At 38.6% G+C, this 72,089-nt stretch overlaps 6 protein-coding genes across 6 annotated transcripts; 3 read left to right on the top strand and 3 right to left on the bottom strand.

Annotated features, from left to right (window-relative positions):
• Positions 1-806: 806 nt before the first annotated feature.
• On the bottom strand, positions 807-1,754 carry OLFR555 (olfactory receptor 555). Its single transcript, NM_001171433.1, has one exon. The coding sequence runs from the start codon at positions 1,752-1,754 to the stop codon at positions 807-809; it is 948 nt and encodes a 315-aa protein (NP_001164904.1).
• A 12,144-nt stretch (positions 1,755-13,898) lies between these two features.
• On the top strand, positions 13,899-14,846 carry LOC138846558 (olfactory receptor 51G1-like). Its single transcript, XM_070062627.1, has one exon. The coding sequence runs from the start codon at positions 13,899-13,901 to the stop codon at positions 14,844-14,846; it is 948 nt and encodes a 315-aa protein (XP_069918728.1).
• Positions 14,847-39,737: 24,891 nt separating this feature from the next.
• On the top strand, positions 39,738-40,721 carry OR51T1 (olfactory receptor family 51 subfamily T member 1). The gene has a single exon (XM_008267888.4). It carries the CDS (start codon positions 39,738-39,740, stop codon positions 40,719-40,721), a length of 984 nt encoding a protein of 327 aa, XP_008266110.1.
• Positions 40,722-48,921: 8,200 nt separating this feature from the next.
• Positions 48,922-49,860, top strand: OR51A7 (olfactory receptor family 51 subfamily A member 7). Its single transcript, NM_001171434.1, has one exon. It carries the CDS (start codon positions 48,922-48,924, stop codon positions 49,858-49,860), a length of 939 nt encoding a protein of 312 aa, NP_001164905.1.
• A 7,958-nt stretch (positions 49,861-57,818) lies between these two features.
• OR51G2 (olfactory receptor family 51 subfamily G member 2) lies at positions 57,819-58,760 on the bottom strand. Its single transcript, NM_001171435.1, has one exon. It carries the CDS (start codon positions 58,758-58,760, stop codon positions 57,819-57,821), a length of 942 nt encoding a protein of 313 aa, NP_001164906.1.
• Positions 58,761-69,073: 10,313 nt separating this feature from the next.
• Positions 69,074-70,021, bottom strand: OR51G1 (olfactory receptor family 51 subfamily G member 1). The gene has a single exon (NM_001171436.1). The coding sequence runs from the start codon at positions 70,019-70,021 to the stop codon at positions 69,074-69,076; it is 948 nt and encodes a 315-aa protein (NP_001164907.1).
• Between the last annotated feature and the right edge of the window lie 2,068 nt (positions 70,022-72,089).

The raw sequence follows: 72,089 nt of genomic DNA, 5'->3' as shown, positions 1-72,089 counted from the left end.
TCTATGAGTCTGCTGAGTATCTCACTTCCCATGTTGGATCACTCTCCCCTTTATTTATTCTATCGGTTAGTGTTAGCAGGGGATTTTCACAATTCAGAAATGATTTTACTCATTAAGTTTTACTAGGTCATCTAGTACACAGCAAAATTGAAGTCACTTATTCTGGGTCAAAAGAGTAATGGTAGAAAACATATCACTATGTAAAAGAAAACTATAGCTCAGAATTGTGTAAAGAATTGAGATCACTTGAAGAAAAGATATGTATGAAAAAACCATGGATGTTTCTGTTTTAATTTCATAATAATCACCCTTTACCCCATGTATAACTAAATAGAAAGATAAATTTTTATCCCATAACAGTTATTTTCACTCTATTTTTTAAAAAAAGCTCAGATAGTCCTCTGGTAGTACTATATGGTTTTTTGAATCTTTCTTGATGTAACTTTTAGCTAATGGACAATTAACAAAAAAGTATTTAATATTATAAGAATAAACACTCAGGTTTTATCTGGATAAACAGGTGATAATTTGTCATCACTGGCACTCATTGTAAGTTTCAAAGGGTAAAAGTATGATGTTGTTTAATTAAATTAGGATTTGTGACACCAGATGATAAAGTACATAATTTCCAAAACAGAGTACATACAGAATAAGAATAACCTGTGTTATATTTTCATCCACAAGTCTTGACAACCCTTGCATTTTACTGGTTGTGTAAATTTTGACAGTACTATAACTGCTTAAAATGGAAATATTAATTTTTCAAGTTTGTATTTATTCTTCATTTTACATGTGATTGCATTCCACTAGGCCCTGTTTTTTCTTCTCTGGAACACTTGGATGATCCGTATTCGTATCTGCTTGGTCTTCACACTGTAGACAATAGGGTTTAGCACTGGGGGTAGTAGTAGATAGATATTGGCCATCAGCATGTGCACTACTGGTGATAAATGCTTCCCAAATCTGTGGACTATGGTGACCCCAATGAGAGGAACATAGAAAAGGAGAACAGCACAGATGTGAGAGAGACAGGTGTTGAGGGATTTGAGCCTTTCAGCTCTGGAGGCAATGCCCAGCACAGTCTTCAGGATGAGTATGTAAGAAAAGAGAATGATGAAGGCATCAAGCCCTAATGTTAAGATGACAGTGATGAGGCCATAGAGGTTGTTAATGCGTGTGCTGGCACAGGCTAGCCTCATTGCATCCTGATGAAGACAATATGAATGAGACAAGACATTGGAATGGCAGAAGGGTAGCCTCTTTATCAGGAAAGGCACAGGGAAGACCACACAGACTGCTCTTGTGAGCACAATTATCCCAATCTTTCCAATGATGCCATGAGTGAGGGTGGAAGCATAGCGTAGTGGGTCTCGAATGGCCACAAATCGGTCAAAGGCCATGGACACTAGGACTCCTGATTCTACCACTCCAAATCCATGGATGAAGAACATCTGTGTGATGCATGCATCAAAGCCAATTTCAGGAATATTGAACCAGAAGATGCTGAGCATAGTTGGTAAGGTGGACATGGAGAGGCTAACGTCAGTCAGAGCCAAGATAGAGAGGAAGTAGTACATAGGTTCATGGAGACTCTGATCAGCCTTGACAACAGCTAGGATGGTTCCATTTCCCAGAAGTGTTAGTGTGTAGAGAAGTCCCAGGGGAAAGGCCATCCATGGATTCTTGTCTGGCATCCCTGGAATACCTGTGAGGATGAAACTATGGTGGTTGGCATGTGATGTATTTAAGTTCATCACAGTGTTGTGGGTGAAACTGGACTCGCCCACTTAGCTCACAGCTCCTAAATTAAAAAGATATTCTCATTAGGGATAAGCAAGTAACTTTATGAATGCACAGGTAGAACAAAAGAGGAAAAATGTGTTAAAATTAGCATTTAGGTGGCTTTTGTAGCACTTAGTCTTTTTGACTTCCCTTCTCTTCGATTTTATCTGTTCATCTGGTAAATAAAGACAATGGTAAACACCCTGTGTTTGTACAATAGAGAGTTTGGATTTCCCTTCCTTTGAAAGCTGTCAAGGTTTGTCAAAAAAGAAGTAGCCAGCCGGCGCTGCAGCTCACTAGGCTGATCCTCCGCCTTGCTGGGCCGGCACACTGGGTTCTAGTCCCAGTCGGGGCGCCAGATTCTGTCCCGGTTGCCCCTCTTCCAGGCCAGCTCTCTGCTGTGGCCCGGGAGTGCAGTGGAGGATGGCCCAAGTCCTTGGGCCCTGCACCCCATGGGAGACCAGGAGAAGTACCTGGCTCCTGCCATCGAATCAGTGCGATGCACCGGCCGCAGCGCGCCGGCCGCGATGGCCATTGGAGGGTGAACCAACGGCAAAGGAAGACCTTTCTCTCTGTCTCTCTCTCTCACTGTCCACTCTGCCTGTCAAAAAAAAAAAAAAAGTAGCCATACTCAAGGAACTAATAGCACAGAACATTCTGCTAAATAATAATTTAAAATCCACACCAAACCCACAATAGCATCATCCTGCACCTATACACAATTCCACTGCTGTCACAAGTGCACATCCACACAAATGTGTGTGTGTGTTATATATATAAAAAGGATGCTTGAATACTTGTGGAAGTGGAATTAAAAGATAAGACTATTTTGGTGTAAAGATTTTCTGAAGACTGTGCATAGTTTTGTCTTTTTTGATTCTTTTTTAATTTTATTTTTATTTATATAAAGGGGACATATTTCATGATTTCATATATACAATTTTTTTTTAATTTTTATTTTTGGACAGAGTGGACAGTGAGAGAGAGATAGAGAGAGAGAGAAAGGTCTTCCTTTGCCGTTGGTTCACCCTCCAATGGCTGCCGTGGCCGGCGCGCTGCAGCCTGCGCACTGCGCTGATCCGAAGCCAGGAGCCAGGTGCTTATCCTGGTCTCCCATGGGGTGCAGGACCCAAGCACTTGGGCCATCCTCCACTGCACTCCCTGGCCACAGCAGAGAGCTGTCCTGGAAGAGGGGCAGCCGGGACAGAATCCAGCGCCCCGACCGGGACTAGAACCCGGCCCATATATACAGTTTTAAGAGCATAATGACAGTCCCCTTCCTTCTTTCCCTCCCTCCTTCACTTCCACCCTTGTCTTCCTTCCTTTCTTATTTTTCTTTTAAATTTTACAATTACATACTTTCAATTTACTTTACAGTCACACTTAACCCTCCATTAAGTAAATAATTCAACAAATAGTAAGTAAGAACAAACAAACAAAAAGCACTGTTCTTCAAGAGTATAATCAAGGGTTATAAATAATAATAAAATCTCAGAATGTCAGAATTCAAAAAATAAAGTAACATTTTGAGATTTGCTTATTTTTTATAGAAAGGTCTTCCTTCCGTTGGTTCACCCCCCAAATGGCCACTACCGATGGAGCTAAGCCGATATGATGCCAGGAGCCAGGTGCTTCCTCCTGGTATCCCATGCAGGTGCAGGGGCCCAAACACTTGGGCCATCCTCCACTGCCTTCCCAGGCCACAGCAGAGAGCTGGACTGGAAGAGGAACACCTGAGACTAGAACAAGCACCCAAATGGAATGCTGGCGCCACAGGTTGAGGATTAACCAAGTGAGCTGGCCCTTAATATGTGTTTTGAAGGAACTTTTGGAGATGCCCTCATATATATTCTTCCACCTGCTTAAGCATTTATTCCACTGAATTTTTAATGAACTATAGCACAGATAAACATATTAGTAGATAAAATTTTTCAAATTCACATTTATCTTCACAAGTTAAAAAGTATAATTTTTATGAATCTTATTTTAAGGTAAAATTGAGTAGGAAATAAAGATTATTGGGCCATAAACAGTGACAGATAAGATATATGAGGATATTGCACTCACATGACTTTTATTTTGAGTCTCCTTACAAGCCAGAAATTTGGAAGATATTCTTGAAAACTCTTCAGTAGGTCAACATTTAACCAATACCTAAGTTTGTCCCTAAAATCTAGATTTGAAAAATGTATTCTACTTCTTCCTATCCCTATAGTTAATAAGTAGTGTAGCCCATTTCTTCCATGCTTCATAACTGATCTTTCTATATCCACTAGTGCCATCTTTCAATGCATTCTTCATTCTGCAATCAGAATATTTAAATATAAATCTTCTATATTTATAACAAGCAAATCCTTTCAGCTCCTCCAATGTGCTTAGAACAAACTTCGAAATCCTAATAGCATTCAAGGTACAGTGTGCTTCAGCACCTACATACCTCCATCGCACCAACTCAGATCTCTTCTCTCTCCTTTGGTCTCTTCAGTTCAGCCCAATCAGAAGTCTTTGTTTCTGGATGTCACAAAGAAACCTCCTGACTAGGTTTCAAGATGTTTTTCCCAGTTCTTTGTGTTTTTCCTCACCTTCTTTTAATAGTTTCATTTGCCTAGCCTATCCATCCTTCCCAAACAAACCTTTTCCAGACTCCTATGGGATTTTAAGACTTCTTAGAATGATGTTTACACATTAAGGACTTTCTTATAAACTATTTAAGTGGACTTTCTTTCTTATAAACTGTTTAAGGTAATTAAGTATTAGCTATCTCACGAGAAGTTAAACCTCATGAAGGAAAAATACTTTCTGTTTAATCACCTCATAGAGCATGTACAAAACATCTATTAGCATTTCCATATATGTTGAATGAAGACACAAAACAACAAGTAAATGACTAGTTATTAATGAATATCAGTAGTCTCACAAGGAACTTTGAACTCCCTCAAATCTCCCTCTAATTCTCTCTCTCTCTCCGCACACACACACACACACACACACACATGCCAAAATCATTATTCAAGAGACAAATACCTTTTTTTTTTTGACAGGCAGAGTGGATAGTGAGAGAGAGAGACAGAGAGAAAGGTCTTCCTTTTTGCTGTTGGTTCACCCTCCAATGGCCGCCATGGCCGGTGTGCTGCGGCCGGCGCACCGCGCTGATCCGAAGGCAGGAGTCAGGTGCTTCTCCTGGTCTCCATGGGGTGCAGGGCCCAAGGACTTGGGCCATCCTCCACTGCACTCCCGGGCCACAGCAGAGAGCTGGCCTGGAAGAGGGACAACCGGGACAGAATCCGGCGCCCCGACCGGGACTAGAACCCCGTGTGCTGGCACCGCAAGGTGGAGGATTAGCCTATTGAGCCACGGCGCCAGCCAAATATCTTTATTTTTAAGAAGCCACACACCAAAAGTTCAGTGGAAAATCTTTGAGAGGTGCCCTGGTACTTATAAGGAAAGAGAAAAAAATCTCAAGGTCTGGTTTGGGATCTCTAAGCCTAAGGTGGGGTCAGGTCCTTAGACCTGCTGGGCTTTCTTGCTCCTTTTACCTTTCTGCTGTTCGAGAGAACTTGCTATCTGGAAAATGTAACCACCAGGAAGTTACTGGCAGATTCTGCTCTTAGACTTGTAATCCATTTAACAAAAGTTGTGCTTTGCTTTGCAAACATCTTCCAGGACTCTATCAAAATAAATCACACCAGGCTGATGTAAAGGAAGCATTTTGTGGTGTAAGTCTAATCCTCCACTGAAGTTTGAAGAAGGGTTTTTTAAACTTTACACATCAAGTGAGGGCCCTCACCCAAGCAATTCTGATGCCTTTCAGTTGGGAAGAATCCATTGGCTCATCCCTGCTAGATTTTTTTTTTTTTTTGAAAGTTCTTGAAAAATCTACTATTGTTAGATTAAGTCCTGGGGCCGGGCCGGCTGAGTCAAATTCTTCTATGCAAATAGTTGACATGTCTATCCCTTTCCCTTTTTACTGCTTTTGGATCTACCTTTTCTTTTTTTTTTTTTCTCTCCTTATTCCTATTTCTATTCCTGTATGGCTTCTGCTTTCTATACGCCATAACTTTTCAGTGGAATTCCTACTTATCATCACATCCCATCTTTTTTTCAAAAATTTCCATGTACTATATCCTCTCCTACAATGATGCATTATTTTATTGTTAATGATAGCACTTGAATTTTGCCTTTTCTTTCCATGTTTACTTTCAACCACTACATGACATTCTATAGACTATTCATGTCTGTGAGAATTTAATAAGATAATGTACCTACATAATCCTACACAAAGCTTGCTATGTAGTAGGCATGAAAAAAATCTGATTAACTTATTACCTGTATCTTTGTGCTCCAGTTCAGAGCTAATTTGCCTTCTTTCCTTCCTGAGGAGTGGCATGTGGCGCACATATGAGGGCTGCTCAAACCTCTATAAGGATTTTACAGCTCCTCTGGGAAATATCCCTTGAGAGGTGTTTTAATGGTACCTGGAATTCCATCCTGATTTCTCTAAGAACTTCAAACCCTTCCTTTACCAGTCAGATGATCCTTTATTCAGTGAGCATTTATTGCAAATTTTTCTTCATTTTGAATTGCATCATGTCAGCTGGGTTCAAAGACATTAATGCCCACCCCCCCCCACACACAGCCCCTGCACACACACATACACATACACATACACTGATGTGCTTCATGTTAAATCACTAACTTAAAAGACACCGATTTTGGTTCAGGTCTTCTGACTCCAAAGCCAAATATCAATCTCAATAAACAAGAGTGTCAATTTGTTAAGTCAACAACAGGAGTCACTGTGCACTTACTCCTCATGTAGGATCTCTATCCTTGGTGTGCTCTACATTGAGATTTAATGCTATAACTAGTACTCAAACAGTATTTTTCACTTTATGTTTCTGTGTGGGTGCAAACTGTTGAAATCTTTACTTAATGTATGCTAAACTGATCTTCTGTATATAAAGAGAATTGAAAATGAATCTTGATGTGAATGGAAGGGGAGAGGGAGTGGGAAAGGGGAGGGTTGCGGGTGTGAGGGACGTTTTGGGGGGGAAGCCATTGTAATCCATAAGCTATACTTTGGAAATTTATATTCATTAAATAAAAGTTAAAAAAAAGAAAAATAAATCTTTGCTTGTGATTGTGATTGTGTAAGAAATGTAGAGATGAACTTAAATAAATGTCAATCATGGTATGTATGTTATATGAGAGGAGTACATCTACTTTATCATTTAAAAAAAGAATGTAAATTTATTATTAAATTTCTTAACTGAATTCAAAACTGCATTCACACAAGTTTACTTGTTTTACAGAGTATAATTTGAACTAAATAAATGCTTAAAATTTTTCATTTGAATAATGAGTTGGAATAATATAATTAAAGAACTTATATAATTAACTGCTTTCTATCTGAATTGTCTGAAGAATGATTTAAGTTAGCATTTGTCTAAGGAGCTAATACTACTGCTTCCCTTTTCACAATGATTGGGAAACTTGCAACTAAAAAGAAATACAATTAATCTGAATAAATAGTTATGCAATTTATGTGAAAAATCCTGAATTTAAAGCATAACAGGTAAGTCTACCTTCAAAGCCATATATGATAGCCAGGTGCAGATACAGTGTTCTTAAAAAAAAATTTCCAAATTTTTGAAGTAAATGCTATTGTTTTATTCTGGATGTCATGTGATTAATTATATCAATTTGGCTACCACATTGATGAGATATGTTGGAAAACATTTTGCATGAGTTTTAAGGTCAATACCAAATTTCCTAAGAACTATAAATAATTCAAATTTAAAGTATGAACATTGATTCATTACGATGTACATGGCCAATGGATTTATTTTAAATTAAGCTTTTCAGACAATTAAGTAAATCATTCCACTACTTAAATAATAAGCTTCATAGACTCATTGGTCTTTATTTCCTGTAGATATTTTTGGGTTCACTTAATCAGATCATTTCCTACCGTTCATCAACAATTGGAAGCTCATAGGTTTCATTCACTTCAAAGTAGATTTAGCACAAGGAGTAATAAAAATGAATGGATAAAAAGGTGTTTGGTGGTTGGGTTTTGTGACACGACCAGTTAAGCAGACGCTTGAGATGCACATATCTCATATCAGAGGGTCAGATTCAAGTCCTAGCTATTCCATACTTCTGATTCATCTTCATGCTAATGTGCCTGGGAGGCAATGGATGACGCTAAATACTTGGATTCTTGCCACCTATATGGGGCATTCGGATGGAGTTTCATGATCCTGGCTTTGGCCTCATCTAGCCCTGAATATTGTGAGCATTTGGGGAGTAAAATAGTGGATGGAAGAGATCTCTCTCGATCTCTCTCTCTCATGTTTGTGTGTGTATGTATATGTGTGTCTTTCTTCCTCTCTGTCACTCTGCCTTTAAAATAAATAAATATTTATATATATATATAATATATGATAACAAATGGAAAATTTATTTTATACTACTGGCCTATATATATAAAATTTATGTTATATATAAATGATATATTATATATATATTTTTTCCCTTTTCCCATCACCAATCCTGAAAGGAGTAAGCTGTATCTACAGGCTTGTTTATCAGTACATTTCATTTTTATCAGGGAAAACCCTGCTTGATATCTTTATAGCTTTTAATTCTGCATTGGAAATGATCAAGAAAGGGGATATAGGATACCAGCTGTCATCTTCAAATTTAGAAATGTGTTACAGTAGGAAATGTGATTCCTGTACATGTTTCTCATGTTCTATTAAATGAAGCTACAGCAGAAACTTGAATTACAGAGTGAAGATCTAGCAACCTATCTTGGCTTATTTAATGAAATTACCTATCACACTTTGAAGGAAATGGAAGAACCTGGGACAGGTTCAAAAAGATTGAAAAATCAAGACAACAAGTATATATCAGGCTTGGAGAATTAGGCTCATGATCCTGTTCACTCTATTAATTATTTTAATGATGGTGTTTACTGAGAACCCATTAAGCATCAGCTATTCATTTCCAGTGGTTATTTTAATCATTTAAATGTACCCTGGGAGAACTCTTGATATAGATGTTGGTAGTTAAAATAGGTTAGAGATCTATTCGAAGGTATAAAATTGGCATTTGGAATGTATGCTTCTGAATTATGACTTAAACCACGTGTATCTTAGGGAGATAACACAAAGAATGGCCAATAGTAATGAAGAAAACTGTAGTTTAAGACCAGCGGTCAAAGAGGAACTTCCTTCTCCCTAACCCCAAACCCAATCACATTCATCAGTCACCTCCCAAAACAGAGAATGCTTGATGGTACCAGAAACTGTACTAAAGAAAAATAAGTGAGGAAGGGAGGGAGGAAAAGAAAGAGGGAGAGAAAGATGCTTACTATATTACTCTCCAGGACAATCTGTTTTCTTTTCCAGTTTCACCACATGAAATCCATAACTAGAAACACATTCACATCTCAAAGATCTCCCCTGTCCACAGAGAAGGTGAACACCCACCTCACCCCACCCCAACCCTTTACACTTGAGTCTTGCTTTTTTTTCCTGAATTATTTGTTTGTTTCTTGATTCTCAGATATTGGGGTTGCTTAACCTCTCAGGGCCTCTATTCTCAATGAAGTGCTGTGTGAACTCTTTAGGGAATTCTCAGCCTTGGCATAAGCCCCTGAGGAGAACCTCCTGGGCACTTTAAAAAGACACTTATTTTAAATAGAGAATATTCTTGTAGCTGAACTACCATCTGACCCAAGTTCTGAATGGAAGCAATCCCTGCAAGCCCTTTTCTCCCCAGCTGCCTAGGTACGTACTACAGTCACACAGATAACTGTGTCAGCATCTCAGGAATAACTGTGCTTATAGAACAAAGCCATACACTGAGCTCAGTCCTAGTCACATGCTAAACCTCTGCATCACATTAGTCGAGGCAGTTTTGAGAGGCAGATCCACTTACATACAAGATCTGCCATTTTAGTCTTAGTTTTATCACTGTGTGATCTTCTGGAAGTCATCATAATCATTGTTTATTTCCTACTATTTATTATCTCTTTACTAGCATTTGGGGTACTAGTTCCTTGTGTTTAAAATTAGAATTATAATCTTTATGTTTTCTTTAACGTACTATTGAATTTTTATAACTAGGTATTAAAGTGGATTTGACATCTATTTGTGATCATCCATACAAAAGTCAGAGGCTGATAATAGCCAATCTTTGTGTGCAGTTGCAATAGGAATTTCAGTCAGAAAGTCAGATCATCAAGAGATCATTATTCAGTCCTCCTCCTCCTCCTTCTCCTGCTCCTCCTCCTCCTTCTTCTTATCTCTCCCACTCTCCCTCTCTCCCTCTCTCCCTCTACCTTTCTTTTTTTGACCATAGGATGACATCACTTTATTCCAATAAATTAGAGCTGAAGAAGTTATTTAGAATGTATCATATAGTCTAATGAAAGAATCAGCTGACGGTTCTCTGATTCATTGATCTCCAGGTGAGTACCATTAAGAACATGTATAATACTGCATGAAAAATTGTTGCATTTAACCTCTCCTATACCACCTCTCTTTCTCAGCATTCTATGAAGTTCTAGGTCTATGCCAGGATCTCAAGATTTTCTGTCTCTTGCATGATAGTGAAGATTTGTCTCTTCATACCTTGTACATTTACCGCTTTTTAAAAAAAATATTTATTTATTTATTTGAGAGGTAGTTTACACAGAAAGGGAGAGAGGCAGAAAAGTCTTTCATCTACTAGTTCACTCCCCAAATGGCTACAATGCTGGAGCTGGGCTACAATGGCTGGAGCTGGGCCTATCCAAAGCCAGGATCCAGGAGATTCTTCTAGGTCTCCCATGTGGGTGCAGAGGCCCAATCCTTTGGGCCATCTTCTACTGCTTTCCCGGGCCATCAGCAGAGAACTGGATCAGAAGAGGAGTAGCTGGGACATGAACCAGCACCTATATGGGATGTCAGTTCTGCAGGCAAAGTCAGTCTACTATGCCACAGAGCCAGCCTCATATACACTTGCCTAACAACCCAAAATGTGATACACAAGAAATATATTTGAGAGAGGAAATAATAGCTGGGATGGAACACTATACAGTTTCTCACTTGGCAGGCAGAATAACTTCCCTTTCTGGCCTTCAAAAAGTTCATGGAAAATGTGTATTATGAAGAAAGTACATAGATTCCCAAAAAAAAGTTGCATTAAATTACACATCTTTTAATTCCATGTCCCCATGAAATTTTTGAAATATTCTTGTAGGTGATCTCTGAATGTTCATTTCTCAAGCTAGAATGTCTCAATGTGAGATAGAGGAAATGATATTCCCTGTGAGTTTGCTGCTGAAAGACTATGCAGATACTCAGACTTTTGTTTGCATAGTCCCTTACTCATAGGAAATCCCAGGCAAATTATTGTAAAGATAATCTTGTGATCACTCCCTTAACACTGCTCTCAATCTCAGATGGAGCTAGTATGATTGCTGGGCCACCCACATGCCCTCCCAACCCTCCCACACCCATTATTCCTTCTCAGCCCACCCCTCGCCAAGCTTCCACTTCCCCTTTTCACTTTTTCTCCTTCCCAACTGTCCCTCTTCACATTCTTTCCTTGTTTCTCCTTGAGAATCAGAAAAAGCATAGTGGTTTTATTACTTCATTATTTTATTAGTGTGCCATTATTACTTCTTTTGGTTTGAAGTGTGAGAAGCAAAAACAGGATAGGGGCTTTGTTATTTCTTCAACCTCATGTTTTCAATGTCCCTGTACCTTACTTGGAAAAAGAAAGCTTTTTGAAAGTGTACACTCAACTTCCCATCTTTCTCCCTTAAACAAATTCCCAATATTCTCATCCATCAGTAGATTCTTCTCATAGAGGGAAATTACACAGAGTAAAGACTTTGTACTCATTCTGCCCTCACCTACTGATAACTTAAATCCTTATAATTCTTCTCCAGGCTATTCAAATATACTTTGAAAAATTCATGTTGAGTTCACCATCACAAGCACAATTTTTCTTTAAAAACCCTTATCCTACTCCATCTAATTTTTGGAATTAACAGTGGTGACTTGTATTTATTGACATCACATTCTTCTATTTTCCCCTGCCTCTCTGATGCTTGTTGCATTCTTTCTCTTTTCTAACTCAAATATTATGTTCTGCTCTCTTTAAAACAGCACCCAGTGTTATGATCTGAGCAAATCTTTGCTTTCCACATTGTATCTCTTAGAAACTTTCCTTGCTCATGGCTGATATCTTGAAATTCAAGCTCTCATTCAAACCAGAGATCACTGCACTTTAACCAGGAATTCTTTACTAAAGTCACCTACAACATGCCTCAAATTGAACTCCATTGCCAAAACATGTCCCAGTTCCGTTATGATACATCTCAGTTTATCTAATGTTGTTGATATAAAAATGAATATCATGGACTTATCCAAGGTAGGAAACCCACCAGATTTATTTTTTTAATTTTCTGATTCTTCTAGCAGCTAATTTTCTATGCAACAGCTGTAGGAAATATGATATAAAAACAGTAAGGTAGACTCTGGCACTGAATTTCCTCCTTTACTGGCTCTATATACTTACCCAGGTTACTTGATCTCTGAAAGTCACAATTTTCTCACCTGCACTTTGCTCCTAACTATAAAACCTGATAAAATTGGTGCCAGAGTTAAATGACATAATACACATTAGGCATTAAAAAGGTTACAAGAACATGCAATATTTAATAAATATTATCTCTTTAAAGTTTATATGCATGTGATCAACAATATACTAATTGCATAATACTGTATACATAAAATATGTATATTGTATACATAAAGCATTTTATAATGTAATTGAATAAAAATTCTGAAGGCAGAGCAAAGGAAAATCCAATTTAAATCATATAGGATCAACAGGCTTATGTTGTGGCATGGTGGGTGAAGATGCTGGTTCATGTATTGGCTGCTCCACTTCTAATATAGTACCCTGCTAATGGCCTGGGAAAAGCAGCGGAAGATGGCCCAAGGGTTTGGACCCTGCACCCATGTGGAAAACCTGGATGAATCTCCAGGCTCCTGGTTTTGGGCTGGCCCAGTCCTGGCTGTTGCAGCCATTTGGACAGTGAAGAAGCAGATGGAAGAGTCTCTCTCTGTCTGTCTCTCCCCAATAACTCTGATCTTCAAATAAATAAAACAATCTTAAAATACATAATGCTATAAGATTAGAACTATATCTAAATGTCATATCTCTCCAAACCCAAGAGGCATACCTCACTCTGAGTACCTTCAGATTTAACCTTTTCAATCTAAGCTAAAGATCAGAGGCTTTTCCTGGCTATTTCAAAGTTCCCTTATTTGCTCTTGTGCTTTAGATCTGATGCATACCCCTTTTGCATCCAAATCTACACATCAAGACCTGGCTTAGCCAACCTGTAAGTGGAAACACATGTCTCCCCTGGTGTCTCTCAGAATCTCAAAGCTGTCTTTGCTATAATTGTTTTCTGAAGTTCCCGAATATTCTAATAACAGTCCCTCAGTTCCAGGTTTCAAATTTGCATTTTACCATTTGTGTCTTCACCACCAACCGCTACTCTGATCAGAAGTTGCAAGTTCAAGGAGTTCAACATACATTTATTAAATACTTCCCTGTAGACCAAACACCATGGCATGAAATAAAACCCACAGGCAAATTACAAATACATACAAAGTTTCATAATATATGGTTCATCCTAGTAGACAGTTATAAAAATGATGTGTAGTACCAATTCCCCATATATCTGATATAGATTCTGAATGTTTTAGTAATTGAATTGAAGAATCTTTCAGGGAAGAACACATGAAAAAAGCACCATCTGAGATGATCTTATTGAACTTCTGAGAGGGCAACACTGGTGTATTTATCACCATGATTCTAATTCATGCTGTATATATGTGCTCTACTAATCCACTCCAGAAGCCCCCTTCCTAGATCCTCTGGTAAAGGCTAATACATCAATCAGGTCCCTTCAACTCTCTCTCACACCACCTTCAGACTCTTCCTGATCCAGTGACACTGGCACTTTTAGGTAGCAATTCATGTTATCACTCTGTAAGAATCTCCTTCTGTATTGCAGGTTGGTGAATCCAAGATTGTAAGCCATGACCATCCTTCAAAATTGCAGCCTCCAAAAAGCCACTTTCTTCCTGACAGGCTTCCAAGGTCTGGAAGATCTCCATGGCTGGATCTCTATTCCCTTCTGCTCCATCTACTTGACAGTTATTTTGGGGAACCTTACCATCCTCCATGTCATCCGTACTGATGCCACCCTCCATGAACCCATGTACTATTTCTTGGCCATGCTTGCCCTCACAGACTTGGGCCTTTGCCTTTCCACTCTGCCCACTGTGCTGGGCATCTTTTGGTTTGATGCCAGAGAAATTGGCATCCCTGCCTGCTTTACTCAGCTCTTCTTCATCCATACCTTGTCTCTAGTGGAATCATCAGTTCTGTTGTCCATGTCCATTGACCGCTATGTGGCCATCTGTAACCCACTACACTACTCCACCATCCTGACACCTGCTCGTATTGTCAAGATGGGACTGAGTTCAGTGATTAGAAGCTCCCTCCTCATCCTCCCCTTGCCCTTCCTCCTTAAGTGCTTCCAGTACTGCCGCTCCCATGTGCTGGCTCATGCCTATTGTTTGCACCTAGAGATCATGAAGCTGGCCTGCTCTAGCATCATGGTGAATCACATCTATGGGCTCTTCGTTGTGGCGTGCACTGTGGGCGTGGACTCCCTCCTCATCTTCCTCTCGTATGCCCTTATCCTCCGCACCGTGCTGAGCATCGCCTCCCGCCAGGAGCGACTTCGAGCCCTCAACACCTGTGTCTCCCACATCTGTGCTGTGCTGCTCTTCTACATCCCCATGATTGGTTTGTCTCTCGTGCACCGCTTTGGTGAACATCTGCCCCGTATTGTACACCTCCTCATGTCTTACGTATATCTGCTGGTACCACCCCTCATGAACCCCATTGTCTACAGCATCAAGACCAAGCAAATCCGCCTCCGTATTATTAAGAAGTTTGAGTTTCTAAAATCCCTTTAGATGTTTTCCTCAGGATTAGGTTAACATGAAAGGAAGAAAGTCTGGGCACAAAGTAAACAGATTCTTGTTGCTTTTTTCTTTAATTAGATTCCACTAAAAAACAAAACACAGTATACTCCCAATGAGAAACAAAAGGTAATTACCTATTCAACATGCAAAATGGGTGACTTTGGGAAGGTTACCTATCTCTGTTCTTCAGTTTTCTCAATTGGAGAAATAAGCATGGAAGCAATTATAATACCTTCCTTTCTCATAGGAAGGATATGAAAATTAAGTGAGATAACTTGTATAAATCTTTAACATAGTAATGATGTTTAGGATATAGAATTTTCAATAATTATTAGCTATTATTACCTGAGGAAATCTAAAAGAATATATTAGTTTTATCTTTCAATTTTCTGGTGCGTAGAGATTCACCAATAACTGATTTTTAACTGATGTTTTAATTTATTTGTGTTGCTTTATTATAATTATCATTTTATTCATTTATAACACATTGCATTTCCCATACCTGCAGACCAAGTAATGACGTTTCATGAAGGTGCTTGCCAAATGCATATCCCCAAATTAAATAAAGGAGTAGATAAGTTTGAGAGAAGGTATCAGATTGAAATAATACAAAATTATTTATGAATAGTCTTCAGGAAAAGTAACTGAGGTTAAGCATTATCACCCAACATCTTTAGGATATAGTTGAAGGGTTTGATCTCTTGATTTAGTTGTTAAGTATACTGGGGGGGAAAGTGGTAGAAAATCATGCATTATTTGATGTTTATTTGCAAGATGTTTCTCTCATCTATGTATCTAGCCATGTCAAATAATGCACACACACACACACACACAGACATTTTTGTTGTTGTGTTCTTATTGTTTTTTGATGTTCTTGTGTAGGTTTATTTGGTGTTCCATGCTTATTTGTGTTGGTATACATGTTCCAGTTGGTCATTTTGTTTGAATTCATTTCTGTACATTATCACATATGTTTAGATGCATATTGAATAAATTTTAATGCTTTATATATTCATGTAGCTTTCATATAGGCAGATGTGTCCTCCTGAAAGATTTTACCTAGAGTCATGGGAAGCAAAGTTTAGGTTCAGTAGTTTCTTTCCCTACAAATTACTTTGTCTTGACTCCAGATGCCAAGAAGTCATTGTAAAAGAAGCACAAAGATACAACATTCATCATGAAGTGGATGAAAATAGAATTATTGATGATAAGAGAAAGTCAGCTATATTTTTAAATAATCAATTTTAGAACCTAATTTTTCCCTGTGAGAAACACAGGAAGAAAGAGAACTACCAGAATAGCCACTTTAAAACAATTTTACATAGGCACTTATGGGCAGAAATACATCCAAAATTACACAATATATTTAAACAATGATTCAAGTATTTTAAATGCATATATTCAAATAAATATACATTATAATGCAATTCTAACCTTTCTGGTATCCTGGTAACCTCCTTGTTTAATCATCTGATGTTGTTGAAGTTGTCTTCATGTCTGCATCTATTTTTCCTCCTGCTTTGAATTTTCAGTTCTTCTTGCTATGGTCTTGGGCCACTGGGCAGTGATTTCTGACCCTGTGAGATGCACCTCAATGCTTACTGTTTCCAAAGGCCAATAAGTGGGATGATTTTTCATGTTTTTTTTTTTAAGTTTTTTGTAAGAGACTGGTCCTTCTCTTCTTCTCTTTCTTTGATGATTCTGAGCACTCTACCCCATTCCAATTCACATCAAGATAATATGAACTTGGCCTGCTCTTGTATAGCCACAAAGTACATTTATAGCCTGTGGAACTGTTGCAGCTTTGGGTATGGGTGCGCTCCTTGTTGTCACCTTCTACACCCTTATCTCATATATACTAGTGGCTTGTATGACTGCACCTGGGAGCCTACACTGATTACCTGAGTTTCCTACCTTCTCACTGTTCTTGTACTAAATAGTGTTTGTCAGCAAAAAAATCTCTTTTCTATTCTTCAAACTATACGGTTCATGAATTTTTTAAATGAAGATATATTTATGTTTTTTAAAGAAAGAGTTACAGATAGGGAGAGACAGAGATTCTCCAGTCCCTGGTTCACTCTCCCAATGGCCACAACAGCTAGGATTAAGTAAGGCCAAACCCAGAAGCTTAATCTGGGCCTCCCAAATGGCTGGCAGGGGCCCAAGTACCTTGGCCATTTTCCGTTGCTTTCCCAGGAGCATTAGCAAAGAGCTGGATTGGAAGTGGAGTAGCTGAAACTTGAACTGGCGCCCACATGGGATGCTGGCAATGCAGGCAGCAGCTTAACCCACTGAGCCACAATGCTAGACTCTCATGACTGTCTTTGTAATGATAAATGCTGACATGTTCTAAATGGCTTACATTTTTCAATTTTTTAGTGTCCATTTCTGGCTGAAAGTTAGTTATAAGATGTGCTTTTAACACATGTTTAGAAATGGTCATAATATTTGTCTAGCATTGAATATCAATCATTTTGATAAAACTTTACTTTCTTCATTTTAGTTTTATTCAGCACCATTTTACCATTATAAAAGGATTTGTTTCCTCTTTGATTCTTACATAAATGTTTTAGACAATAGGCTAAAAAATTACTCCAGCCAATATCACATATCTGAAAAATGGAGCTCAGAACCACATGCTGGCCTGTCTGAACTCAAAGCCTGAACTTACTGATAATGAGATGTTTAAACTTTCTGAACTCTTGTTCCCCACATCAGATCATGTTGGGTATCTTTCTCATAGAAGAGTCACAGCTCAGATTTAAAGCAGACAGTAGTATACTTTCTGATTATGGGTCAATCTCTATGTTCTTTCTACTTGAAGCTGTTAAAAGATTAATTGTAGACAACCTAAATTCTCCTCTCTTCTATCTCCCTTCCCTTCTCCTATCTCTCTCTATCTATCCAGCAGCATTCAAACCTATCTTCTACTAAAAACATATGTAATATCAAGTAATGATAGTCCTCTCTTCCCAGAGTTTGACCTCAGACCCTGTGAATATATATATATATATACATATATATATATATATATTATTTGGAGTAGGGAGTAAAGAATTAAATTCTTCATTTTATTATCTGCAATACATTACATTTATTATGAAATATTAGCTAAATAGACAAATAAATAATTGGCAGAAAGTTTAATGGAATGAATTGTTTCTGCCAAAAATTCATATGTTGATTATGGTAATGGCTCAATTCCCAGGACCTCAAGATACAAATATATTTGGAAAGAAGATTGTTAAAGAGGCTACTGAGTTAAAATGACACCAAAATGGTGGATCCCAATCTAATAGAACTGTTGTCTTTATCGAAAGAGGAATCTTGGCCTTAAAAAGAAACCAAAAGTGTACACTACAGAGGAAAGGCCATGGAAAGACATACTGAAGATGATCATCTATAAACCGAGAGGCCTCAGGAGAAATTAACTTGTCAATATCTTAATCAGATTTTGCTGGTCTCCAGAACAGTGAAAGAAAAATTTCTGTTGTTAAGCTATCCAGTCCGCAGTTTTATAGGGCAAACCTAGCAAACTAACATAATAGGTAACTATGTTTGGGAACAAATTCCAGACTAAAAGTGAAAATGTCCATTTAACTATGGAGATGATAGAATGTTCTAGAATCTAAGTTGAAAACAAATCATAAAGAAAAAATGTCTGAAAATCCCTAAACTTTTGTAGTTGAAACAAATGTCAAACTTTCTGATTCTGCCTGGTAAAGATGAGACCTATAAATTTGCACTTTATTATGCATCACAACAGATCTTGATCCACATCATCTGAGGACTGTGATTTGAAAAGCATTGCTTCTTAATACTTAAATAACATGCAATATGCTTGATCAAAAGTTACTTGAAGGTAGCAACAGGAGGAAGCCTGCAACACTCCAAAGGAAGCAGCCTGGTCAATGAATTAGAATGACCGCTAGTGATTTGTTTGGAGATCCTGGAACATACCTTAATATTTATTCCTTTATAATCCCAAGAGAGATCCCGTAGGCTAGATCCAAGGTATGTGGATAATAAGTACAGAGAAACGGCCTTCCATTCCTCTCTCTAAAGTGTCTTCTCAATCAGTTTTCACGGAATCTAAGAGTGGGTGATTAGCTCTTTATATCCCTATGTTAACATGTAAAAACTCCTTCTCAGTTTTAGTTGTCCTTTCCAGGCTTCAAATCACTTACACAGGTATAAAAATAGATTAGTTTCTCCTGTTAGTTCTTTTGATATATAAAAACAAAAGGCTTCATCCTTGGTAGATCAGGGAAGGAAGAGGAGATGGACTGCAGGCACATAGGTAGAGGATAGAGCACACTGGGTAACTGGAGGCACTAAGAACAAGCATCAACACCATGACGGCATTTCTAAACGTGGACTGACTGCCTTCTTTCAATTGATGATGGGAAAAAAGCTTAATCAAAAAGCCTTTTTTAGTTTTACATATGAGGATACTTGAAAGAGTCCATGCATAAGTATAAAATGAAAAAAAAAAAAAACTATGGCATTAAGTAGAACAAAACAATACTAAAAGAAATAAAATAGTAAGTTGTTCCTTGACAGTCAGGACAAGGGCAGAACAAGTCAGTGTTTCTCATAGTGTCCATTTCACTTCAACAGGTTTCCTTTTAGGTGCTCAGTTAGTTGTCACAGATCACGGAGAGCATCTATTTGTCCCTTTGGAACTGGCTTATTTCACTCAGCATGTTTTCCAGATTCCAAATGACTGGATTTCACTTTTTTTTTTTTTACTGCTATATAGTATTCTATAGAGTACATATCCCATAATTTTTTTATCCAGTCTTCTGTTGATGGGCATTTAGGTTGATTCCATGTCTTAGCTATTGTGAATTTTTTTTGTTCTACTTAATACCATTGGTTGAACTCTTTAATTAACACACAATTATTCTTTGGTGTTTAAATTTAACTGAAAAGTGATCCCTGTTAAATATAAGAGTGGGAATAAGAGAGGGAGATGCACAGTTTGGCACATGCTCACTCGGACTTACCCATAATGGTAGAGCTAGAAACATGCCGGGGGATTCCAATTCAACCACATCAAGGTGGCATGTACCAATGCCATCTTACTAGTCAAAGTGATCAGTTTCAGTTCATAATTGATCATAATGATAGGATTACATGTCAAAGGGATCACATATACAAAACACATATCACATAAACAATTGTCTGCTAATACTAACTGAAAGAATTAAAAAGGAGAGAACAATCCAACATGGGAAGCAGGATACACAGCAGACTCATAGAATGGCAGATGTCCTAAATAGCACTCTGGCCTCAGAATCAGCCCTTAAGGCATTCAAATCTGGCTAAAAAGCACCTGAGATTTTTGCAGGCATGGAAAGCCAAGACACTCTGGCAAAAAAAAAATAAATAAATAAATTTAAAAAAAAAATAAATGACCTAAATGAAAGATCTCTGTGAGTGAGAGCCCAGCAGAAAGAATGGGCCATCAAAGAAGGAGGTACCTTTCTCTGAAGGGAGGAGAGAACTTCCACTTTGAATATGGCCTTTTCTAAATAAGAGTGGAGTTGGTGAACTCAAGAAGCTTCCATGGCTTTGGCAGCTCATGACAAGAGCCTTCGGTGATTACTGACATCATAAATAAGAGTGTCAATTGCTAAATCAATAACAGGAATCAATATGCACCTACTCCCCATGTAGGATCTCTGTCCTTAATGTGTTGTACTATGCGTGTACTATGCATGTACTATGTTTTACTGTGGTAAAACTACTACCCAAACAGTACTCTATACTTTGTGTGGCTGTGTGGGTGCAGTCTGTTGAAATCTTTACTTATATATAAGTATATAGAAGTTGATCTTCTTGGCCAGCGCCACGGCTCAATAGGCTAATCCTCCACCTAGCGGCGCCGGCAGATCGGGTTCTAGTCCCCGTCGGGGCGCCGGATTCTGTCCCAGTTGCCCCTCTTCCAGGCCAGCTCTTTGCTGTGGCCAGGGAGTGCAGTGGAGGATGGCCCAAGTCCTTGGGCCCCGCACCCACATGGGAGACAAGGAGAAGCACCTGGCTCCTGGCTTCGGATCAGCGCGGTGCGCCGGCCGCAGCATTCAGGCCGCGGCGGCCATTGGAGGGTGAACCAACGGCAAAGGAAGACCTTTCTCTCTGCCTCTCTCTCTCACTGTCCACTCTGCCTGTCAAAAATTAAAAAAAAGAAGTTGATCTTCTGCATATAAAGATAATTGAAAATGAATCGATGAAAAATGGGATGGGAGAAGAAGTAAGAGATGGGATGGTTGTGGGAGGGAGGGAGGTTATGGGGAAAAAAGCTGGTATAATCCACAAGTTTTACTTTGGAAATTTATATTTATTAAATAAAATAATGAATGTTCTATTTTTTCCAATTTTTATTTCAAAATAAACTATGACATAGATTTCAAAATTTTATTGCATCAAAATAAAAAAGATAATTCCCATGACTTTTTAAGTACCCGTATCTAGCCTGCACATTCTCATTCCGTATGTGCATAAACTATAGTTGTACTTCATCATATGCCAAGCATTATCAATAACAGAAACTTTGCTTTCAGAAGTTGTTACTTTTGTTCGGAACTTTCACCATATCCTTCAGCAATGACTACCAGTGCCTCGTACCCTATGGGGTTTCCATGTAAGTATCTCCCAAGCTGTTTCTCTCCTCTTTTTTCTTTATCCCCAGGGTCTGAGGTAATAACATCCAGGGATCCAGTCCTGGCAGGGAATTGACTAAAGACACCTCAACTTTGTCTCAATGGGTACCTCAGGCAGTTGCATAAAAATTTGGGATTTAAATATCCGCTCCCCAATCTCTCCATCCTTCCCATGACTGCCGGTTTCAGCCTTCCCTCCTTTTGTTGTAAGGTCTAGAGCCTCTGGACCTCACCTTGGCATGCAATGAGTCAATGTGCTAGGCAAATACTAGGTGCTGAGTTGTGAAGCCTTAAGAGATCTCAGAAGGCTCAGCCTGAGCTGTAGCATTGGAGAGGAGAGCGGGTGCCTGCAGAAGATGGTAACCAATATAATCAACTCTAATTCCTTTTGTGGGAACCCAGGTCTGCTCTTAGCAGTAGCTCAGGCAGCAGAAAACAGTTTTCTCACGTCTGTTCACTCCCTGGGTTTCCCATCCCTTCAATAACAGTGGGAGTATTGATGAGACCAAGGGTGATAACTAAGTTTTCTGGGCAAAACTGAGGTACAGGCATGAGATGAGCTTCGTTGATGGCTCAGCATATGCTCCTTATCTTTAAGCAGAGGATGAATTGAAGCAGGAGTTACTTCCAATAAGCCAGGAGAGAGATAGCTAGAAAAGAATCTGATCCTTGAGAAGAAAATCTTTTCTGTGACATCAAAGAACATTTCTGTGAGTGACCACAGAGTGTGAGTGACAGAATTGGAATCGCCATTGACCTTGCTTAAGTACATTCAAAAAGTAGTTTTACAAGCAGAAAGGCCAGGGCTTAAATCCCTTCATGACAGTTTTACTTTAATCCAGTGTTTTGTCAAGCTTTTGTTAACAAAATTGCTAAGGATCATATGCTACTAAAGTTTTCATGATTTTGTGACTATTTTATTTTAAAACTTGTATGAGTGAAGTTGAGCATCTTTTTATTTGATTATTATTTGTAACCTTTGTCTATTTTTCTGTTCAACTATGGTCTCTTTACTTTCTATGTCTTTTTATTTGGTGGAGCATTAAGCCTTTGATATACTGTAAATTAAAATGTTATCTCAAAGATAGTAAATGAAATATTAAGTTAAAAAAATCCCCTCATGTTCACATTTTCTGAACAACTGCTTTCCTACTGGTCAGGATCAATGGACTCCTCCCCAAACCTTTATAAGGGCTACACTGATAATCTTTAAATAATAAGCAGTTAGAATAGTTAGTTATCTTACTAAGAGCTCATCACCCAACATGCTCAAAGTGATCTTTCCAGGGCAGATTTTCTCTGCTTCATTACTCCAATTTTTTTTTATTTCCAGGTCTCCTCCTCCAACCTATCTTCATCATTTTCCTTCTGATTCCTACTCTTCTCTATTCCAATGAAAATATGAAGCACAACTTCCAGTTCCAAAAAGAGTCTCTCCGAAGTTTATAGCAAACAGAAGTTGGGAACCAGATTTTATTGATTCCATTTGTCATTTAAACTCCGCTCATTTAAATAGTTGCTTGGATCTGTTAACCTAAAGTTTTCCAAATTTTCAATATGAACTTTGCAGCCCCAGAGATCTATGTTGAATTTCAGTTCTAGTACCTATTGGCCATCTGACTTTAGACACATTAATAAATTCCCTAAAACTTCTTTCCTTGATAGCAAACCAAGGTAATAATATTTACAAGGCATTTCTAAGGTCTAAATCTGATTCTTTCTTTGTCATGACCCTACTTCATCTTCATGTCAGAATTGTTTTCTGTCTTAGGCTTTATGAGCTGTATTATGAACCAGCACATAGCTTGCTTGCCCTCACCAAGTCCCTTTACCACAGCTCTCCTGAATTCACAGTGATGAATAATGTGGTAACCACAAGTCATGGCCACACCAGAAAAGAAGGAGCACAACACAGTAGCCAACCTGACCTCAAGTGGACAGTGAGTTAATGACACTGGCTGTTAGTGTCACTGGTATTTGGTGTGAGAAATAAAATGTCTATCTATATATTTCTGTATTTTTCAAATTAATTTATTAACTTAGCTGAAGAGTCAGCACTTCTAAAAAATGCCTAGTAAGCTAACTGCTTCTTTTTGACACTGAATTATCACTTATGTGGGAAGAAAGTATAACAGCTATATAACAGTATATACTGTATATAACAGTGTAATAGTTATAACAGTATAACAGACTGGGATTTATAGAAGTCAAATCATGGTTGAAATTTCATTTTGGGCACTATTTCTCTGATTTTAGAAATGTTAAAATTTTCTGTAAGCTTTGTTTCCTCATGCTACCAAACATATAACTTTATTTACTGGATATTTTCAAAAGATAAATATGCACCAATTTACTAATAGCAAACTAAATACAATTCAACTCTCAAATGAAGGAGGAAATTATGCAGAACACATGCTAGACACCAGGTCATATTCTGAACACTGGCTTTACAGAGGGAAGCAAAATGAGTCCCCCGTCTTCTCTGAGTTGACATTCTAGAGGAATTATTAATGGGGAGTAGGCAGATCACTGCTCCAGAAGTTAGGAGGCCTTAACTGGAGCCTGATCTATGCCCAGTGATTGAATTCACCTGAGTCTATTGCCTCCTCTGTGGGAAAACAGCCTTATCAGTGTCATTGCCCTTTGTTCAATGGACTCTGGTAGATTCAGCCTTATGATTAAGAATGTGTCCATGGCTAATGAGGCTTCAACATCTCCCACCTAGATCCACCTATGGCACTTGGATTTCTAGACTTCCAGGAATATCAGTTACTATTGGGCGGAATATTGTGCCTTTGATTTCATATTCTTGGAGTCGGGAATAGCCTCACAGTTCTCCTTGGGCTGAGCAGCATTTACGAGCTATCTGGAGGGAGAAGGTGAGTGAAGGGTTACTCTGTGCCTAGGGCTAGGAGTTTTATGTGGCCTGTGATGTTAAAAATAAATAGAAAAGAGAAAGGAAAGATAAAGATAAAATAATAGCATCAAAAGCAAGACATGAGAAAGAATGGGAAAACAGAAGAAAGTTGGGGCATTAACTAGGGCTTGGGAGAAAAGAGGCCTGCGATGAGTGTTTAATGAGAGGTCTATTCATAAGGGGTAGACATCGTGGCCAAGGAAATTATAAAGTTGCTGCTGCCCATTAGCTGGAAGCAGCAGAAAGAGCAGTAGCTAGAATTCAAGGAAGTACAAGTTTGCTGCTATAGAACTCAGTTTGCCAATAAGACCAGCAACCATCAGTGGTGGGCACAGTAATTACTGACCTTCAATGCCACAGGGAGAGATCCCAAACTCTCCCCCATTCCAGGCTCTTCTCTCCTAAGTGCATGTTACTGAGAGAGGTCCCAGCAGAGTGAGAATGGTGGAACGCTCATGTAGGATTAGATTAACTCTTGCATGACCTCAGCAAGCCACTTCACAGTTCCACATCTTTGCTTCTTGTTGAGACCATGAAACTGAAAAAGCCATTGTAATCCATAAGCTGTACTTTGGAAATTTATATTCATTAAATAAAAGTTTAAAAAAAAGAGTTGAAAAAAAATCTCAATGATAACATATCCTGGAATGTGCCCTATATTGGGGCTGAGTCTACTGTTGTTTTTGGACAGTGAGAACAGCTGCCTGGACTCTTGGCTATCAGGAACAGAGATGAAGCTCTTTGAATGTGGTTTTGTTTCCTGGGTTGTTATTTCAAGCTATCCACATGAAATTTCTTTAATTGATTTTAATGCACTTCTCTGTTACTTATTTTCATCAATGTAATAATCTTTAAAAGTAGAGAAATAATCGGTTACTCATCAGTGTCTGTGTTTGGTCTTCAAGGTATCCACAAGAACTATGCACCTTCCATGCTCCTTTGATACCATTTATTTCTCTTCCTGGCATATCAGTGTCATTACCCCAGGAAACAGAAGAAAGACACAAAATTCTTATACATTCTTCAGACATGAGTGAGAGTGTGTGGCAGAAATTTGTCTATTTATTTTTAATTTCTATACTCAGTTATACAACCTTAGGAGACAATCTACATCATAAACAGCAAGGTCATGTGAATTATAATAAATGTGTCTGCATGTTTTTGAATAAGATTATGGATATCTTGGAATTTATGATTTTCTCCATATATCATAGCTTTATAAGATATTATTTGTGATATATTATACTTTAGCATATGCTTAATACATGCTATATATCATATACTTTTAACATATTATATATTTACTGTATGAACTAAAGATTCTTCAAAAACTTCATGAAAATGCATATTATGAAAAAATTATGCAAGAATTTTAAAATATTTTTCAAAAAACATATTTACCTTTTAATTTGATTATCTCCTAAGTGTTGTATATATACTGTATATATTTCTATAGATTCTAAAGATGTAAGCCATCTTTAAGTACCTCTAGTTGTTAGGGCAAGAATTAAAAGCCAAATTTTTGCCTTCCAAAAATTTTTAGTCCTGTGAATGTGCTTAATGCTTCCCAATTTCTTGGCAGTACTGTTGGGTGGCAGACCTAGATACACACAAACACACACACACAAACACACACACACAGTGCCTGACACAGACCTTCTGAGTTCTGGACCGTTGGCTTGGAGTCCTCTGAGAACGTGAAGACTTGTCACCCTCATGTGCGGAAGCTGACACTACCACTGGAATTACCTCTTCAGTAAAGGTCTCCATAACTAGGGTGAAAATGTCAATTAGAAAGAATAGCCTTTTAAGTTTGATATACCTTGCTTGAAATCACAGGTTTGCTTCTTCAGCTTTGGACCTTAGGGAAAGTCATTGAAACTCTCACCTAATCAACATTTCCCTTTTATCTATTATTTAATGACTTACACTGCAAATTCCAGTTATTCCTTTTCTATCAGCATTCATATAGCCCAATGCACTTAGAAAGAATCATACTTTTTTTTTTTTGACAGGCAGAGTTAGACAATGAGAGAGAGAGAGACAGAGAGAAGAGGAGTAACCAATCAGAACTGGCGCCCCAACTGAGAATAGAACCTGGAATGCCAGTGCCACAAGTGGAGGATTATCCTAATGAGCCACGGTGCCTGCTATAGAATCATACAACTATGTTGATTATCCTCACTTAAAATTTTTTATTTATTTTTTATTTAGTAAATATAAATTTTCAAAGTTCAGTTAATGGATTACAATGGCTCCCCCCCATAATTTCCCTCACACTCGCACCCATCCCATCTCCCACTCCCAATTCCATTCCATTCACATCAAGATTCATTTTCAATTATCTTTATATACAGAAGATCAATTCAGTATACATTAAGTAAATATTTCATCAGTTTGCACCCACACAGAAACACAAAGTGTAAAATACTGTTTCAGTACTAGTTATAGCATTACTTCACATTTGACAACACACTAAGGACAGATCCCACATGAGAAGTAAGTACACAGTGACTCCTGTTGTTGACTTAACAATTTGACACTCTCGTTTATGGCGTCAGTAATCTCCCTAGGTTCTAGTCATGAGTTGCCAAGGCTATGGAAGCCTTTTGAGTTCGCAGACTTCGATCTTATTCCGACAGGGTCATAGTCAAAGTGGAAGTTCTCTCCTCCCTTCAAAGAAAGGTACCTCCTTCTTTGATGGCCCATTCTTTCCACTGGGATCTCACTCACCGAGATCTTCCATTTAGGTTTTCTTCTTTTTTTTTTTTTTTCCAGGGTGTCTTGGCTTTCCATGTCTAAAATACTCTCATGGGCTCTTCAGCCAGATCTGAATGCCTTAAGGGCTGATTCTGAGACCAGAGTGCTACTTAGGACATCTGCCATTCTATGAGTCTGCTGTGTATCCTGCTTCCCATGATGGATCGTTCTCTCCCTTTTTGATTCTATCAGCTAGTATTAGCAGACACTAGACTTGTTTGTGTGATCCCTTTGACTCTTGGACCTATCACTGTGATCAACTGTGAACTGAAATTGATCACTTGGACTAGTGAGATGGCATTGGTACATGCCACCTTGATGGGATTGTATATTTGATCAAGGATCCAAAACCAATCCCTGGAGTAAGGACAGTCTATTCAATAAATGGTGCTGGGAAAATTGGATTTCCACGTGCAGAACCATGAAGCAAGACCCCTACCTTTCACCTTACACAAAAATTCACTCAACATGGATTAAAGACTTAAATCTATGACCGGACACCATCAAATTATTAGAGAGCATTGGAGAAACTCTGCAATATATAGGTACTGGCAAAGACTTCTTGGAAAATACCCCAGAAGCACAGGCAGTCAAAGCCAAAATTAACATTTGAGATTGCATCAAATTGAGAAGTTTCTGTACTGCAAAAGAAACAGTCAGGAGAGTGAAGAGACAACCAACAGAATGGGAAAATATATTTGCAAACTATGCAACAGATAAAGGGTTGATAACCAGAATCTACAAAGAAATCAAGAAACTCCATGACATCAAAGCAAACAATCCACTTAGGAGATGGGCCAAGGACCTCAATAGACATTTTTCAAAAGAGGAAATCCAAATGGCCAACAGACACATGAAAAAATGTTCAAGATCACTAGCCATCAGGGAAATGCAAATCAAAACCACAATGAGGTTTCACCTCACCCCGGTTAGAATGGCTCACATTCAGAAATCTACCAACAACAGATGCTGGAGAGGATGTGAGGAAAAAGGGACACTAACCCACTGTTGGTGGGAATGCAAATTGGTCAAGCCACTATGGAAGTCAGTCTGGAGATTCCTCAGAAACCTGAAGATAACCCTACCGTTCGACCCAGCCATACCACTCCTTGGAATTTACCCAAAGGAAATGAAATTAGCAAACAAACAAGCTGTCTGCACATTAATGTTTAGTGCAGCTCAATTCACAATAGCTAAGACCTGGAGCCAACCCAAATGCCCATCAACAGTAGACTGGATAAAGAAATTATGGGACATGTACTCTATAGAATACTATACAGCAGTCAAAAACAATGAAATCCAGTCATTTGCAACAAGATGGAGGAATCTGGAAAACATTATGCTGAGTGAATTAAGCCAGTCCCAAAGGGACAAATATCATATGTTCTCCCTGATCGGCGACAACTAACTGAGCACCAAAGGGGAAACCTGTTGAAGTGAAATGGACACTATGAGAAACAGCGACTTGATCAGCTCTTGTCCTGATGGTTGATGTACAATGTAATACTTTATCTGTTTTAGTATTTTCTCTTTGTTTTGTTCTAGTACTATTGGTTGAACTCTGTGATTAACACACAATTATTCTTAGGTGTTTAAATTTTAACTGAAAAGTGATCCCTGTTAAATATAAGAGTGGGAATAAGAGAGGGAGGAGATGTACAATTTGGGACATGCTCAATCGGACTTGCCTCACTTAAAATTTATGCATTAATGTACAAGTTTATAACTGAGGATTTCATATATATACTCAAAGCTTTCAATCATGCCTTATGACTCTTCTTACTCCCTTTGATTACTCTTGTCCTTTCTCCTCCAACACCTAACATCTTATCTAACTACTTAGTCTTTATTGATGACTTTGCCTCGTACTTCATTAAAAGAACTTAGACAATCAGAAAACAATATGTGGTATCCTATGCCACATTTGCTTGTATACAGTTGTTGGATATGTAATGATTTATTGGTTACTTTAAAAAAGGAGATAAAATATTCATGCTCCTCTCTCAAACCAATCCTTTCTTTTTGTACTAGATCTTTTTTGATTCCTACTGTAGAGTTTTTATCTTATACTCAATTATTTTGTCAATGTAAAACATCTCTTCATATTTTTCATAAAGTAAAATCATGTTGTCATTATTTGATTTATCTGTTTGTTCTCCTATAATGTAAACCACTCCAAAGCAAAAACAAAATTAGGAAAAGAGGGATATCTGTTTCCTTCAGAGAAATTATTAATGAATCTTCCTTGCAAAAAGCAAGGGAGGGGGTGGGGGAGAAGACCAGACAAGTTCCATTAAAAGACCTAAACCTCTGAAAATTGGCCAAAGTCAGCCAGCCACCACATTGAGAAACACTTATTTCCCCCTCCCCAGTCTCTCTCCACACATCTCTCTTTAACTCTGTCTTTCAAATACATAAATAAAAAGTTAGAAAAAGAAGATGGTTCTTATGTTGTGTGGTGGATTGGACTAACACCTGCAATGTAGGCATCCAATATAGATGCTGGTTGTAGTCCTGGTTGCTCCATTTCTGATCAAGATCCTTGCAAATGTGCCTGGGAAGATAGTGGAGAATCCAAGTGCTTGGATCCCTGTCTCTCCACTTTGCGAGACCTTGATGGAGTTGCTGGTTCTTGGGTTGGGCCTGGCCCAGCTCCAGCCATTGCATCCATTTGGAAAGAGTATCAGAGAAAGGATGAGGATGATTCCCAACCCCAGCCTCCATAACTCTGTCTTTCAAATAAATAAATAAAAACCCAGAACCATTCATTCTTGAAAAACTCATACAGCTAAAGTCAAGTAGACCATTATTCCACCATGGTTTAGACTGGTTGACAAATTAGTGCTAACAATGGGCACACACTTAATTTGAGATGGAGGAGGAAAGGGTATCTCTCTCTCTAACTATTTCTCTTGCTCTGTTTTTCAAATAAATAAATGAAAATTTATTAAAAAGGTTAATTTATTTGGGTACAAATAAATTTAGAATGCCATGCATAATTTTTTTCATAATATGCATTTTCATGGACTTTGTGAAGATCCATCATATGGTGTTGTTTCGATAATTTTTAGTTTCCTAGATGATAATCAGGTGGTGTTACTAAGGAGAAATCTGATCTGGAGATCAAGAAAGAATTCAGCCTGAAGATTTGGAGTTAGTTAGATTAAGGAATAGGGGAAAAGTCCAAATAAAGGACACATAACATTTTTTTTTTTTTTGACAGGCAGAGTGGACAGTGAGAGAGTGAGACAGAGAGAAAGGTCTTCCTTTTTTTTTTTTTTTTGACAGGCAGAGTGGACAGTGAGAGAGAGAGACAGAGAGAAAGGTCTTCCTTTTGCCATTGGTTCACCCTCCAATGGCCGCCGCGGTCCGCGCGCTGCGCTGATCTGATGGCAGGAGCCAGGTATTTATCCTGGTCTCCCATGGGGTGCAGGGCCCAAGCACTTGCACCATCCTCCACTGCACTCCCTGGCCACAGCAGAGAGCTGGCCACCGGGACAGAATCCTGCGCCCCGACTGGGACTAGAACCCGGTGTGCCGGCGCCGCAAGGTGGAGGATTAGCCTATTGAGCCACGGCGCTGGCCAAGGACACATAACATGATCTCTGAAGAAGAAAAATCATCAACGGAAGTTGAGGACTGGAAATTAATTAGGAGAAAAACCAAGCAAATCTAGTGCCCCAGAAACCAAGGAAAGAATGTAATACCACAATGTGGAAATTTCTCACTGTATCTAATCCTGTTGAAAAAGAAAGGAAGAGGGGGCCAGTACTGTGGCTCACTTGGTTAATCCTCTGCCTGCGGTGCCAGCATCCCATGTTGGTGTCGATTCTAGTCCTGGTTGCTCCTCTTCCAGTCCAGCTCTCTGCTGTGGCCTGGGAAAGCAGTAGAAGATGGCCCAAGTCCTTGGGCCCCTGCACCCGCATGGGAGATCAGGAAGAAGCACTGGGCTCCTGGCTTCAGGTTGGCGCAGCACTGGCCTTGGCGGCCATTTGGGTAGTGAACCAACGGAAGGAAGACCTGTCTGTCTTTCTCTCTCTCTGTAACTCTACCTGTCAAATAAATAAAAAAGAAAAAGAAAGGGAGATAAGTAATGTTCTTTGCATTTAGCAATGAGCAGACATTGGTGACATCTGCAAACAGAGTTTCAGGGGATGAGAAAGAACACTTGCTGAAGTGAATCTAGGAGAGTTAGGTCACGGTGTTAGCACTCAGAGAAAAGAATGAGGGAGTAATGAAAAGGGCATGAAACCAGGGTAAACTTTTCTTTCACTTTTTAATTTTAGAGGAACGATTGTAAAAATTAGGAAAATAAAATATAGCTGTATGTTGATATAGCTGGTGATACACCATTCGTATAGCACTGGGATGGGTTCTGAGTTTGGATGGGTTGCCATCACAGGGATGCACTATGAAAATTCAGGTTCTCTAGAATATAGAACAAACAGCAAATACACATAGAAGCCTGAGTCCATTCAGCCTTTTGCCCTAGGAGTATATTCAAGAAGAGAGATGGTCATGTCTCCAGAGAATCACTCAAGAGGAAATGCTGGAAGAGAGTGCTCCTGGTTTTAACCTTCTGTGAAGTTGTGGTTGTCAGCACTAGAAAAGAGCCTTGTCTCCCAGACCAAGTTTTCAGTGAACTGGGGAAAAATGTTCAGCCTTGGTATTTAACCTTCCTTGAGGACGCTGTCACATTATGCCCACAGTATGGGCAGTTCATAGAAAAAGTGTAAAGGTCAGGTCTGAGTGGCGGGAGCAAAGGGGGTGTGGCCTACTGAATTTGGACAAATCATTGTCCTTGTAGATATAAGTTGATCATCTCATTAGAACCACACAGGACTTCAAAACATCATAATCAGAGAATCTGGATTTTGTGTTAGTTTTGGAATTTGTCTACTTTGCCATCCTCATTCTGATTCTGGAAGTGCTGAGCTGATCTTTTGGACTAAGCTCCCAGCCTGCCAAATGTAGTGTTTCCTTTGTGGTCACTAGTGCCTAAGAATCAATTTTCATTATTCTTCTTGCTGATTTTCACTACCCCTGATTCCAACTAGTGCATCATCATTTCACCCTTGGCTTGTCTGGGACCTGCTTCCAATTCATCTTTATATAACCATTAATGATTAAGTTATAAGTCACAGGGACAGATTCACAGACTCCATTATCTGGAGTTCTGCAACAGCCACCACTTGCAAGTCATTGGGCTAAATGGGCTGAAAGATGAGTGATTGACCCAATAAAGAATTTGATCAAACTGTATAAATAATACATGGGTGGGTATTCAGATAATTAAACATAACACAAATAGTCTTCATGGCTTATAAATGTAGAGAAAGATAATTTTCATAATCAAATATAAAGTGAATAGATGAATATTGGTTATAGATAAATTTATTGAGTATTTATTATTTGCCTAATAGTTAACTATAGTTACTGAAAAGTACCTTATTTTTATTAAAGGTAACATATTAATAGGTTTCAAGAATGTGGAAATAGACACTGAGGTCATTAGTCTGTCTATCACAATTGGTCTTTGTAAAGATTTTCTTTTACCTGCAAGCACAGGAGCTGTTAGTATCCATGTACTCTGATGAATACAAAATACTAGAGTTTTATGTCACTAAAAATTATCTTTCCTCCTCCATCTCACATCATGAAAGTATAGATATTATGCCCTAAAGATCATAAATAACTCTCCCCACACACATTATGTTTGTGCTTAGTTTAGGTTTTCACTTGATGATATTTCCTTTCTAGTTACTATTTTCAGTGTTTACTACCCACATGAATATGTAATGTCAAATTTTTCCTTAATATACTATTCTGAGAGTCAGCTAACTTCTAGATGTTTTCAAATGATGTAAATCCCTACTGGATGAAGAGGTCAATTGAGGTTATTTTTTTCCCTTTCCTTTAGATATTTTTAGCATTTCATGATCAGTAACAGAATTATTGCTTCAGGAGGCAGGGTCATTTTTTTTTTGTATTATCAGATCATGAACTTGAGTGTTAGAATAATATTTAATTCACTTCCTCTTAAGACTACCATCTCAGTATTTAGCACCACTGATTGCAATTGAAGGTTGTTTGGTTAAATGAGTCCTTGTCTTTTTGCTTAGTTAAACCTCTATTCCACTGCGTCATGACTCAGTCAACGACTGATAGCAGTATAGTATCATTGGTAGACTGGCTGTGATTTTCATGATCATATTTAATGCCTTGATGCTTTTGGTTTCTTATGTTCTAATCTTTGTGGCATTGCTTTTTTACTATTTGGCAGTGTTACTGAGGAAGAGAGGCTAAAGTCTCAATACCCACCTCACATGTTTACAGCACTGCTGTCTTATATACCCCTCATTGACATAATCCTGATTTATCACCATGAGATGTGTGTATTCTCAGTAACACACACACATGCACACACACATGGTCAGTATCAGCCTTCAGGTCCCTCCTGTGCTTAGTACCACTGTGTATAATGTTAGTACCTAGCAGATCCAATGGTGGATTCTCCATGTGCTCTGTGGTGGCACGACTGGCCCTTAATAGTGTTTACCACTTCTGTTCAAATGCAATCAAATCACAGAAGAGTATCAAATGCATCCCTGAGCAAAGAAATTCCTGCACAAATGGAAATTCTGTACTTTTCTGTTTAATGTAGAATCTACACATAGATATAGAGCACTTGAGTCTTTGATAGTGAACATGTGGTACTAAATTTTAAATCTTATTTAATTTTAATTACTTTAAATAGAAATTTAAATAGTTATAGTTAGCTAGTAGCAATTGCATCATATAGTACAAATCTAATAGATGTTGACATGCCGTTGCATACTGATTTGGATGAAAATAAGAATTTACATTACATAGTATGATAAAAAATTGATCCTTCATACCCCAATATGTTATATAGCAACTTCCCAATATTTATATATGATAAAATTTTATTATTTTGATATATAGTACTATAAGTTTTGACAGATGCATGGTCATATACCTACACTGAAACCAAGATACTAAACAACTTTTTCACTCCCTTAAATTTTCTTATGTTGTCCTTTGTAGTCAGCTGCTCTATTTACACTCAATCCCTGGAAATATTTGGTTTGTTCTCCACCCCTATAATTTTTTTTCTAGAATGCCACACAAATGGTACTCTCCAGTATCTGTTCTTCTGAGTCTAACTTCTTTATTTTTGTTCCAACCTACCCTCTCTCTCCCCCAACCCTCCTTCTTTTTTTATTTTTAATTTTACAATTAGATACTTTACATTTACTTTATAATCACAAGCTTAACCCTGAGTCTAACTTCTAGGTGTAATGAATTTGAGATTCACTCATGTTACAAGTAATGGAAGTTAGGCCGGCACCGCGGCTCACTAGGCTAATACTCTGCCTTGCGGCGCCGGCACACCGGGTTCTAGTCCCGGTCGGGGCGCCGGATTCTGTCCCGGTTTTATACCTACCTTCTCATTATATCTGAATGGTTCACACTAAGACAAGGCGCATTACTTGATGTGTGAGTTTATGAAGTTACTTAATCTCTTTAGTTATTCAGCAGAACAAGCGCCTTGTCTTAGTGTGAACCATTCAGATATAATGAGAAGGTAGGTGGGGAAAATGTTTCAAAGAGTATAAAATGCCAGAGAATATTAGATATGATCAGGATCTTTTATTTACTATCTACTGTGATGAGTTGGATTTTGATAAAAGTGAGGGTTAAACCAGATGTAGGCATGTAGTCAAGAATCAAGCAACTTATAGGATGGATTAATTGAGGACCATGCATTGAAAACACATTTCCTGAAAGTTTGAAACTGCTGAGGATAGCATATTAGTTAAAGAGCTTTGGAGATAGATAGACATGGGCTTGAACAGCCGTTCTGTAATTTTCTAGCTTTTACATGGATTAAGCAATTCAAAATCTCTCTAAGCTTCAATTTTTTCAACTGTGAAATAAAAAAGAATATTACTTAACCTATAAGATTGATCATTAATTTATAGAACAGTGTATTCAAAGAATATAGTACAGTTTACATTTTATATTATAGAGTCATCAGATATTGAGTTACTTATGCTTGACAGGAGGGTGGGCTACATATGTGGCTCAAATAGAAAGGTTTCCTTGCAGGGGTCCCTGTGTAATCCAAGGGCCATGAGAATGACTAGAGGAATGACCAGAACTGTTAGGAAGAAAACATTGAAACCGGAAAATAGAGGGGTGACTCTTTCCTCTTCTAATCCTGCTTTGACATTCTGGAAGACTTTCCGACTGAGAATATATGGCCTAAGGCTGGGTAAAGAGGAATCGGTGTACTTACCTGGTACTGGCAGGCCATTTTTGCAGACAATATTACTGTCAGCCCCTAGGGCCAGAACTCTGCTCCCAGTTCCTGATGGATGGAGTTTGCTTAGGCCCGAGAGCAGGGTTTGACACTATGTCTGAGTAGCTATGGAGTATCAGATTGAAATGGGTCCCATCACTCTTCTTCTAACCAAATATACTTATAAATAAAAATCGCTTCCTGTTGCCTGGTGACTCCACTAGGCTGCCTTAAAAAAGCCTCTATCCTTGGAAGCTGGCTTAGTCCCTGTTCTGTGATGGGACTGGAAGAACTTGATGGTGTTTCCCATTGATGTGACCAGGTAAGGAAAGTGCATATTTGGGAAGGGACAAAGGAGAAGGAATTAAAGAATGAAGAATGGTAGAAGAAGGGGGGAAGAAGAAAAAGTGATGATTCAATGGAAGTTAAAAGTGAGGTGGATGAAAGAATGGCAGGGTTCAATGGGACCTGAGAGAAAGTGAGATAGGAAGACTCACAACAGGAAGGAAATGAATGGAAAAAGAGAAGAGGAATCAGGATTCAGAACTCTTCCTGTGGCTGTGAGTGTTGAACTTTCTGTTACGCCAGATCATCCTAGGAGCTGGTATTGAGAGGTGAAAAACATACCTGATAAAACTTTCATGGAATCCACACTCTAGACAGGAAAAATGATACGTGTGTACATAAATTAGCAGTATTGGCTATGGTCCATTATTTAGAAACAAGTCAAAGCTCCAAGCATTAAATAGTGCAAAGATTTAGAGGTAGACGGAAAGTTTCAGCTTGACATGTCTTGGAGGTTTCAGAGCAGATTTTGAATTGTGGAAGGAAAACAATTCAGCGTTATGACCTAAGTTAAATACCACTAAATGAAGAGGGTAAGTCCATGTAACTACTGATACCTGAAAACATGGATGTTGTTCTTTGGATGATTAAGTTGAGTTGGATGTGTCTTATTCAAGCCATTTCATCTCATCTAGCCTTTTATGTAAGAGTGGACAAATGCCATCTCCTACCTTGCCTGCCTGATACAGATTTGTACCTGAAAACAGAGAGCATAAGTTTATTATTTTGGTTAATCAGCAATGTAGAGAAAACCTTGATGAACTGGGCTCCCAGCTCCAGAGTGGGTAGAGTCACTGAATCCAGAATCTCTGTACTTTCTGTCTGTTCATCTCCAGTCCTTAAGGAAAAGTCACCCAGCATCAAAATGAACCACTGTCTTCTTTCTTCCTACCCTCTCACATTATTCAGTGTATTATTGTGTGTGTGTGTGTGTGTGTGTGTGTGTCTTGTATGAGCTACAATTTTAAACAGAAAATAATTGGTATCTACTCTATGGGCATCTTATCTCTTGATTGATCTTCTATTCTAAAATTCCTCTGCATATGCAGATACACACAACAAGGCTACAAGCAGACATTCATGCATACTTTTAAACACACCTGAACTCCACAAATAATCTTCTTTAGACATACAGTTCTATTACTGATTTCTCATACCTTTCATCTTCTGAATTATAGGTAATTAATAGAATATAGGAATTTTGTATTATAAGAGAAGAAAATCACAATGGCCAACTATCCAAATTATCTCACAAACCTGGTCTTTATGATGGCTTATATTTTATAATAAATAATGGACTTTGGAGTTAGTAATCTGGTTTTTAATTCTGAATCTGGTCTAACTCTTTTATATTGGATACATTATGCAAAGCACTCCTGAAAAAGGTTCAACAGATATTGTGTTGCAGAGAGATTCCTGGACAGAACCACAGAAAAATAAATTCAGGTGGTATCTATGTTAATTAGGCTGTGGTGAAGAATGGTTTAGAAATTTTAATAGCCTTCTAATTATATGTATGGCTATTTGGTCTTCCTTCATTTCCTCATGATAGTGGTCCCCTAATAATGTTTTCCTTTGGTTTCTCATTTCACTCAATTCCACTACGTCCAGAGAATTTTGAATGCAGATATTGTTCTTTACCCTCTTAAGTCTCTCTGACCCTCAGCACAGTACCTTGTATTAAAATTGTCACTAAGAGTTCAGTTCAACCTTGGATAATGGAATACTATATATTTTGGCAGAGAAAGCAGTTAGTCTTTTTTCTCTTATTGGGATAACAAATGATTATTTCTATTACCATTTTCAGTAGACTAGAGGAGAGAGAGAAACATGATTAGTATTTCTGCATATTAACCCTTATATGATGAAGGGCCAAAGCTATTACTAGCAAAGTCTTTGTGTTTACTTTGTCACTGGGACAAGGAGTCTGGTCTATTAAAAGGTGAGGACTCAGGGCTGGCAATGTCCACACAACAAATAGCCTTCTTGTTAGTTCTTTGTTAATAAAAATTTAAAAATTAGCAAAGGTGATTTTTGACCAGCAGTCAATAAACAAGCCCTGAAAAGAATTGCATTCATCATCTTAAATATAAATCCTATGCTTCTGCCTCCCTACGGTATCATTTCTGTTTTCTTTGCAGCATCATTCTGCGACTTTCTTACCTATTAAACTAGTTGACATTCCAGTCTGTAATTTCACCTCAGACTTTCTGTTGCTAAATTGCTTTCTTTTATTAATCCCTGCTTCCAACCCAATCATGGTTTTTCCAAAGGTATTCATCACATGTTGCTGCACACTTCCTATCTGTTTCACTTGTCTGTGGACGGCCTGAAGGTCATGCCCACGTGAACACAGCCAGGGCTTCAGCCAGGCCTTCGAAGAGAGAACTTCACTAATTTACCTGGGATTAATCTCTCCATAGGCACATTTGGTTTCCTCTACAAGATAAGGAGAGAAAAGTTAGCAAAATGCAGTCTGGTCCTGAATCCTCCCAGTAACATAAATGCTGCAAGTATTCATAGCCCCACTAAGCATAGACAATGAAGCAAGGTGTGACCTCCACAGAGACTCACTGAATTCTTTTTTTTTTCAAGATTTTATTTATTTATTTGAAAGTCAGAGTTACACACACACAGAGGAGAGAGAGAGAGAGATAGAGAGAGAGAGATCTTCCATCTGATGGTTCACTCCCCAATTGGCCGCAACTGCCGGCGCTGCGCCAATCCGAACCAGGAGCCAGGAGCTTCTTTCGGGTCTCCCACATGGGTGCAGGGGCCCAAGGACTTGGGCCATCTTTCACTGTTGCTTTTCCAGGCCATAGCAGAGAGCTGGATCGGAAGTGGAGCAGCCGGGTCTTGACCATATGGGATTCCAGCAGTTCAGGCCATGGTGTTAACCCGCTGAGCCACAGCGCTGGCCCCAACTCACTGAATTCTAATTGTTATTTTAGCAAAATATCAGCTAAGCTTATACAGCGAGTTATTTCATCTAGGCCTACCTACTAACCCTGGATCAGGATGCTTAGGATTGTATATTCCAGAATAATGTTTGGAAACCTTTATAGGAGTCAGTGTAGTAGTCTACTCACAGTGAATGGGCTGAATACCACATGGCAGATATTCATGGACAGAAATAAGTACTGCAAAGTATAAGATGGGAAAAATAACAGGACTCTATTTTGGCAAACCTGGAAAACCATACAGAAGAACAAAAATAGAGGACAGGATGAGGCCAAGTCTCATAAATATGTGGAGTAGAGAGGGATTAAGTATGGAAACTGTATCAGTGTGGGATGGAATAGAAAAACTCAGGTACTAAAAGGAGAGTGTGAAGAGAGGGTGGCTGATAATTCAAGATTAAGGACAACCATTAATGCAACATCCCAGGCCAGCTCCCAGTAAGAACATGGTGGACCTTTACAGGTGCCCAGAGTGGTTTTATGTACTTCTTCCTTACTTCTGGGGCAATTTATGTAGCTTGGAGATCTAATGCAAGACCCATCACAGTGTAATTGTGACTGTTGCAGGTTTATTGATATGTGGGCATGTGTGGCTTAAGTCTACAAGCATTTATTACTTCAAGTCAGGGTTATTCTGGGCAATAGTGTGGGGATGAGCCTAGGAAGAATGATAGTTATAATCATGAGAGTATTATAGAGCAGGAAAATGGTGTCATGCTCTAACAAAAATTCTATCAGACACTGTAGAATTATACATTAGATGGAGTGATTAAATTGGGGGTTTTGCATTAAAAATTGTGTAATTTAAAAAGGATTCATGAGAGCATTAGGACTTTTTTTTAAAAAAAGGATCAAATTATAGATACCATCATTATTATCTTTCTTTTCAGGGTGTGTCCTCAACTCACCATGTTAATTTTCAATAACACCACATCATCTTCCTCAAACTTCCTCCTCACTGCCTTCCCTGGGCTGGAACTTGCTCATGTTTGGATTTCCATTCCTGTCTGCTGTCTCTACACCATTGCCCTCTTGGGAAACAGCATGATCTTGTTTGTCATCATCACTGAGCGGAGACTGCACAAGCCCATGTACTATTTCCTGTCCATGCTCTCAGCTGTTGATCTGTGTCTGACCATCACAACCCTTCCCACGGTGCTTGGGGTTCTCTGGTTTCATGCCAGGGAGATCAGCTTTAAAGCTTGCCTCATTCAAATGTTCTTTTTGCATGTCTTCTCCTTCCTGGAGTCCTCAGTGCTGGTAGCCATGGCCTTTGACCGTTTCATGGCTATCTGTAACCCACTGGAATATGCAACCGTGCTCACAGACATGATGAGTCTGGTCATTGGACTGGTCATCTGCATACGAGAAGTGATTTTCATGTTCCCCTGTGTGCTAGCCGTGAAGAACATGTCCTTCCACGAAGGGCAAGAACTTTCCCACCCATTTTGCTACCACCCAGATATGATCAAATATACACTTTCCAACAACTGGATCAGCAGTTTCTGGGGTTTGTTTATTCTGCTCTACCTGAATGGCACAGATCTATTGTTCATTCTTTTCTCTTATGTCCTGATCCTACGTACTGTTCTGAGTATTGTGGCCCCCAAGAAACAGCAAAAAGCACTGAGCACCTGTGTCTGTCATATCTGTGCTGTTACTGTTTTCTATGTGCCGATGATCAGCCTGTCTCTGGCGCATCGCTTCTTCAGTTCCACGCCAAGAGTGCTCTGCAGTGTTTTGGCCAATATTTATCTGCTCCTACCACCTGTACTGAACCCTATCATTTATAGTTTGAAGACAAAGACGATCCGCCAGGCGATGTTACAGCTGCTCCAGTCCAAGGGTTCGTGGGGCCTAAATGTGAGGGGTCTTCGAAGAAGCATGGACTAAAGGGGAAAAACTGCCAGCATGTAAAGTATACACATGTAAAAGAGGGCTTTGGGACAGCAACATTCTCAGGCATTTTGGTTACTGGGTTACTGAGGCAATTTCAACTGAATTATAGGAGGGAAAGACAGCTGTATTTTGTTCCTGGTTTTATCAAAGTTTTTTAAAAAAGTGCAATTTAAAATGACCTTAGTTTTGTACACGTCCCTCAAACATTTAAAGCAATGACATAGACTCCTACATGCACACATTACAAAGCATAATAAGATCACATTAATCCAATGGAACAATTTATCAGCTTTAAAACAGTAATTCTTAGATAAAAAATAATTGATAATACTGTCATTTTTGCATTCAGCTGAACAAAATCATTTTTCCCTGGAGTCAAATTACCCAGGGAAGAATGACTTTTTTTTTTCAAATAGCTTATAAAAGGAGACGTTTGCATACACCAATAAATTTGTAATTAAAACTTTAAGGAATTTTTGTACACTGGATTCAGTTCCTAGAGTCACTTCTAGAGAGCACTGTCTCTTCATAGATATATGCCCTGTACCTCTGTCTTTTCTTTAATCCTTTCTTTTTTTTTTTTTCCCTTTCTTGACTATAAGGATACTTTCAGTTCTAACTGCTACTTTGCGTACAGCATATAAATTACACATTGCCTTTCATTATTTTCCCATTGCCTAGGTATTTTTTTTTTAACAATTCATTTATGTATTTGAAAGTCAAAGTTAGGGAGAGTGAGAGAGGGAAAGACAGAGAGAGATCTTTCATCTGCTGGTTCCCTCCCCAGATGGCTGCAATGGCGAAGGCTGAGCCAGGAGCTTCCTCCAGATCTTCCAAGTGGGCACCAGGGATCCAAGTGCTTGGGCCATCTTCCACTGCTTTTCCTAGGCTATTAACATCAGAAATGGAGTAGCCAGAAGTCAAAGCAGCACCCATATTGGCCCATATTAGATGCCAGTGTCACAGGTGGTGGCTTTACCTGCTAGCCACAATGCAGGCCTCTTGGGTATCCTAATACAGCTCTGATTCTGATTTCACAGCTCTTCCTCAGAGCTAACACTGACTCAAGACTTCCTTTTTCTAAAAGCACTTGCTGTTGGGTTGTCAATTTCAACCTGGTATTGCTGCCCCCACTTTCTAATGTACTTGTCACTATAAAATCACAAAACGCTAACATGAACTGATGTGAATATATTTGTGGCCATTATTTGCTTTGCGTAGTGTGAATGTTTACACACTTCACTCAGAAATACTCATGTATTTGAACACAGGGTAATACCTCAAAAGCTGAATAATCTTTTTAAAGTTAAGAAATTCTGAATTTCAAGGGTTTTCGATGAGTGTGAAAATGTGCAATCATTTTATTTCACTTTTATGACAGTCAATGCTTAAGGCGGTGTGCCATATGTGTTTTAATCTTTTATTACTCCAAGTGTACTTTTCTTACCTGGATTAACATATTATCTGCCTGTTCAACATCAAACACAATTTCATTAATGAAATTCTTCCATAAAGTAATTGTAAAGAAGATGTGAATTTGTGTTTTGTTATTTCAAGCAGTGAATTTAATATATGTGGAGTTTTTTTTTCTGATTAAAATGTCATATAGGCTACACACAAGTAAAATTTGTGACTGTAGTGAGATATACAGAAAATTATTTTCAAAAATATTCCAATCCTAATGACAGATTATATAACATATAACCTAAACTTTTTTGGCAACATGTTCATATTACAAAATTGGCAAGGATGGGCTAATTCTAAGTTTTACATTTTGTTTTTTTACTTGAAAAGCAAAGAGACAAATGGACAGATACAGAAATCTTCTGTCTGTTGACTCATTCTTCAAAAGCCCCACCAGACAGGACTTGGCCAACTCAAAGCCAGGAACCCTAGAAAACCAATCTAATTCTCCAATGGGAGTAGCAAGGACTCAACAATGTGAGCCATGACCTGCTCCTTCCATGCTGCACATTATCAAGAAGCTGGAATACAACAGGAATTGAAGTCAAAGACTTGAACCAAGGCACATTGATATGGGATGAAGCTATCCTATTTGGCATCTGCTGTTGCTCCAAAAACTTGCCTCTCCTTTTTTTTTTTTTTTTTTAACTTTGTCTATCTGAGTAAGTACTCACAAGTAAAAGGTAGACGAGAAACAAATGATTTAAAATACCAATCATCTTTTGTTGATCATTTACCTCTTTAAAATATAGAGCCATAAATGTATGTGTATGATTTTATATTGTATAACATAAAGATATTTTTGCTAGTTAAAATTAGATCCAGCTTAGTTGGTATAATTAACTAAATAAAGGTTAAATTTATTAATGCCTAAACATCCATGAGCATTATTACTTTATAACAACTATTTTAGGGCAATTCATCAAAAATATCAGTGCTTTAAAATTATTATTATTTCTTTTTTAAAAAAATCCCTCCCATCTTTTACAAAAATCAGTAATCTCTACGTTCTCCTGTTAGTAGCTATGGCTTCTTGGGAACCCGGAGTAAATAGAGAGAAAAAAGCTGTTTTTTTTTTTTTTTTTCTTAAAGAATGTAGTCAGACTTTATCGTCATAATTCAAGGTTTGAAAACCCCAAGGGAAAGAATTTGGCCCTATTTGATTGTTAAGAGATGAGAAAAGGCCGGCGCCTCGGCTCACTGGGCTAATCTTTTGCCTGTGGCGCCGGTACCTGGGGTTCTAGTCCGGTTGGGGTGCCAGATTCTGTACCGGTTGCTCCTCTTTCTGTCCAGCTCTCTGCTGTGGCCCGGGAGGGTAGTGGAGGATGGCCCAGGTGCTTGGGCCCTGCAACTGCATGGGAGACCAGGAGGGGGCGCCTGGATCCTGGCTTCGGATCGGCACAGCGCTCGCTGTAATGGCAATTTGGGGGGTGAACCAACGGAAGGAACACCTTTCTGTCTCTCTCTCTGTCTAACTCTGCCCGTCAAAAAAAAAATTAAAAACTAAAGAGATGAGAAAAGAGGTAAGATTGTTAACCAACTCATATTTGATGATAACATTCTTTTAAAATCAGAAATCAATAATTCCCACAAAATTGAATGATAGCATACATAATAACAAACATAATGTATCTCGAAACACCTTAAAGAAAACTAGCAACTGGAGTGGGATTACTTCCAATATTCAGTTCCTTTAATATATTCATGGCCTGCAGGGTAACAGGAAGTCTACTTCCATGTGTACTTATCTTGTGCTGCAAGCAAGGGTATCAGTGTGTCTTATTTTTATTTTTTAATTATTATGAATTTTTATTGAAAGAGTGGTAGAAAGGGAGGAAGAGGCAGAGTTCTTCACTCCCTTAATGCTTTCAACACCCAGGGACAGGCCAGGCTGAAGCCAGGCCAGGAATGCTATCCAAGTCTCTCATATGGGTCACAGGAACCTCTATACTTGGGCTGTTTTCCAGGCACATGAGCAGGAGCTGTGGGAAACTTGGAGTAGTTGGGACTCAAACCAGAACTCTTAATGGAATTCAGACAGCCAAAGTGGCAGCTTAATCCACTGTGCTGCAACTCCCACCTTAGTATCAGAGAGTTAATTCAGTATTTTAATAATATTTGTGTTGTATAACTGTGCTGCACACCTTGTCAATACTCATAGCAGTTCTACAGGCACAGATGTCTTAGTCTAGACAGCCCTCAGCCTGGGAACTATACTGATTATCCGATGATTAAGAAGGATAATAATTAATCATTGATAATACATTGCTGAAAAAAATAATTTTCTTCCCCACTTCTGGCTGACTCTGCCCCATTTTCCCCCATATCTTTATTCTTAACGCAGTTTTCCTAGACACTTTCACAAATTTACTGCACTAGAGTCCAAATGTGGCACCTGAAAGAAAATGCCAGCAATGAGAATCTGTGCCACTAGGGTCTCAAACCTGCTTGCCAAAGTGGTACACAGATGCAAAAAAATTGACGGTCACATAGAAAATGAGCACAGTACAGATGTAAGTAACATAGGCTTTCAATCACTCTTTATGGGATCCAGTTCCCATTGCTGCCATTGCTGTTCTCAGGATGAACACATAGGACCAGCAATGAACATACTGTCTGACATTACACAGAAGGTGACAAAGAAAGCCTGGGAAAAGCTGCCTGTGTTCTGACTGGAGGTCAGCTTCATGCCATGCTGCTGGAGACAATAAGAGTGAGAAAGTTAACTCTTCTGTATGTTAATCTTTTAGGAGTAAAAGGAAATGGAGACCCTAACAACATGCTTTTCATGAAAAAGAGCGATCCCATTTTGTCAGCTCTGGCACTGGTGAGGACAGAATTGTATCTCAGAGGGTTTCCTATATGGCTGAAAGTTATGATAAGGAATACTGAGGACTCCTTATCTGTGAATCCATGGATAAAGAACTCTTGAACTAGACAGGTATTACTGGAGATTCTCATGCCATTGAACACAAACATCCTCAGCATAGTGGGGAAGAGGGAAAGGGGCAGGCCTAGCACAGAGATAGCCAGCCTGGAAAGAAAACAGACAGGGTTCATGAGTGAGGATTCAGTCTTGAACACAGTAGAACGGTGCAGTTGCCCAGGATGGGTGCCAGGTATCGAAGGCACATGGGGATGGAGATCCACACATGAACACGATCCAGTCCTGGGATTGACAGCAGAGGAGCTGAGAATTTTCAGAGTCTGTTGGAAAGCATTCATTCCCAGATCTGAAATGAAATGTCAGGGTGGATCTGTTGTGCTCATCATCCTCATTGCAGCACACTGTTCTGTTGAATATCCTGGCTTACTCTGATTTTATAGTTGCCTCATTTGTAATTTTTCTTCTTTTGTTTACATTCTTTCTTTGTACTTTTAAGATATTTTTTATAAAAGTCATATTACATTTAAAATTTTTCATTTTTAATCCAATAACCACTTTTCTTTTAACTAGGAAATTTAACTCATTTAAGATTACTATGGTTTTCTCATCTTCAGAACAATTTCTGCAATTTTATTTCTCACCTCCTAATCTTTATACTTTTATTCCCCATTCTATTATTTTCCTTTTATTTGAATAGGTCAAATAATATTCTGGATTAAAAATTGCTTAGCTTGTTGTGAAAATTTACCCCAAATTCAGATCCATTTTCAAGCTTATTTTTCTTTGTTGATTTCTTTTATTATTTATATTTTTCTTACATCCCACAAGATGTGAATCCATAATTAAGTTTTATAATTTTGCTGCTTTCATTGATATTTGTTGTCAGGGGTATGTCTGATAATAATCTAGGAAGAATCTTGTAGCTTGGTTCAAGTGTAGACAACAATCTGCTTTTCTAAGTTCAGCTTGGTGACTTCTGCAAGTAATGTTGATTATTCACTATTCAGCCTTCTTTTATAAATTATTCACATATAATTTTGGTTCCTCTAAATGCATAAACTAAGAAAATAATTGTAGAGCAAGGTGATTACTTGGTGGCTGATCCCAAGAAATACCCATAAGGGAGAGGAATAGTTGTATAAAGAAAAAAGTGGGAAGTAAGTATTTTTATTGAGCAAGTTACCATGAAATCTTAGTTTTTCTGGGTAACTCTGGCAGACAGTTTAGAATATGCCCTCAAAGCTTTTTCCCCTTAATAAGGACATTAGAATATTTCTGTTTATGTTTGTCAATTATTGGCGAGGGCTGTTCCAGGTGGATTTTATATCTGCAGCACATCTGGATTGCTATATACTGACTGGCCTTCACATGAAAGCCTCAAATTAAATAATTGTGTGTATTAGAATTTAGAAGTCAAACTGGCTTTTCATACAATGTTAAGTCCCAAGAGGATGGGATAGATTTGAAAAGCATCCTCTAGAATATTTCAGAATTATTATTATTATTATTATTATTATTACTATTACAGAGGCGGGGAGAGAGAGAGAGAATGAGAATGAGAATGTATCCCCATCCTCTGGCTCATCCCTCAAATGCTTATAACTCATGGGGCTGGACATGAGCTGGGAATTCAGTTCTGGGCTTTCACGTTGGGGAGAGGAACCCAACTGTTTGAGCCATCAACTGCTGCCTCCCAGGGCTTGTATTAGTGAGAACATGCAGTTGGGGGTTAGAGTTGGGACTCAAGCTCAAGTACTCTAATACGTGACATGGGAATCTTAATTAACGTCTTTCCTGCCAATTGGGCCAGATAACCAACCTCTTCCTTCTTCAGAGAAATTTATACCTTGTATTTGAGCCTTGTTATGTATTTTTATGTCATTCCTCTTTAAAATTGGAGAAATTGTTAGTTTTTTATTTGAAAAAAAAAAGTGACTGACACAAAGAATAACCCTAAACAGCTTCTAGTGAATATAACAATTCTAGCCATGTATGCTGTAGAAGACATGCAATTTTGTGATAGCTGCTTGGAATTCTAGTGTGAGGTGCCTGCTCATATCTATTTCTTTTTAGCCAACATTAATCTAATGATACTGACTAGAAATGGATCATAACAATAAGTGGAATTACAAGCAACCTATTTTCTAGATTATAAACTACTTTCATAAATATGTGACATTTGCATGGCACTATTCCTATTGTGTGGATGATTAGAGAGAGATGAAGAAAAGTCAAGTGGTATGGCTTGGAATTAGAACTAACATGTTCTGATTACAGATATCCTGTTGTTTCAGCTCTACTTCTGCATCTCTAAAAATGCTGCATGCCATATTTCTTCTTTGGATGTGATTTCTAATATTTATATTTCAGTTGAATAATCTCCCACTGTTTCATCTCTAGCTCCTGTTGCAATACCCGAGTATCAAAGAGTTAATGTATCAGCCCCAAGATAAGCCCTTTCTGTGTAAGGTTATTGGGAGTTCCCAGAGGATACTGTTTTAAAAATACTCCCAGGGGTCTACACTCCTTAGGAAAACAGAAATAGAGACATTTAGATAAAGTAGAGGTCAAAGTGGAGAGTTTTTGTTTTTATTTTTCTTGGACTTATTGAGCATCTGGTTCCTGTAAGTGTAAAGAATGAAAAATCCCTTTGGCAACCTAAAACTAAGCTTTGTTAAACAACTTATATCTGAATAAATGACTGTGAGGAGGAGAAAATAGTTGCTTTGGTGTGTGTGTGTGTGTGTGTGTGCGCGCGCGTGCTAGTAAGTGGAAGGTAGATGCTCTCAAGGTTAAATAGGAAACTTAATCATAGGATATTTTACTAATACTCTAACAGTACTTGATTCCCATTCATATGATACGCTGGCAAACAAATGAAAACATTATTGTCCATAACAAAAAAAGAAATTTCTTGTTTGGCCAGTCTAGGACTTGATGTCTGAGAGGGATGACTGTGGAATTTTTTTTAGGTAATTAGTAGTGGCTAGTATTTACTATCTTCATTGTGTTAGAGACTGTATCATGCTGGCTCAAGTCTGTGTAGGTACTGTTATTTTCTATAACATATAACAGAAGAGGAATTATCTGCATCGTGGAATAAATAGCTCTTACAGATTCACATAAAGTAAGTTACCAGCCTGACGTTTATGCACAGACATTTGTGCAGTAGCCTGAGGGAAGGTTTCTTACCTTAAAGAATCAAAATTCTCATCAGTCTGGGCAATGTTTGCTGGAAACTATTATGCAGTCAGAATTAATATTTGCAGATAGTTGTTTGTGATTTAATCGACCTAAATCTCTATTTAGTACTACATAATTATCTATAACATCAAATTTACTATGTTAGTATTCGTTTTATAGATCTAAAATGAAGAAGAGATTGGTTAAAGAATTTAAAGTCAAAGAAATGGCAAATGTGTTTCAACACAAATCTTGTGTTCATTTTAATACATTTATTAATATAATACATATATTTATTTATACAATATATATGTATATACCTCATGAAATTTAATATACTATTTATCTATTTACTTTTAAATTTATTATTTATAAAATATTTTAAGTGATTTCCTATTATTTTATTAGACTGTATTTCAAACTTCTACTAAGTTCAGGGATCTTATAAAGCTGATACTACTAAATATTGTATGGGAAAAGCAGTGGAAAAGATTCTGAGTGTTGTATTAGTGATTCAATCAACATAGCCCTACTTTGATGTATTCTGTATATTTGATAGAGAATATTGGAAAAGTAGTAAACAGTTTTATTCAAACATGTAACTTTTTTCTTGTTTGTTTGATTTCAGATCTAGTTGAAGAACTTTTGTTCATATTCATCATGTCTGTTTTTAATGACTCTGAGGTCAAATTTTTTCTTCTGATTGGGCTTCCAGGGCTGGAACATGCCCACATTTGGATCTCTATTCCCATTTGCCTCATGTACCTGGTTGCTATCATAGGCAACTCTACTATCCTCTTCATCATAAAGACAGAACCCTCACTTCATGAACCTATGTATTATTTCCTTGCCATGTTGGCTGTCTCTGATATGGGGCTGTCCCTCTCCTCCCTTCCTACAATGTTGAGGATATTCTTGTTCAGTGCCATGGAAATTTCACCTAATGCCTGCTTCGCCCAAGAATTTTTCATCCATGGATTCACAGTCATGGAATCTTCAGTACTTCTAATTATGTCTTTGGACCAGTTTCTTGCTATTCACAATCCACTAAGGTATAGTTCTATCCTCACTAGCAAAACAGTTGCTAAAGTGGGACTAATCTTAGCCATTAGGAGCATTATTTTAGTGCTTCCATTCCCTTTCACCTTAAGAAGATTAAAATATTGTCAAAAGAATATCCTTTCTCACTCCTACTGTCTTCACCAGGATACTATGAAGTTGGCCTGCTCTGATAATAGGATCAACTTCATCTATGGCTTCTTTGTTGCTCTCTGTACCATGCTGGACTTCATGTTGATTGCTCTGTCTTATGTGATGATCTTGAGGACTGTTCTCAGCATTGCATCTCTGGCAGAGAGGTTAAAGGCCCTCAATACCTGTGTCTCCCATATCTGTGCTGTGCTTGTCTTCTATGTGCCCATCATTCTTCTGGCTGCTATGCATCGCTTTGCAAAACACAAAAGCCCCCTTGTTGTAATCCTCATTGCAGATATGTTCTTATTGCTGCCACCCTTGATGAACCCCATTGTGTACTGTGTAAAGACTCGACAAATACGGGAGAAGGTCCTGGGGAAGCTGCTTCACAAGTGTGGGAGATAAGAACTTGAATATGTAGATAATGAATGACAAATCAGTATTTATTAGCAACTACTATGTGTTCAGTGCCCTGCAGTCATCATCTAGCAGGGACAGAGCAGGGAGAGTGAAAAGCTATACAGTAAATAATGTGTAATAAAATTGGGAATGCAATTTAAACAGGAAAAATAAATAATCAGAATCTATATGATGTGATTCATAGAGGTTTAGTTAACTTTTAAAGAAGTTGAAACAAAATACTTCTGTGATGGAGCAGTTTGGTTTTAGCCATCAAAGAATGGATTCACTGTAGGAAGATTAAGATTATGACTCAATTAGGATTCATTTAACAACATATATAATATATAATCTCTATACTGTCTAGGTAAGTTAAAATAGCAGAGTATTTAGTAGCTATGGAGGACGTTAGTCTGGTTGAATAGAGAATGTAATTTGGCAAATAGTGAGTGATAATATTGGAAAAAATGGATGGGGAACTGCCTTTTGTAATGTCTAGAAAAGCTTTGAAAAGTCTAAATTTAGGAGGTATTGGAAAGCCAGTTTAGTCTTACCCAACATGATAAACCTAATTTTAAGAACAGCATGTCTGAAATCCTGGGCAAGATGGATTGAATTTGAGTTAAAGAAGGGAGATCAACAGGAGACAGTGCAGCAATCCTACTGTGAAGTGGTGACTCTGGGAATGGGCAGAGAGTAAATGTAATGTTCGTGTTATTTCTGTTGTTGTAGAACAAGCATGCAACATATAGGAACGTCTCAAATTCCACCAAATGACTAATAATTAATTTCTGACTCTATGATTTTACTTGTTAGTCTTTTCTATGATGTAGTCTTTCTCCATGCCCTTTCAGTTCTTCACCATCTCTGTTTTTTTTTTAATTGGCTTCCTAAAGTGTACTGAACAGTATACCAACATATTTTCGCTAAAATTTATATTTTAAACATTTTCTCACATATAGAAGAAATATGTGAAGGAAAAACCAAGATTGCATAGACAATTGAAAATTCAGATGGGAAGAGGACAAGGAGTTAAGATCGACATGACAGTTTCTTTGGGGTATTGAACAGAACAGAACTTTTCAAAGGGTTTGGAGGTTTGAAAGGTGGATTCAAATTTTGTCTTGGTGATTTGGCACAGGCACAAGTGACTGAATACTCAAAATCAGACATCCTGTAGAGAATTGGAAAGAGGAGTCTGGTAGACTATCTGTCATGACTAGGGAAGTCATGTCTTTTTCAAGATGAGAATACTTAGATGTACATATGCAAATAAATATATATTTTAAAAGTTTTTGGTCGTCAAGCTGAAGATCCTCCCTTAGTACAGCATTTATAATTTGCTTTATTGTCTAGTAATTCCTACTGCTGCTGTGTTAGTTTAGATTTAAGACTTCCTCTGATTCTCTAATTCTCCAGTCATGTCTTACATTTAGACTAGATGTTTCTTTAGGAACTTAAGCATGCTTAAAATTCTCCAATTGCTGTCTAAAAACTTCCAAGATAATGGCAAGGCAAAGAGGCTTTGAATTGGTCAATACTTATTTTTCTCCATTTCTTTATCTGTCAATGTTCTCTGTCTTGCTCATCAGTAGTGTAACAAGAATACATGGTGTAACCAACACCTAATCCCTTACTTATGATGTGTTTTCTGCCAGGAATATTGTTTTAGTGTTCTTTTTATTAATATGAAGGGAATAGATTTCATTTAGCTCACAGATACAAATCTATGAATATGATAATTTCCTGCTTCCCTCCTTCCTTCCTTCTTTTTTCTTTTTTTAAAACAGCATACATTTAAATTTACTTTATGATCACAGACTTAATGTTCCACCAAAGAGTTCAACAAGTGAAAAACAGAAAGATCACTGTTCAGCAAAAATACAGACGCAGGTTATAAACGATAGTCAAAAACACGTTGCTTATTTATTTGAAAGACAGAGAGACATACAGAAACAGACAGAGAAAGATCTATCTGGTGGCTCATTTTCCAAATGCTCATAACTGCCTGGGGTATTTGGCTGAAGCCAGGAACCTAAAACTGAGTCCAGGTCTCCCGCATGGAAGGTAGAGACTCAAGTGCTTGAACCATCACTGCCACCTCCCAGGGTATGCATTAGCAGGTGATTGGAATTGAGAGCAGAGCTGGGACTCAGACAGAGCCACTCCAATGTGAGATATGGTCTTAACAAATGGCATTGTAACTACTACACCAAATTCCCACTCTTAGGCCTGAGTTTTTTTTTTTGTTTGTTTGTTTGTTTGTTTTTGTTTTTGTTTTTGACAGGCAGAGTGGACAGTGAGAGAGAGAGGCAGAGAGAAAGGTCTTCCTTTGCCGTTGGTTCACCCTCCAATGGCTGCCGCAGCCAGTGCGCTGCGGCTGGCGCACTGCGCTGATCTGAAGGCAGGAGCCAGCTGCTTCTCCTGGTCTCCCATGCAGGTGCAGGGCCCAAGCACTTGGGCCATCCTCCACTGCACTCCCGGGCCACAGCAGAGAGCTGGCCTGAAAGAGGGGCAACCGGGACAGAATCTGGCGCCCCGACCGGGACTGGAACCTGGTGTGCCGGCGCCGCTAGGCGGAGGATTAGCCTAGTGAGCCGCGGCGCCGGCCCAATAATTAAGGTTTTGACTTCAAAAGTATGAGGCCGAGAGAGGGAGAGAGACCATCCACTAGTTCTTTCCCCAAATGGCTGCAATAGCTGGAGCTGAACCGATCCGAAGCCAGGAGCCAGGAGCTTCTTCTGGGTCTCCCACACGGGTGCAGGTTCCCAAGGACTTAGGCAGTCTTCTACTGTTTTCCCAGGCCATAGCAGAGAGTTGGATCCGAAGTGGAGCAGCCAGGACATGAACCGGTGCCCATATGGGATGCTGGTGCTGCGGGCCGCGGTTTAACCTGCTGTGCCATAGCGCTGGCCCCCTCAATAGATTTTTTTAGAATTATTTATTTATCTTAGAGGCAGAGGGGCACATGGAGAGAGAGAAAGAAGAGAGAGTGAGCGAGTGCCCATCAGCTAGTAATTCTTTCAATGCCCACAAGCCACTGGGTTGGGTTGAAGTCAGGAGTTGGGAACTCAGTTAAGATCTGCCATGTGTGTGACAGGGACTCAATAGCTTCAGCCATCACTACTGCCTCCCAGAATTTGTACCAGCAAGAGGCTGGCGTCAGGAGCTAAAGCCTTGCATGCAGCTCAGGTACTCTGTAATGGCATGTGTACATGCTTACTGGCATTTCAGTTACTGGACCAAATGCCTGCCACTGCCCTTCATCAGTGGATTTGTTGCCTTCTGCGGAGTCTAGTCTCCTGCTACTATTTATATTCCCTTTGTTATTATTATCTAAGATTTATTTCAATATTATAAATTTGCACTATTTTCCATCCATCCATCCACACATTTTTTCACTGCAGTAGAGAGAAATATGTAATATAAAAATGTCTGAATACACAGGCAAAATCAGAAAAGTATGGCTCCTATAAAATAGGTATTTTTCCCAGTAATGATGAATGAAAGGTCGTCCAGATTAAAATGATAAAGTAGATTTTCAATGAAAAATAACATTAGAAAGAATCAGAGAGAACCACAAAGAACAGAATGATATTTTGGTAACCTAGATAAGGCACAATGGTATCTGGAACTATTGTAGAGTAACAGAGAGATGGATTTGAGAGAATTTTATTAAATGAAATCAGTCTTACTTACTAATGAATGCAGTCAGTGATGAATAGCCAGCACCATTCACTTGAGGTAGAAAAGTAGTAAGCTTGGTCTTAATTTCACTGGATTAGGGTATGTCACAGTTTTGTTTAAATATTTCTGTATTTATTTTTCTATGTCTGTAAGTTCCTATGACCAAATCTTTAGCATGTCCAGAAAAGAAACACACAAGAACACGTTTGCATAAAATAATATCATAGAAGGTACACATTAATTATGTATCATAAGAGACAAATGATGAAGGAATACACATGGTTATTGTTGGTGGCTTAAAATTAGTGTTTAATAATAATGGGATATATACATGAATTTCTGGAGAAAATTCTCAATAAGCTAAAAAATTGCACTTATTAATGGGGTGTTTTTACAGTAACCTAAGCTCTTCTCTTCCCTCATTATTTGTATGTTAATAAAAGTGACATCTACTGCAGAAGTCTTAAAATATTTTGGCCTTAGGATTCCTTGTAACTCTTGCAAATTACTGAAAACATCACATATCTTTAATTATAGCCAGTATAGACATTGATATTTATCATATTAAAAGCTAAAACCAATTAGCATTAAGTATATATATTTAGTTTTTTATTCTAATTTTAATTATTTTTGATAGATTTCAATATGGTTTGTAGATATAATTCTAAGAACAATGATATTCCCTTTCTTTCTCCCTCCCACTCTCCCCTTCTCTTCTTTCCACACTTCTTCCTTTTCTCTTTCTTACATTAAGTATATATTAATCAATCAATTAATTAAACTAGTAAGAAATACATTATGTATTAGCCTAAGCAGAACATTTTTGAAAAATAAAATGATGAAAAACTAAAATAACTTAATGAGAAGAGTGGTATTGTTTAAAATTTTTGGAAATCTTCATAATTTCTGGCTTAATAGAAAATAGTTGGATACCTGTATCTGCTGTGCTTAATCTTTTGAGTTATTACATGTCCTATGGCCCTTGTAAAATCCCATCATATGCTTGTGAAATAACATGAATGATTCTTTTTTTAAAGAGCACAAAGCCAAATACTATTACGAAAATAATTATGACCTCAGGAACTCTCAGAAGTGTCTCAGAAACCACCCAGAGGTCCCATAAAACATTTTAAAAATCATTAATTAATTTATTTTTAAAAGATTTATTTATTTTTATTTGAAAGTCAGAGTTACATGGAGAGAGAAGAGGCAGAGAGAGAGAGAGAGGGGTCTTCCATCCGATGGTTCACTCCCCAATTGGCTGCAATGGCCGGAGCTATGGCGATCTGAAGCCAGGAGCCAGGAGCTTCTTCCTGGTCTCCCACCCGGGTGCAGGGACCCAAGGAGTTGGGACATCTTCTACTGCTTTCCCAGGCCATAGCAGAGAGATGGATCGGAAGTGGAGCAGCCAGGATTAGAACTGGCACTCATATGGGATGCCGGCGCTTCAGGCCAGGTGTTAACCCGCTGTGCCACAGCGCCAGCCCCATGAGAATCATTAATTTATTAAAGTATAAGATAGAAATGACAAAAAGTCAATCATAATAGATTTCAATATGAATAATCATAAAATACATGTTCTCTTCCCTAAAAATAATTTTCATGCCAGGAGATAGAAGAGTATGTCAATGATAGAGTAATGATCTTTTTTTATGACATGTCTGGTTAAGAGAGCTGATGTTTGGGGCTGAAGCTCTAATTGGTGATTTCCAACCATGGTACATATTTGAATCATAGAAACTTGAGAGTGTGTTCATGACTTCAGGTAAGATCTGAATACATGTGATGCCATGAGCATTTGGTGTAGCGGTTAGGATGTCACTAGGGATACTTGTATCCCATATTGTGGTGCTTGGATTCAAGTTTGGCTTTGCTTCCTATTCCAGCTTCCTACTAATGCTTACTCTGGGAGGCAATAGGTAACAGCTCAAGTACTAGTGTCCCTGCCACCTCATGGGAGACTCATGTCAAGTTCTGGGTTCCTAGTTTTAGCCTGCCCAGCCCTGACTGTTGTAGGCATTTGTGCAGTGAACCAGTAGCTGAATGATCTTTCTCTGCCTCTGTCTCTCTGCCTTTCAAATAAGATAAAAATGGACATAAAACTTGTATAAAATACCAATTCTACATCTTTCCTTAAATCTACCTGTCATCATCCAAAGTCAGATTTCTAGGAATATCCTGTTTCTATGATTAGCACAGAGTTGGTCCTCTTATATAAAGCCATACTAAAAGTGAACCATAATGAAGAAGGAGATGGGAGAGGGAATGAGAGGTGGGATGGGAGGTAGGATGGGAGCTGGGTGGGGTATGGGGGAAAGAACCATTATATTACTAAAATTGTATCTATTTAAAAATGCATTCATTAGATAAAAATGAAAAAAATGAAAAATAATCCAGTGAAAACACCCTATTAGCTTTACCTTCTAAATCTCTTCCTAATTTGTTCTCTTCACTCCATCTCCATTGCTGCTACCTCAAGTCTCACAAATTTACAGTTATCTTTCACTGGAACTATGTAGTGTCATCTATAGTCTTGTTCTTTCTGAGCTTCCTGGCATGCAACTCCATCTAGGTCTCCTACATGGGTTGCAGAGTCCCACGTACTTGAGCTACTTTCCTCTTCCTTCCCAAGGCGTTAGAATGAAGCTGTATAAGAAGCAGAGTAGCCAGGACTCGAATCAGTATTCCAATATGGGTTGCTAGCTTTGCAAGCAGAGGCTTAATCCACAATACCAGCCCCTCCTAGTGATTTATAATCCATCAGTTAATGTGGCTGCTTGCTTATTTTGCTCCAGCCACACTGGTCCTCTTGCTGTTCCTGGAACACTCATGTTATCATTACCTCAGGGTCTTTGCACCTGTTCCAACTTTCTGAAATGATATTCTCTTATTTTTTTCATATATAACTTGACTGTGTCCTCAGCATTTTACTCAAAATCTCTCTGTATGATAAAGGAGGATTTTCTTATCTCATCCATTCCACCACCCTCAATCCCTCACTCAACTTTGAAAGTCTGAAATAGTTAATCATTTGCTTTTCTATTGTCTGTCTCTTCCTCAGACAAGTAATTCATGAGCAGGTCCTTTGTTATCCTTCTGCACATTATATCCTTAGAATGCTTAACTAACTGTGCCAGAAAAGAGTAAACAATCAACGCCCATTTTTTCCCAGCTAACATGTGCTTTTTCTTTAAGCCTCTGAAGGCAGCCTCTGTGGAAATGCTCCCAGGCCTCCTCCTGCTCAGGGCTGTCCCTCAGCTCCCTCATACATTTATCACATTTTCTCTATGATACATCTGGCTCTGCTGCTATGCACTTTATTTTAGAACTGAAAAGAACAAGGTTTATTGTGAGTCTCCCAGAAATGCTAAAAGGTACGTTAGAAACTTCCATATATACTATATATAATTATGTACACAATATTATGAGATGGACATTGTTAGACCCCTTTCAAATGGAAAATTGAGTTCAAATAAGTAGAATAATTTGCCCATATTACAGAGTTAAAATGGTTAATATACTTTCTTGTATATCAAAATAACTCTTCAATTCATTGCAGGGGATGGAACATATGAGCACATAGTACTATAGAGACTCACTGTGTGTTGTTTGTATGCCTCAGAGTGCTCAGTGGTTTTTCTCAAGTTCTGTGTGCCCATGGGCAGATGCACAGAGATAAGCCACCCATGACCCTGACATGCACATTCTACTTTACTCTGCATGTATAGCTCATTTTCAACCTCCCACGTGAAGACACCAAGGTTCACATATAAACATCATTACAGAAACAGTTTTCTTATGACAGACAGGGTGAGGCACTATTGGTGGGGTTAGGGGCATGACAAAAATTAAATATCATGAGAGTGAGAGAGCGATAATACCTTTTATGGCCTACTCTTGAAAATCTCACAAGGTCATTTAACAAGGTTCAATTCATTGAGGCAGTTACAAAGTCCTACCCAGTTACTTACAAGGGCAGAATAAATAGACCTAATACCTTGATGAAGAGTGACAAGTTTCTAGAAGAGAATGTGGGGTTAGAACATTTTTGTGGCCAATTTTGGAAACTGTAATCATCCTATATTAAATTCTCCACACTTGCACTCTTGATCTTCTGCCTCCAGTGTCATAGTTTGTGAGGGCTGTGACATATTGTTCAGTCCCACGTATATTTCCTGAGTGAATGATGTCTTTTCAATTGCATGCACAGGTATACCATAAAGAACGCAGGAATAAGGATACATTTAAGGAGATAGTGTCTCCAAGTCTAGACCTAGTTAGCAACAAAAGGCATGGGTCACCCGGTCTCGGATCTGTTTGGTCTTCACACTGTAGACAATGGGATTCATCAGGGGAGGGCATAGAAGGTACACAAAACCCATGATCACCTGGACCAGATGGGGTGCCTGCTTCCCAAAGCGGTGGATGACAGACAAACCAATCATGGGGATGTAGAAGAGGAGAACAGCACAGATGTGGGAAACACACGTGTTAAGAGCTTTGAGTCTCTCGGCCCTGGAGGCAATGGAGAGCACAGTGCGCAGGATCATGGCGTAAGAGAAGAGAATGAGCAGTGAGTCCACACCCACCGTGGAAACAATGACAAACATGCCATAGATGCTATTTGCCTTGATGTCTCCACAGGCCAATTTCATTACTTCTTGGTGGAGACAATAGGAGTGTGAAAGGACAGGGGAGCCACAGTAGGGGAATCTTTTGAGCATGAAAGGCAAGGGGAAAATGAGTGCCACACTACGGCCCAGGGAAGCCAGGCCAATCCTGCCAATAACCGTGTTGGTGAGGATGGAAGCATAGTGCAAGGGGCGGCAAATGGCCACAAAGCGATCAAAGGCCATGGACAGCAGCACGGAGGACTCCAAGAAGGACAAGCAGTGAATGAAGAAGAGCTGGGCAAAACAGGCGTCATGACCGATATCTCGTGCCCCAACCCAAAAGATGCCCAGCACCGTAGGGATGGTGCAGAGGGACAGACCCAGATCTGTGAGAGCCAGCATGGATAGGAAGAGGTACATGGGCTCATGAAGCGAGGGCTCTGTTTTGATGATAAAAAGAATGGTGCAGTTTCCCAGGATGGAAACTAGGTACAGGAAGCACAGAGGGATGGAGATCCAGATGTGCGTGTGCTCCAGCCCAGGAATGCCAGTCAGCAGAAAGGTAGAGGAAAGGCCGCTGCTGTTTCCCAGGAAGCCCAGGGCCATGGTGTGTGCAGAGAAGTGGGGAGCTGGATTCCCTTCAGAATTCTGGAACAAAGTGAGAAAGCACTGGTTGTACCTGGCAGAAATTCTTTAAAAAGAAGAAAAGAGATTAGAATCAAACAGACCTGGAATTGTACAGCTTCTTCCTTAGTTTATTTCATTCTGGTCCCTGGCTTCCTTGCAAAACCTTTTAAGGGAAATATTTTTTCAGTTTCATGGTCTCAACAAGAAGCAAAGATGTGGAACTGTGAAGTGGCTTGCTGAGGTCATGCAAGAGTTAATCTAATCCTACATGAGCGTTCCACCATTCTCACTCTGCTGGGACCTCTCTCAGTAACATGCACTTAGGAGAGAAGAGCCTGGAATGGGGGAGAGTTTGGGATCTCTCCCTGTGGCATTGAAGGTCAGTAATTACTGTGCCCACCACTGATGGTTGCTGGTCTTATTGGCAAACTGAGTTCTATAGCAGCAAACTTGTACTTCCTTGAATTCTAGCGACTGCTCTTTCTGCTGCTTCCAGCTAATGGGCAGCAGCAACTTTATAATTTCCTTGGCCACGATGTCTACCCCTTATGAATAGACCTCTCATTAAACACTCATCGCAGGCCTCTTTTCTCCCAAGCCCTAGTTAATGCCCCAACTTTCTTCTGTTTTCCCATTCTTTCTCATGTCTTGCTTTTGATGCTATTATTTTATCTTTATCTTTCCTTTCTCTTTTCTATTTATTTTTAACATCACAGGCCACATAAAACTCCTAGCCCTAGGCACAGAGTAACCCTTCACTCACCTTCTCCCTCCAGATAGCTCGTAAATGCTGCTCAGCCCAAGGAGAACTGTGAGGCTATTCCCGACTCCAAGAATATGAAATCAAAGGCACAATATTCCGCCCAATAGTAACTGATATTCCTGGAAGTCTAGAAATCCAAGTGCCATAGGTGGATCTAGGTGGGAGATGTTGAAGCCTCATTAGCCATGGACACATTCTTAATCATAAGGCTGAATCTACCAGAGTCCATTGAACAAAGGGCAATGACACTGATAAGGCTGTTTTCCCACAGAGGAGGCAATAGACTCAGGTGAATTCAATCACTGGGCATAGATCAGGCTCCAGTTAAGGCCTCCTAACTTCTGGAGCAGTGATCTGCCTACTCCCCATTAATAATTCCTCTAGAATGTCAACTCAAAGAAGACGGGGGACTCATTTTGCTTTCCTCTGTAAAGCCAGTGTTCAGAATATGACCTGGTGTCTAGCATGTGTTCTGCATAATTTCCTCCTTCATTTGAGAGTTGAATTGTATTTAGTTTGCTATTAGTAAATTGGTGCATATTTATCTTTTGAAAATATCCAGTAAATAAAGTTATATGTTTGGTAGCATGAGGAAACAAAGCTTACAGAAAATTTTAACATTTCTAAAATCAGAGAAATAGTGCCCAAAATGTAATTTCAACCATGATTTGACTTCTATAAATCCCAGTCTGTTATACTGTTATAACTATTACACTGTTATATACAGAATATACTGTTATATAGCTGTTATACTTTCTTCCCACATAAGTGATAATTCAGTGTCAAAAAGAAGCAGTTAGCTTACTAGGCATTTTTTAGAAGTGCTGACTCTTCAGCTAAGTTAATAAATTAATTTGAAAAATACAGAAATATATAGATAGACATTTTATTTCTCACACCAAATACCAGTGACACTAACAGCCAGTGTCATTAACTCACTGTCCACTTGAGGTCAGGTTGGCTACTGTGTTGTGCTCCTTCTTTTCTGGTGTGGCCATGACTTGTGGTTACCACATTATTCATCACTGTGAATTCAGGAGAGCTGTGGTAAAGGGACTTGGTGAGGGCAAGCAAGCTATGTGCTGGTTCATAATACAGCTCATAAAGCCTAAGACAGAAAACAATTCTGACATGAAGATGAAGTAGGGTCATGACAAAGAAAGAATCAGATTTAGACCTTAGAAATGCCTTGTAAATATTATTACCTTGGTTTGCTATCAAGGAAAGAAGTTTTAGGGAATTTATTAATGTGTCTAAAGTCAGATGGCCAATAGGTACTAGAACTGAAATTCAACATAGATCTCTGGGGCTGCAAAGTTCATATTGAAAATTTGGAAAACTTTAGGTTAACAGATCCAAGCAACTATTTAAATGAGCGGAGTTTAAATGACAAATGGAATCAATAAAATCTGGTTCCCAACTTCTGTTTGCTATAAACTTCGGAGAGACTCTTTTTGGAACTGGAAGTTGTGCTTCATATTTTCATTGGAATAGAGAAGAGTAGGAATCAGAAGGAAAATGATGAAGATAGGTTGGAGGAGGAGACCTGGAAATAAAAAAAAATTGGAGTAATGAAGCAGAGAAAATCTGCCCTGGAAAGATCACTTTGAGCATGTTGGGTGATGAGCTCTTAGTAAGATAACTAACTATTCTAACTGCTTATTATTTAAAGATTATCAGTGTAGCCCTTATAAAGGTTTGGGGAGGAGTCCATTGATCCTGACCAGTAGGAAAGCAGTTGTTCAGAAAATGTGAACATGAGGGGATTTTTTTAACTTAATATTTCATTTACTATCTTTGAGATAACATTTTAATTTACAGTATATCAAAGGCTTAATGCTCCACCAAATAAAAAGACATAGAAAGTAAAGAGACCATAGTTGAACAGAAAAATAGACAAAGGTTACAAATAATAATCAAATAAAAAGATGCTCAACTTCACTCATACAAGTTTTAAAATAAAATAGTCACAAAATCATGAAAACTTTAGTAGCATATGATCCTTAGCAATTTTGTTAACAAAAGCTTGACAAAACACTGGATTAAAGTAAAACTGTCATGAAGGGATTTAAGCCCTGGCCTTTCTGCTTGTAAAACTACTTTTTGAATGTACTTAAGCAAGGTCAATGGCGATTCCAATTCTGTCACTCACACTCTGTGGTCACTCACAGAAATGTTCTTTGATGTCACAGAAAATATTTTCTTCTTAAGGATCAGATTCTTTTCTAGCTATCTCTCTCCTGGCTTATTGGAAGTAACTCCTGCTTCAATTCATCCTCTGCTTAAAGATAAGGAGCATATGCTGAGCCATCAGCGAAGCTCATCTCATGCCTGTACCTCAGTTTTGCCCAGAAAACTTAGTTATCACCCTTGGTCTCATCAATACTCCAACTGTTATTGAAGGGATGGGAAACCCAGGGAGTGAACAGACGTGAGAAAACTGTTTTCTGCTGCCTGAGCTACTGCTAAGAGCAGACCTGGGTTCCCACAAAAGGAATTAGAGTTGATTATATTGGTTACCATCTTCTGCAGGCACCCGCTCTCCTCTCCAATGCTACAGCTCAGGCTGAGCCTTCTGAGATCTCTTAAGGCTTCACAACTCAGCACCTAGTATTTGCCTAGCACATTGACTCATTGCACGCCAAGGTGAGGTCCAGAGACTCTAGACCTTACAACAAAAGGAGGGAAGGCTGAAACTGGCAGTCATGGGAAGGATGGAGAGATTGGGTAGCGGATATTTAAATCCCAAATTTTTATGCAACTGCCTGAGGTACCCATTGAGACAAAGTTGAGGTGTCTTTAGTCAATTCCCTGCCAGGACTGGATCCCTGGATGTTATTACCTCAGACCCTGGGGATAAAGAAAAAAGAGGAGAGAAACAGCTTGGGAGATACTTACATGGAAACCCCATAGGGTACGAGGCACTGGTAGTCATTGCTGAAGGATATGGTGAAAGTTCCGAACAAAAGTAACAACTTCTGAAAGCAAAGTTTCTGTTATTGATAATGCTTGGCATATGATGAAGTACAACTATAGTTTATGCACATACGGAATGAGAATGTGCAGGCTAGATACGGGTACTTAAAAAGTCATGGGAATTATCTTTTTTATTTTGATGCAATAAAATTTTGAAATCTATGTCATAGTTTATTTTGAAATGCATAATGAATGTTTTATTTTTTCCAATTTTTATTTAATAAATATAAATTTCCAAAGTAAAACTTGTGGATTATACCAGCTTTTTTCCCCATAACCTCCCTCCCTCCCACAACCATCCCATCTCTTACTTCTTCTCCCATCCCATTTTTCATCGATTCATTTTCAATTATCTTTATATGCAGAAGATCAACTTCTTTTTTTTTAATTTTTGACAGGCAGAGTGGACAGTGAGAGAGAGAGACAGAGAGACAGGTCTTCCTATTTGCCGTTGGTTCACCCTCCAATGGCCGCCGCGGCCTGAATGCTGCGGCCGGCGCACCGCGCTGATCCGAAGGCAGGAGCCAGGTGCTTCTCCTTGTCTCCCATGTAGGTGCGGGGCCCAAGGACTTGGGCCATCCTCCACTGCACTCCCTGGTCACAGCAGAGAGCTGGCCTGGAAGAGGGGCACCGGGACAGAATCCGGCGCCCCGACGGGGACTAGAACCCAATCTGCCGGCGCCGCTAGGTGGAGGATTAGCCTATTGAGCCGTGGCACTGGCCAAGAAGATCAACTTCTATATACTTATATATAAGTAAAGATTTCAACAGACTGCACCCACACAGACACACAAAGTATAGAGTACTGTTTGGGTAGTAGTTTTACCATAGTAAAACATAGTACACGCATAGTACACGCATAGTACAACACATTAAGGACAGAGATCCTACATGGGGAGTAGGTGCATATTGATTCCTGTTATTGATTTAGCAATTGACACTCTTATTTATGATGTCAGTAATCACCGAAGGCTCTTGTCATGAGCTGCCAAAACCATGGAAGCTTCTTGAGTTCACCAACTCCACTCTTATTTAGAAAAGGCCATATTCAAAGTGGAAGTTCTCTCCTCCCTTCAGAGAAAGGTACCTCCTTCTTTGATGGCCCATTCTTTCTGCTGGGCTCTCACTCACAGAGATCTTTCATTTAGGTCATTTTTTTTTTTTTTTTTTTTTGCCAGAGTGTCTTGGCTTTCCATGCCTGCAAAAATCTCAGGTGCTTTTTAGCCAGATTTGAATGCCTTAAGGGCTGATTCTGAGGCCAGAGTGCTATTTAGGACATCTGCCATTCTATGAGTCTGCTGTGTATCCTGCTTCCCATGTTGGATTGTTCTCTCCTTTTTAATTCTTTCAGTTAGTATTAGCAAACAATTGTTTATGTGATATGTGTTTTGTTTATGTGATCCCTTTGACATGTAATCCTATCATTATGATCAATTATGAACTGAAACTGATCACTTTGACTAGTAAGATGGCATTGGTACATGCCACCTTGATGTGGTTGAATTGGAATCCCCCGGCATGTTTCTAGCTCTACCATTAGGGGTAAGTCCGAGTGAGCATGTTCCAAACTGTGCATCTCCCTCTCTTATTCCCACTCTTATATTTAACAGGGATCACTTTTCAGTTAAATTTAAACACCAAAGAATAATTGTGTGTTAATTAAAGAGTTCAACCAATGGTATTAAGTAGAACAAAAAAAATTCACAATAGCTAAGACATGGAATCAACCTAAATGCCCATCAACAGAAGACTGGATAAAAAAATTATGGGATATGTACTCTATAGAATACTATATAGCAGTAAAAAAAAAAGTGAAATCCAGTCATTTGGAATCTGGAAAACATGCTGAGTGAAATAAGCCAGTTCCAAAGGGACAAATAGATGCTCTCCGTGATCTGTGACAACTAACTGAGCACCTAAAAGGAAACCTGTTGAAGTGAAATGGACACTATTAGAAACACTGACTTGTTCTGCCCTTGTCCTGACTGTCGAGGAACAACTTACTATTTTATTTCTTTTAGTATTGTTTTGTTCTACTTAATGCCATAGTTTTTTTTTTTCATTTTATACTTATGCATGGACTCTTTCAAGTATCCTCATATGTAAAACTAAAAAAGGCTTTTTGATTAAGCTTTTTTCCCATCATCAATTGAAAGAAGGCAGTCAGTCCACGTTTAGAAATGCCGTCATGGTGTTGATGCTTGTTCTTAGTGCCTCCAGTTACCCAGTGTGCTCTATCCTCTACCTATGTGCCTGCAGTCCATCTCCTCTTCCTTCTCTGATCTACCCAGGATGCAGCCTTTTGTTTTTATATATCAAAAGAACTAACAGGAGAAACTAATCTATTTTTATACCTGTGTAAGTGATTTGAAGCCTGGAAAGGACAACTAAAACTGAGAAGGAGTTTTTACATGTTAACATAGGGATATAAAGAGCTAATCACCCACTCTTAGATTCCGTGAAAACTGATTGAGAAGACACTTTAGAGAGAGGAATGGAAGGCCGTTTCTCTGTACTTATTATCCACATACCTTGGATCTAGCCTACGGGATCTCTCTTGGGATTATAAAGGAATAAATATTAAGGAATGTTCCAGGATCTCCAAACAAATCACTAGCGGTCATTCTAATTCATTGACCAGGCTGCTTCCTTTGGAGTGTTGCAGGCTTCCTCCTGTTGCCACCTTCAAGTAACTTTTGATCAAGCATATTGCATGTTATTTAAGTATTATGAAGCAATGCTTTTCAAATCACAGTCCTCAGATGATGTGGATCAAGATCTGTTGTGATGCATAATAAAGTGCAAATTTATAGGTCTCATCTTTACCAGGCAGAATCAGAAAGTTTGACATTTGTTTCAACTACAAAAGTTTAGGGATTTTCAGACATTTTTTCTTTATGATTTGTTTTCAACTTAGATTCTAGAACATTCTATCATCTCCATAGTTAAATGGACATTTTCACTTTTAGTCTGGAATTTGTTCCCAAACATAGTTACCTATTATGTTAGTTTGCTAGGTTTGCCCTATAAAACTGCGGACTGGATAGCTTAACAACAGAAATTTTTCTTTCACTGTTCTGGAGACCAGCAAAATCTGATTAAGATATTGACAAGTTAATTTCTCCTGAGGCCTCTCGGTTTATAGATGATCATCTTCAGTATGTCTTTCCATGGCCTTTCCTCTGTAGTGTACACTTTTGGTTTCTTTTTAAGGCCAAGATTCCTCTTTCGATAAAGACAACAGTTCTATTAGATTGGGATCCACCATTTTGGTGTCATTTTAACTCAGTAGCCTCTTTAACAATCTTCTTTCCAAATATATTTGTATCTTGAGGTCCTGGGAATTGAGCCATTACCATAATCAACATATGAATTTTTGGCAGAAACAATTCATTCCATTAAACTTTCTGCCAATTATTTATTTGTCTATTTAGCTAATATTTCATAATAAATGTAATGTATTGCAGATAATAAAATGAAGAATTTAATTCTTTACTCCCTACTCCAAATAATATATATATATATATATGTATATATATATATATATTCACAGGGTCTGAGGTCAAACTCTGGGAAGAGAGGACTATCATTACTTGATATTACATATGTTTTTAGTAGAAGATAGGTTTGAATGCTGCTGGATAGATAGAGAGAGATAGGAGAAGGGAAGGGAGATAGAAGAGAGGAGAATTTAGGTTGTCTACAATTAATCTTTTAACAGCTTCAAGTAGAAAGAACATAGAGATTGACCCATAATCAGAAAGTATACTACTGTCTGCTTTAAATCTGAGCTGTGACTCTTCTATGAGAAAGATACCCAACATGATCTGATGTGGGGAACAAGAGTTCAGAAAGTTTAAACATCTCATTATCAGTAAGTTCAGGCTTTGAGTTCAGACAGGCCAGCATGTGGTTCTGAGCTCCATTTTTCAGATATGTGATATTGGCTGGAGTAATTTTTTTAGCCTATTGTCTAAAACATTTATGTAAGAATCAAAGAGGAAACAAATCCTTTTATAATGGTAAAATGGTGCTGAATAAAACTAAAATGAAGAAAGTAAAGTTTTATCAAAATGATTGATATTCAATGCTAGACAAATGACCATTTCTAAACATGTGTTAAAAGCACATCTTATAACTAACTTTCAGGCAGAAATGGACACTAAAAAATTGAAAAATGTAAGCCATTTAGAACATGTCAGCATTTATCATTACAAAGACAGTCATGAGAGTCTAGCATTGTGGCTCACAGGGTTAAGCTGCTGCCTACATTGCCAGCATCCCATGTGGGCGCCAGTTCAAGTTTCAGCTACTCCACTTCCAATCCAGCTCTTTGCTAATGCTCCTGGGAAAGCAACGGAAAATGGCCAAGGTACTTGGGCCCCTGCCAGCCATTTGGGAGGCCCAGATTAAGCTTCTGGGTTTGGCCTTACTTAATCCTAGCTGTTGTGGCCATTGGGAGAGTGAACCAGGGACTGGAGAATCTCTGTCTCTCCCTATCTGTAACTCTTTCTTTAAAAAACATAAATATATCTTCATTTAAAAAATTCATGAACCGTATAGTTTGAAGAATAGAAAAGAGATTTTTTTGCTGACAAACACTATTTAGTACAAGAACAGTGAGAAGGTAGGAAACTCAGGTAATCAGTGTAGGCTCCCAGGTGCAGTCATACAAGCCACTAGTATATATGAGATAAGGGTGTAGAAGGTGACAACAAGGAGCGCACCCATACCCAAAGCTGCAACAGTTCCACAGGCTATAAATGTACTTTGTGGCTATACAAGAGCAGGCCAAGTTCATATTATCTTGATGTGAATTGGAATGGGGTAGAGTGCTCAGAATCATCAAAGAAAGAGAAGAAGAGAAGGACCAGTCTCTTACAAAAAACTTAAAAAAAAAAAAAAACATGAAAAATCATCCCACTTATTGGCCTTTGGAAACAGTAAGCATTGAGGTGCATCTCACAGGGTCAGAAATCACTGCCCAGTGGCCCAAGACCATAGCAAGAAGAACTGAAAATTCAAAGCAGGAGGAAAAATAGATGCAGACATGAAGACAACTTCAACAACATCAGATGATTAAACCAGGAGGTTACCAGGATACCAGAAAGGTTAGAATTGCATTATAATGTATATTTATTTGAATATATGCATTTAAAATACTTGAATCATTGTTTAAATATATTGTGTAATTTTGGATGTATTTCTGTCCATAAGTGCCTATGTAAAATTGTTTTAAAGTGGCTATTCTGGTAGTTCTCTTTCTTCCTGTGTTTCTCACAGGGAAAAATTAGGTTCCAAAATTGATTATTTAAAAATATAGCTGACTTTCTCTTATCATCAATAATTCTATTTTCATCCACTTCATGATGAATGTTGTATCTTTGTGCTTCTTTTACAATGACTTCTTGGCATCTGGAGTCAAGACAAAGTAATTTGTAGGGAAAGAAACTACTGAACCTAAACTTTGCTTCCCATGACTCTAGGTAAAATCTTTCAGGAGGACACATCTGCCTATATGAAAGCTACATGAATATATAAAGCATTAAAATTTATTCAATATGCATCTAAACATATGTGATAATGTACAGAAATGAATTCAAACAAAATGACCAACTGGAACATGTATACCAACACAAATAAGCATGGAACACCAAATAAACCTACACAAGAACATCAAAAAACAATAAGAACACAACAACAAAAATGTCTGTGTGTGTGTGTGTGTGCATTATTTGACATGGCTAGATACATAGATGAGAGAAACATCTTGCAAATAAACATCAAATAATGCATGATTTTCTACCACTTTCCCCCCCTAGTATACTTAACAACTAAATCAAGAGATCAAACCCTTCAACTATATCCTAAAGATGTTGGGTGATAATGCTTAACCTCAGTTACTTTTCCTGAAGACTATTCATAAATAATTTTGTATTATTTCAATCTGATACCTTCTCTCAAACTTATCTACTCCTTTATTTAATTTGGGGATATGCATTTGGCAAGCACCTTCATGAAACGTCATTACTTGGTCTGCAGGTATGGGAAATGCAATGTGTTATAAATGAATAAAATGATAATTATAATAAAGCAACACAAATAAATTAAAACATCAGTTAAAAATCAGTTATTGGTGAATCTCTACGCACCAGAAAATTGAAAGATAAAACTAATATATTCTTTTAGATTTCCTCAGGTAATAATAGCTAATAATTATTGAAAATTCTATATCCTAAACATCATTACTATGTTAAAGATTTATACAAGTTATCTCACTTAATTTTCATATCCTTCCTATGAGAAAGGAAGGTATTATAATTGCTTCCATGCTTATTTCTCCAATTGAGAAAACTGAAGAACAGAGATAGGTAACCTTCCCAAAGTCACCCATTTTGCATGTTGAATAGGTAATTACCTTTTGTTTCTCATTGGGAGTATATTGTGTTTTGTTTTTTAGTGGAATCTAATTAAAGAAAAAAGCAACAAGAATCTGTTTACTTTGTGCCCAGACTTTCTTCCTTTCATGTTAACCTAATCCTGAGGAAAACATCTAAAGGGATTTTAGAAACTCAAACTTCTTAATAATACGGAGGCGGATTTGCTTGGTCTTGATGCTGTAGACAATGGGGTTCATGAGGGGTGGTACCAGCAGATATACGTAAGACATGAGGAGGTGTACAATACGGGGCAGATGTTCACCAAAGCGGTGCACGAGAGACAAACCAATCATGGGGATGTAGAAGAGCAGCACAGCACAGATGTGGGAGACACAGGTGTTGAGGGCTCGAAGTCGCTCCTGGCGGGAGGCGATGCTCAGCACGGTGCGGAGGATAAGGGCATACGAGAGGAAGATGAGGAGGGAGTCCACGCCCACAGTGCACGCCACAACGAAGAGCCCATAGATGTGATTCACCATGATGCTAGAGCAGGCCAGCTTCATGATCTCTAGGTGCAAACAATAGGCATGAGCCAGCACATGGGAGCGGCAGTACTGGAAGCGCTTAAGGAGGAAGGGCAAGGGGAGGATGAGGAGGGAGCTTCTAATCACTGAACTCAGTCCCATCTTGACAATACGAGCAGGTGTCAGGATGGTGGAGTAGTGTAGTGGGTTACAGATGGCCACATAGCGGTCAATGGACATGGACAACAGAACTGATGATTCCACTAGAGACAAGGTATGGATGAAGAAGAGCTGAGTAAAGCAGGCAGGGATGCCAATTTCTCTGGCATCAAACCAAAAGATGCCCAGCACAGTGGGCAGAGTGGAAAGGCAAAGGCCCAAGTCTGTGAGGGCAAGCATGGCCAAGAAATAGTACATGGGTTCATGGAGGGTGGCATCAGTACGGATGACATGGAGGATGGTAAGGTTCCCCAAAATAACTGTCAAGTAGATGGAGCAGAAGGGAATAGAGATCCAGCCATGGAGATCTTCCAGACCTTGGAAGCCTGTCAGGAAGAAAGTGGCTTTTTGGAGGCTGCAATTTTGAAGGATGGTCATGGCTTACAATCTTGGATTCACCAACCTGCAATACAGAAGGAGATTCTTACAGAGTGATAACGTGAATTGCTACCTAAAAGTGCCAGTGTCACTGGATCAGGAAGAGTCTGAAGGTGGTGTGAGAGAGAGTTGAAGGGACCTGATTGATGTATTAGCCTTTACCAGAGGATCTAGGAAGGGGGCTTCTGGAGTGGATTAGTAGAGCACATATATACAGCATGAATTAGAATCATGGTGATAAATACACCAGTGTTGCCCTCTCAGAAGTTCAATAAGATCATCTCAGATGGTGCTTTTTTCATGTGTTCTTCCCTGAAAGATTCTTCAATTCAATTACTAAAACATTCAGAATCTATATCAGATATATGGGGAATTGGTACTACCCATCATTTTTATAACTGTCTACTAGGATGAACCATATAATATGAAACTTTGTATGTATTTGTAATTTGCCTGTGGGTTTTATTTCATGCCATGGTATTTGGTCTACAGGGAAGTATTTAATAAATGTATGTTGAACTCCTTGAACTTGCAACTTCTGATCAGAGTAGCAGTTGGTGGTAAAGACACAAATGGTAAAATGCAAATTTGAAACCTGGAACTGAGGGACTGTTATTAGAATATTCGGGAACTTCTGAAAACAATTATAGCAAAGACAGCTTTGAGATTCTGAGAGACACCAGGGGAGACATGTGTTTCCACTTACAGGTTGGCTAAGCCAGGTCTTGATGTGTAGATTTGGATGCAAAAGGGGTATGCATCAGATCTAAAGCACAAGAACAAATAAGGGAACTTTGAAATAGCCAGGAAAAGCCTCTGATCTTTAGCTTAGATTGAAAAGGCTAAATCTGAAGGTACTCAGAGTGAGGTATGCCTCTTGGGTTTGGAGAGATATGACATTTAGATATAGTTCTAATCTTATAACATTATATATTTTAAGATTGTTTTATTTATTTGAAGATCAGAGTTATTGGGGAGAGACAGACAGAGAGAGACTCTTCCATCTGCTTCTTCACTGTCCAAATGGCTGCAACAGCCAGGACTGGGCCAGCCCAAAACCGGGAGTCTGGAGATTCATCCAGGTTTTCCACATGGGTGCAGGGTCCAAACCCTTGGGCCATCTTCCGCTGCTTTTCCCAGGCCATTAGCAGGGTACTATATTAGAAGTGGAGCAGCCAATACATGAACCAGCATCTTCACCCACCATGCCACAACATAAGCCTGTTGATCCTATATGATTTAAATTGGATTTTCCTTTGCTCTGCCTTCAGAATTTTTATTCAATTACATTATAAAATGCTTTATGTATACAATATACATATTTTATGTATACAGTATTATGCAATTAGTATATTGTTGATCACATGCATATAAACTTTAAAGAGATAATATTTATTAAATATTGCATGTTCTTGTAACCTTTTTAATGCCTAATGTGTATTATGTCATTTAACTCTGGCACCAATTTTATCAGGTTTTATAGTTAGGAGCAAAGTGCAGGGTGAGAAAATTGTGACTTTCAGAGATCAAGTAACCTGGGTAAGTATATAGAGCCAGTAAAGGAGGAAATTCAGTGCCAGAGTCTACCTTACTGTTTTTATATCATATTTCCTACAGCTGTTGCATAGAAAATTAGCTGCTAGAAGAATCAGAAAATTAAAAAAATAAATCTGGTGGGTTTCCTACCTTGGATAAGTCCATGATATTCATTTTTATATCAACAACATTAGATAAACTGAGATGTATCATAACGGAACTGGGACATGTTTTGGCAATGGAGTTCAATTTGAGGCATGTTGTAGGTGACTTTAGTAAAGAATTCCTGGTTAAAGTGCATTGATCTCTGGTTTGAATGAGAGCTTGAATTTCAAGATATCAGCCATGAGTAAGGAAAGTTTCTAAGAGATACAATGTGGAAAGCAAAGATTTGCTCAGATCATAACACTGGGTGCTGTTTTAAAGAGAGCAGAACATAATATTTGAGTTAGAAAACAGAAAGAATGCAACAAGCATCAGAGAGGCAGGGGAAAATAGAAGAATGTGATGTCAATAGATACAAGTCACCACT

This window comes from Oryctolagus cuniculus, chromosome 1, assembly GCF_051225735.1.
Source record: "Oryctolagus cuniculus isolate XC-2025 breed Fujian yellow rabbit chromosome 1, ASM5122573v1, whole genome shotgun sequence".
In the NCBI taxonomy this organism is placed as follows: Eukaryota; Metazoa; Chordata; class Mammalia; order Lagomorpha; family Leporidae; genus Oryctolagus; species Oryctolagus cuniculus.
The sequence above is the reverse complement of the archived record's forward strand: the minus strand, read 5'-3'. Positions and strand labels throughout refer to the sequence as shown.

What these genes read in the sequence shown, in the direction of transcription:
- OLFR555 (NM_001171433.1), bottom strand. Translation starts at nt 1,754, where the DNA reads ATGAACTTAAATACATCACATGCCAACCACCATAGTTTCATCCTCACA.
- LOC138846558 (XM_070062627.1), top strand. Translation starts at nt 13,899, where the DNA reads ATGACCATCCTTCAAAATTGCAGCCTCCAAAAAGCCACTTTCTTCCTG.
- OR51T1 (XM_008267888.4), top strand. Translation starts at nt 39,738, where the DNA reads ATGTTAATTTTCAATAACACCACATCATCTTCCTCAAACTTCCTCCTC.
- OR51A7 (NM_001171434.1), top strand. Translation starts at nt 48,922, where the DNA reads ATGTCTGTTTTTAATGACTCTGAGGTCAAATTTTTTCTTCTGATTGGG.
- OR51G2 (NM_001171435.1), bottom strand. Translation starts at nt 58,760, where the DNA reads ATGGCCCTGGGCTTCCTGGGAAACAGCAGCGGCCTTTCCTCTACCTTT.
- OR51G1 (NM_001171436.1), bottom strand. Translation starts at nt 70,021, where the DNA reads ATGACCATCCTTCAAAATTGCAGCCTCCAAAAAGCCACTTTCTTCCTG.